This window comes from Natator depressus, chromosome 28, assembly GCF_965152275.1.
Source record: "Natator depressus isolate rNatDep1 chromosome 28, rNatDep2.hap1, whole genome shotgun sequence".
NCBI lineage: Eukaryota > Metazoa > Chordata > Testudines > Cheloniidae > Natator > Natator depressus.
In genome coordinates, this window is record NC_134261.1 from 5,564,738 (window position 1) to 5,636,281 (window position 71,544).

Sequence of the window (71,544 nt, forward strand, 5' to 3'; positions counted from 1 at the left end):
GCAGGAGCGCTTCTCCTGCCAACATAGCCACCGCCGCTTGTGGGGGGTGAACTAAGAAAGTCCGATAGTGGGAGAGATCTCTCCCACTGGCTGAGAGCATCTGTAATAGCATTGGTGCAGCTGCGCCAACATCAGCTTTATCGTGTATCCATCGCATCAGACACAAAACCATGGAATAAGGACTCAACATGTGTGTATCCAGAAGTCTGAAAATGGAGCCTGACACATTCATTACCTCATTGGTTACCATCATTTCTGCAGCCTGAAAGTCCTTGTTACCCACTCAGGCAGCCAGGTTGGATCCAAAGACGGAGTGCTTCATAGGACATTCCTTCCCCGTGGATCCCAAACGATGAATGGCGATTGTTGTCAATCGAACCCTGGCATCCTTTGGAACTGTAATCAGTGACACTGAACTAGGAAGTGGAGTTGTACAAACAATTTTCCTGGGGTCATTGGTCACCATAGCTTCCTTTACTGGGGTGGAAACCAAGAACTGAGTGTGTATTCTTTCAACCCCAGTTCTTTTCAAATCCTTGGCCTTGGTTAGGGTAAATTTACATTTCTCTGAAGTAGAATCCTTTACAAAACCACTCAAAATCTCAGCAGTGTTAGTAAGGAATGACTTCCAAAAACATGCCCAGTTTTTCTTTAATTTCTGATTGGAGATTTTAACTCACTACTGTTTCTTTGTTAGCATGTTAGTAAATTGGAGAGTTCTCTCCTGTTGACAGAACTGCATTTGAACTGTCTCCATGTCATCATGGAGGGATGGGGAAAAAGCAAAGCTGAAGTGAGAAATTATGACTTTAGCAAATGGCCATTTTTCTTAAATTCTCCAATAAATCTGACCTACATCCTATCAAACAGAACTAGTATCCAACTGGGTGACCAAACACTCTTCAGGAAAGATAAAAAGCCATGTCACAGAGAGATAGAATACATGACAATGAAAGTGTCAAGTGAAATTTCAGGGCAGGTTACATCTGATTATTCAGAATCAGGACAAGAGATTCTCCCATCACATTCAAATCAGCTTCACTCAGACTGTCTCAATAGTCAGCTATGTTATTTACAAAATTTTAGTATCCTAGCATCCCCATAATGGGGGACAAAACAGCCACCTTGCCAGAAGTGACTTTACCAATAGATGGAACCTAGGATTTAAACTCCAGATGATCACACTGTGTGTGGGATCCATTTGAATTCCCCTTCCATGTGTTTGACACTTTCATCTCCAGTCATAGTGACTCTGATATAGGATTAAAGAAGCCAAAGTATCATCTCCAAGCACAAGACAACTGAGAACGCTTCATCACATGACACTTTGAGACGTGGAGGAATAGAATGTGATGAAGATAAACTCTGCATGGCTCAGACAGGAGGTAACAGTTCTGCAGTGATGGGGAAGGAGGGAATCTCTGAGTCACCCCACCTCCTTCCAGCGTCAGAACTTTTTTCCCTGCTCCTGCTCCTCTTCATTTAAATAAAACTTGAAAAGTTCCCAATATAACTGCTTTTCAGCACAACCCAGAGCAACGTGAGAAGAACTGGCAATGATACAATCTGTATCATGGGTGACTAATAATAACTTTGCAATAAGAGGAATGCTATAAATGTGATGCTCCCTGGTTCCTGATAGGAAGGGCACACTCAAATTACTCATGAGACAATGGAATTGATAGAAAGGACAAATGGGTCCACCTCAGAACAGGGCAAATTGCAAAAGGCAAAAATGGGCCCCTCATCTGGACAAGCTAAGGGAAAATGAGGCTGCAAACAGTTCAAGCAGCTTTAAAAGTTACTATGTGGGAATCAGGAAAAGTATTAAAGAAAAAAAAAAGTACGGATAGCCCTAGAGGTTTTTATGGTATTGATCTCCCGTGCAGATTCTCTGATAGCTAACATGGGCTTAGTGCCAAGAGAAGGTATTCCCACACTCACGTCATTCATAGGGCCTCTCCCCTGTATGGATTCTCTGATGTTCAGAAAGGGCTGAGATATTAGTGAAGCTTTCCCCACACTCACTGCATTCACAGGGCCTCTCTCCCATGTGGATTCTCTGATGCCTAATAAGGTGCGAGCTGCGAATGAAGGTTTTCCCACACTCACAGCATTCATAGGGCCTCTCCCCCGTGTGGATTCTCTGATGTTTAGAAAGGGCTGAGGTGTTAGTGAAGCATTTTCCACACTCACGGCATTCAAAGGGCCTCTCTCCTGTGTGGATTCTCTGATGTTCAGAAAGGCCTGATCTGTGAGTGAAGTTTTTCCCACACTCACTGCATTCATAGGGCCTCTCCCCTGTGTGGAGTCTCTGATGTTCAGAAAGGGCTGATTTGCTAGTGAAACTTTTCCCACACTCATTGCATTTATATGGCCTCTCCCCTGTATGGATTCTCTGATGTTGAAGAAGACCTGATCTGCGAGTGAAGTTTTTCCCACACTCACTGCATTCATAGGGCCTCTCCCCTGTGTGGAGTCTCTGATGTTCAGAAAGGGCTGAGCTGTTAGTGAAGCTTTCCCCACACTCACTGCATTCATAAGGCCTCTCCCCTGTATGGATTCTCTGATGCCTAATAAGGTGTGAGCTGCGATTGAAGGTTTTCCCACACTCACAGCATTCATAGGGCTTCTCCCCTGTGTGGATTCTCTGATGGAGAAAAAGGCCTGATCTCTGAGTGAAGTTTTTCCCACACTCACAGCATTCATAGGGCCTCTCCCCTGTGTGGATTCTCTGATGTTCAGAAAGGGCTGAGCTGCTAGTGAAGCATTTCCCACACTCACAGCATTCATAGGGCCTCTCCCCTGTGTGGATTCTCTGATGGAGGAAAACGCCTGATCTGTGAGTGAAGCTTTTCCCACACTCACTGCACTCATAGGGCCTCTCCCCTGTGTGGATTCTCTGATGTTCAGAAAGGGCTGAGCTCTTAGTGAAGCATTTTCCACACTCACAGCATTCATAGGGCCTCTCCCCTGTGTGGATTCTCTGATGATTAAGAAGGGCTGATCTGTTAGTGAAGTTTTTCCCACACTCAGTGCATTCATAGGGTTTCTCACCTGTGTGGATTCTCTGATGCTTTATAAGGGCTGAGTTGTCACATAAGTTTTTCCCACAGTCAGCGCATGTATGTTTCTTCTTTCCCCTGAGGATTTCCTGCTGGGTTGTGGTTTGCTTGATGTCCTTCTGAGTTTCCTGACAGGAAATACATTTATCCACTTTCTCCCCTGGCTGGTTTCCCTCCTCTCTCTCTGGTCGGTGCTGAATCTCACAGGATTTTCCCTGCTCATTACTTCTGGACACATTCCTTTTCAATCTTTGCGATAATTCTCTGTGTTTATCCACTTGCCCAGCATCTTCCTGCTGAGAATTCTGCTCCTCTTTCTCACATACCATTGCTTCACCTCCTGTGATAGAGAGAGAAACCTCAAGCAGGGATGGAAAGAGGAAGACCAAATCAAAACAAGTGCTGGAAAGAGGTCAAATAAAAATCAGGTACTCAACTCCTCCATACTCTTCCCCAAAATGTAGTAGTAGGATTTTATGTTTGCATTTTATATAATTTGGATAGGATAGAGATAGGATAGATAATTTGGAAGGATAAAGAATAATAATGTAGCATGTATTAAATGTATTGGTGTATGATTTGATCATATCCTGCCAGCCACCCTTTTTGAATATCAGAAAGGAACGGCCTAATGGGACAATGGGTAGAGATACATCAGCCAGAATCTGTGTCTGGACTGATTTCAAGGCAGTAACAGATCTTTGAGGGTCACCAATTTGTTGTACGTTTAGCATTTTGAAATAAGAAAGAATCCCATGATGGTTTTCTTTTGCATTGCAATTTGATGTTCCTGTTCAAAATGTTGTGTGTAAATTAATTCTGTTTTGTCTGTGAATAAGGAATGTGTGTTTTAAGAGATAAGTGTGAAGGCCGTAGCTGAACCAGATGTACGAGGGAGGAACCGGAGACAGACGTAAGGGCTCCAGGAGGCAGCAACATGCCCCTATTGAAATGTCAGAGGAAGACAGTTTGACGACTTTAAAGGTGAGACAGGCACCTATCAATGGGGACAAGACAGCTGTGACCAAAACCAGCATGGGATAACTCCCTGAGGAACTTGATGAAAGAACAAGATAAAGGATGAGAAGGACAATTTAAGAAAACGAGCACTCATCATACAATAATTGATTACAGCATGCCAGTGCAATACTCATTGGTCCCAATGAAGGAAAATCACCATATAAACAAAAAGAAAAGGAGTACTTGTGGCACCTTAGAGACTAACCAATTTATTTGAGCATAAGCTTTCGTGAGCTACAGCTCACTTCATCGAATGCATACTGTGGAAAGTTTAGAAGATCTTATTATATACACACAAAGCATGAAAAAATACCTCCCCCCACCCCACTCTCCTGCTGGTAATAGCTTATCTAAAGTGACCACTCTCCTTACAATGTGTATGATTGGAAATGGCCCACCTTGATTATCATACACATTGTAAGGAGAGTGGTCACTTTAGATAAGCTATTACCAGCAGGAGAGTGGGGTGGGGGGATGTATTTTTTCATGCTTTGTGTGTATATAATAAGATCTTCTAAACTTTCCACAGTATGCATTCGATGAAGTGAGCTGTAGCTCACGAAAGCTTATGCTCAAATAAATTGGTTAGTCTCTAAGGTGCCACAAGTACTCCTTTTCTTTTTGCGAATACAGACTAACACGGCTGTTACTCTGAAAACTATATAAACAGGATGCCTTGCCATGAAACTTTGGGTTTGTCCTGCCAAGACTTCAAAGCATCATGTCGCAACCAACAGAACTCGGCTCCTCCTACCTGTGATCAACCTAGCTGGCCAACAGATTGATCTGGACTCTGGACTGGTAACTATAACATCGACTGGCAGGACAGTGTATGTGTGTGGTGTGATAGAATGCATATGCTAATTGCTGTATCTTCAATAAACGCGGCATATTGCCTTTTCCCCTGAAAAAAGATCCCGTGTGCTTGTTATAAAAGACAAATAGGAGAGAGGAGGGGATCAATTTGGCCTTCACATCCCATCCAAATTTGCAGGGGGAAGGGAGGAAGCTACTGCCTGGTGTCTGCTAGGATCTGCAGGAAGTCATGAGCTATATTTACCCTGAGGATACGACCCCTGCTAGGGACCATAATGAACTGAGAGACCTCCCAAGGGCTTTGTAGGGCATCCCAGATATTTTCTTCAGGCACTTACAGATTTTGAGTTGGTTTAATGTTTCTTCACCTGTGTAGGGTGCTCTCAGGATCTCTCTTTCCTCTGAACATTGGAGGTCTGGGACCCATGACTCTTCCCCTTGTTCCACCTGGGAGATCACATCAGGTTTGGATACTGGAAACCCTGCTTACATGAAAGAAAACCAAGGAGTACAGTTGGTTTCATAAGACTTTGTTTTTTATGGCAAACAAACATTCTATTAATTTAACTTCAATACTTAGTGTGACCTGGTGTGCCATGGGCAGTCCTCACTGAAAATGCCAAGGTCAGGGCAGGCTGAAAAAGGGAGAGCAGATGCTCCTAAAACTGGTGGTTAACACTGAAGTTAAATTCACCGACCAGTCACAAACAGTGCTTCCGATCACCCACACTGGTTATCGAGAAGCTGAAAAAAGAAATCACACAGCCCCCTTTATTGCATTCCAGTTCTCTGACTCCCAATCAGCACCTAAGTCCAGTACAGTGAGAGGTTATTTAAAAACTGTGCAGAAATAGACAAAATATTCTTCTGACCCCAAAGTTTCAGCCACATTACCAGGTTAGTATAGGTTTGGATCTTACATAAAATACCATGCTGCCTGCCAATCCTTTAGCATCTAAACTAAAGGTTTATTATAAAAGAAACAAAGAAGAAGGGAGTTGTTAAATGGGAAAGCAGTCAGATACATTCAGAAATCTATATATCAGGTTTTTAGCAGTACTGGTGAGTTGCTGGCTTCAAAGTCCATCTGGAACATATCCACAGCTAGGATGGGTCATTCAGTCCTTTGTTTAAAGCTTAGTTTGTAGAAAAGTTGCTCCAGAGGTAGGAAGAGGGATTGAAGACAAAATGGAGTTGATTCAGCTGCCCTTTATATTACTTTTGCCACGTCGCTTGTACTTCCTGTGTCCCAAACACAAGCTTCACAGCACATGGCATGGAAAAGCCTTGGAGTTCTCAGTACACAGGCATACCCCTGCATGTCTTGCTGACTCAACAGATGTATCCCATTAGCCCTTTACATGGGTTCATTGTACAGGTGATGACCCTGGATGGGCTATCGAATCGGCTAGGCACTGCTGACGCCAATATGTCTGCGTGTGTTACCCAGAAACACTGCACAAGTCTAGAAATACAGATATACCCTACATATCTATAACTCACAATACAAAGGTGATACAAACATAGAAAGAAAATTATCATACTTAGAAAATCATAACATTTTCACTGACAAATTACATGGCATATCTAGTACGATTCATTGCAATTTATCATATTGGTATTAATAATAAAATTAATAAATAATAATAAAGTGTCTTACAATTTCAGACAGTGTCACACTTAGTAAACCAGTGAATTCCCAGGACCATCTCCCCAGGTCCTTGAAGATGCCAAACACTCTGCTTATGAGGGATTGAAATACCCACATACCTGCTGGGAACACACACAGACAGACACTGTATCCGTCTGTACCCCTATGTTCACTCTTCTAGAAAATTATGACCAATTTTGTACATAGTCTGGCTTGTGAGGTATCATTTGAAAACGCATAATCTACTGACTATTATCCTCCTGTTAAAATGTGTAGCAATACTGTATCTAAAGTTATGAGGTTTTACCGTGTGATATTACTGAAAAAGTTACAATTCTGAAGAACACCCACAGAGGAGTTCTTCAGAGACAGCAAGGCAAACAGCTGGTCAAATAGCCATTCTCCGGCCGGGGAAGGTGTGAAGAAGACATTTACATTCCACCACAGGGACCACTTGAAGCTCATATCTACAACAGACAGCCTGTCACCATGACTCAGCTGAGAACTGAAGTTGTTTCTAGTCCAAAGGACTGAATTATAAAAAGAGGGGAGGAAAATGCTTGGGACTCTCTCTCTCTCCCCCATTTCCCTCCGTTCATGACAACTCCTGAAGAACTGAACTTGGGGGGCAGGGGCGGGTTAGGGGGAGTCCTAGCTGAAAGGAAAGTCAGCCTGGCTCAGCATATGGTGAGAGAAACATTTGCTTTGAATCCATTTTAGCTTGTTAAGTAGACATTTAGTGTTTCATCTTGCATTTCTTTTCATAGAATATCATAGAATATCAGGGTTGGAAGGGACCTCAGGAGGTCATCTAGTCCAACCCCGGGTAAACAATTCTGACTTTTATGCCACATTACCTGTAGTCACTTAAAATCTTTTTTTCAGTTGTTAACAATTTTGTTTTATTGTTTTTTCTAACCAGTGTGTTTGGATTAAAGTGCGCTGGAAACTCCATTTGGGATAACAAGGCTGGTGCATGTCATTTTTCACTGATGAAATGACAGACTTCATATGAGCTTGCGTTGTTCAATAGTGTGCTGGACAGTGCAAGATGCACATTTCTGGAGGAAAGTCTGGGACCAGAGAATTTTCTGGGGTTCTCCTGTGGTGCACTGTAATTTGTGAGTGGCTGACTAGCAGCACTCAATACTGTGTACCTGGGAGCGAGTTACATGCTGGAGACTGTGTGTTAACTGCCCAGGAGTGGCTGTTCTCACAGTAAAGCAGTGTAAAAGGCACCCCAGCTTGGGGAACTGAGGGGAAACAGCTGTTCAACAGTCCAAATTGTACTGTGGTTAATGTCACAGACACTCAATTTCAAAAAGTCTCCTAAAACACACAGAGAAGTTAAATCCATGTCCCAGAAATTGAAGACTCCAGACAGAAGGCAAGTCTCCCTGGCTCTGCTTCTTGCTGACAGAGAGGTCCAGAGACAATGAGAGAGTCCTGGGGAAGCTGGGAACAGTAAGCATGGGCTGGTGGGGTTCAGTAGAGAAAGGGAACAGGAAGGGCAGGGATATTACTGAATGCACGATCTCAGCAGTCCGGGATGTCAGGATAACACATATTACAGCCCATTGGAAAACATAATCCCAACTATACATATAAAATGATGGGGTCTAAAGAAGGTGGTCAAGGAAAGTGTGTGACCCTTACTGAATATGGGAGGCACCGTAATGACAGAGGATGTGGAAAAAGTTAATGTACTCAATGCTTTTTTTGCCTCTGTCTTCACGAACAAGGCCAGCTCCCGGATTACTGCAGTGGGCAGCACAGTATGGGGAGAAGGTGACCAGCCCGCTGTGGAGAAAGAAGTGGTTCAGAACTATTTAGAAAAGCTGGACGAACACAAGTCCATGCGGCCGGATGCACTGCATCCAAGCGTGCTAAAGGAGTTGGCGGATGTGATTGCAGAACCATTGGCCATTATCTTTGAAAACTCATGGCGATCGGGGGAGGTCCCGGACAACTGGAAAAAGGCAAATGTAGTGCCCATCTTTTAAAAAGGGAAGGAGGAGGATCTGGGGATCTACAGGCCAGTCAGCCTCACCTCAGTCCCTGAAAAAACCATAGAACCAATTTTGAAGCACTTCAACGACAAAAAAGTGATCAGGAACAGTCAGCATGGATTCACCAAGGGCAAGTCATGCCTGACTAATCTAATTGCGTTCTATGATGAGATAACTTGCTCTGTGGATGAGAGGAAAGCAGTGGATGTGTTATTCCTTGACTTTAGCAAAGCTTTTGATACGGTCTCCCACAGTATTCTTGCCAGCAAGTTAAAGAAGTACGGGCTGGATGAATGGACTATAAGGTGGATAGAAAGCTGGCTAGATCATCAGGTAGTGATCAATGGCTCCATGTCTGGTTGGCTGCCGGTATCAAGTGGAGTGCCCAAAAAGGTCAGTCCTGGGGTCTGTTTTGTTCAAAACCTTCATTAATGATCTGGAGGATGCCGTGGATTGCACCCTCAGCAAGTCTGAAGATGACACTAAACCGGGAGGAGAGGTAGATACGCTGGAGGGTAGGGATAGGATACAGAGGGACCTAGACAAATTAGAGGATTGGGCCAAAATAAACCTGAAGAGGTTCAACAAGGACAAGTGGATGTTTGTCCTTAGCTATGTCTAGTTTGGGGATGTAGCTCAGTGGTAGAGCACATGCTTTGCATGTATGAGGCCCTGGGTTGAATCCCCAGCATCTCCAAGTTTGCCTTTGGAGGGGGGATTTGATAGCTGCTTTCAACTACCTGAAAGGGGGTTCCAAAGAGGATGGATCTAGGCTATTCTCAGTGGTGGCAGATGGCAGAACAAGGAGCAATGGTCTCAAGTTCCAGTGGGGGAGGTTAAAGTTGAATATTAGGAAAAAATTCTTCACTAGGAGGGGGGTGAAGGACTGGAATGGGTTTCCTGGGGAGGTGGTGGAATCTCCTTCCTTAGAGGTTTTTAAGGTCAGGTTTTACAAAGCCCTGGCTGGGATGATTTAGGTGGGGACTGGTCCCGCTTTGAGCAGGGGGTTGAACTAGATGGACCTCCTGAGGTCCCTTCCAACCGTGATATTCTATGAACACTAGGAAATTATAAGCTATAATTCAGGAGCAACAGACTCTAATTAGTCTGGAAAAGCAGAATGTGAAAAATAAGAATCGGGGTCATGTGACTTTGGCAATGGGGGACTCAAAAATCCAAGATGCCTGCAGAGAAGAGAGATTATGGCTATTACACATGGTGATGGGAGAGCAAGACTCTCCAGGTCTCAAGAAGCTTCGCTACCAACCTAAGTCATTTTCACATGCTGGGGTACAATCCAGATCAATGAGGAGTTGTGTCATCTGTAATCCCGGGTGATAGTCAAGGTTCTGCTGCTGGAGCCCCCCTGTCTGGATACCCCCCACCAGCATTCAAGGACGCACTGAGTCTCTCTGTGATAAGTAACCCTGGACGAGCAGCTCTGACTCCAGCAGCCTGCTTCTTACACCCCAAGCACATTCTGGTTTGGGTGGAGTAGGCTCAGGGTTTGAGAGAAGGCCATGGGTAGAAAGCTTCTGTTGGTTATGCTGGACCTAACCCCCAGTTTTACTTGTGCAAAGAAGAGATATTTGACACTGTGCAATACTGCTCCTGTGCTCTATTGCCAAAGTGTTCTGCAGTAGGGGAGGGTCTCTGGCAGCGTGTGTGTCACTGGCATATTGGGGTGATGCTGAAACAGGACAGAGCAGAGATGGCATTGTGGGGCTGGCGTGAACTTTATCTCTTCATTTCCCCTTCCAAGAAGAGAGGCGACAGGAACCCTTACCCAGCGAGGTCACATTCTCATAATTCTCCTGCATGACGTCTCTGTAGAGGGCTCTCTGAGCGGGGTCCAGCAGAGCCCACTCTTCCCTGGTGAAATACACCGCCACCTCCTCGAAGGTCACCAGCCCCTGAAAGAGCAAGAGTCCAACACTCAGTACCTGCTGCCCTACTCACAGCCCCACTATTCGTGGGGGAGAGGAGCCAATCAAATGGAAGCTCTGGGAGGCTCACAGTCAACAGAGGCCCACCCCCACCCTGCTCAGAGCATCCAGGAAACACCAGGGTGAGGGGACGAAGAGAGAGCCCCTCCTCTCTCCTAGCAGATCCACCACACACCTACTAGCCACAGACTGATACAGGAGATGGAGCCCCTAGCAGGGTCCAGGGAGAGCTCCTTGGTAGGAAGCCCAACACCCTCCTCATTGTGAGGAGCTGGATATGAAGGGAGGGGAATCTCCCCAAACCTGACTGGTGGGTGCCCCCTTCATCTCTCACAGCAGCTGCTGGTTAGTAGGGTCAGGCTCTAGCACCATGAGTCTGGTCAGTTTTCCCAGCTCCATATAGGTGGGTTATTTTCTGTTTCACAAATTAGGGCATTTCCCCTCCGAACCTCATGGGTCTGTTCCTAGAATCTAGGCCACTTATTAAACAACTCCCAGCAGCTTTGCCACCCCCTGTCCTCCTCCCTTTCTCCACCCTGGGAATTTCCTGCCCCGCTCCAACCTCCAACCCAGACAGTGCAAACTTTCCCATCTCCGGTGTATTTGCTGCCCCCTCCCTCCTGCAGGAACCCACCAGGAACCCCCCAATAATTCCTACATGAACTGGCTCCTCTGCAGCCATTTCTCTCCCCTGTCCCATGGGAGGATGGAATGAACTGGAGCGAAACATGGACGTCATTCTGCAGCCTGGCCGGGTGAGAAGGGAAATTCTGGAGGTTTCAGAACAGGCTTTAGTTAATTTCACATCATGCTTCCCCCAGGCCCTTTCCCTGCAGACAGATATCCTAGATTCTGCCATGCTGGAAAAATGCTTGATCTCTTTATTACACTGCAGACCTGGCCCCTCCTGCCAGGCTAAGCCCAAGGACACATTTTTAACCTCTCTTCTCCCTCACCACATCCCGTAACAAAGTCTTTGAACAAAATGCTCAAAAAAAGGAGAGCCAAAGGAGTCACTTTCGATGATTCAGTCTGACACGGACCTCATGGCAGCCACACCCCAGCAAGAGCGACATGGAGTCAGGAACTGGGCTTTCCCCTGTCTGATGCTCATCTTGTCCTCAGGAAAGTGACTCTACCCAGGGTGCAGTAATTAATCTGTCTGGACAGATTAGATATCTGGAAATCTCTCTCAAAACTCTTCTCTCCCACAGCCCTTTTCAGTCTCTCTTTCTATCTCCTTTTCCCTGTCCCCTTTCCCTGCCCACCTGGTACGAAAGTCCCATTCCTGAGTTGTTTGCTCCCCATGGCTGGATTTGTCCCTGCAATTGCTAATGGGAGGAGAAATGGGGGGACGGGACGCTGTTTGTGTGGAGTCATTTTAATGCCAGACCCCAGCATTTTCCCTTGGTTTCTTTTAGTTATCTGGAGTCTCTGGCTCAGAATTTAGTATTAACAGGGCCTATAGGGCAAGTACCAGCTGGAGAAAGTCATCACCTGGGCCAGGCAGAGAAGCAGCTTTAATTAAGGTCACTTCCCAGCACAGAACCCCCACTGGGTCTCCCAGATCACAATGAAGGCTGCAATGTGTGACCCAGGAAGCTGAACCCCAATATCCTGAGCAGAGAGGGACAGTGTGTTTGAGCAGCATTCCCGCCTTTAGTTCTCTGGGGAGAGCAGTTAATGAGAGCACCTCCTCACAGGGAGAATTGCTAATCTCATTTGCCCCACTGTCCATCTGGAGTCACTCCTTGCCTTTCCATGCAGTGACTCTGGTTTAACAATGGTCTTAATGAAACCAGATTTCAGAAAGAATGAGTCCAGAATGCTGTGGATGAGACCATTGTGTGGCAATGCTAACCCCCTTTCTACCTCCCTTACCCCCCAGATCTAGGGCAAGGACTGGGGGTACGAATTTTCCCAACGGAACCGGAAGTTCCTGCAGTTTTCAAGAGAGGAGAAAAGCAAAATCTGTGTTTGATAAGTGGATAGAAAGTTATCACAGTGACTGGGCATGGCTGAGGAATGACAGGCAGTGCTTGGAGCCACGATTCTGACACAAACTGATCAAGGAGACTGAGCATGGTTAGTAGCAGCCCCCACAGCCAGGGTCCCCCAGATACCCCCCCAGTATCCAAAGCCCAGACCCCCCCAGCCAGGGTCCCACCAGGTATTCCCTGGAACCCAGCCCCCATAGTCCCTGGCCAGGGACCCCAGATGCTTCTCAGAACCCCACCAGCCAGGGAACCCCCACCAGACCTTCACTGCCAGCCTGAGAATCCCAAAGGATTCCCTCCACCAAGAGTCCCCAGCAGCCAGGGACTCCCCCTCACTGGGAACTCAGTCCCTCACTGCCTGCCTGGGATTCTCCCACTGCCTGCCTAGGATCCCCACCTGCCCTTCAGCAGAATCTGCCATGCCGTTTGCCAGAGACCCCCTGATGCTTTCCAGTGGGACCCCGCACCCTGTCTGCCTGGCATCCCCCGACCTAGTGCCAGAACTCCCCGCCCCAGCTCTGTGCATCGGGCATGGCAATGATCCCAGGAGCCAGGGGGGGAAGCCCAGACAGAGCCCCTGGCACAGCACCAGGCACCCTCTAACCCCCTGCCCAGCCTCCGCAAGATGCCCCTACCCCCACTGTTCTGCAGCCAACAGGCCCCAGCGACACCCACCTCCAGGACCCATAGCCTCAGGGTTGGGCACATCAGAACCACCCCCTGAAACCTCAAACCTCCAGAACCCACCAACCTGACTAGGGTACCCCCTGTCCAGTCACCCAGAGGCCTCCCCCTACCACAATGGAAGGCGGGGGTTCAGCTGTTGTGACCTGCACTGGATGTGCCATGTTTGTCTTTCTTCCACAGGACAGAAGCGGCTTTGTCTGTACAAAGTGCAAGCTGGTCTCCATATTGGAAGAGAAGATTGAAGGTCTGGAACAACAGATAACAACCCTGCGTTGCATACGAGAAACTGAGGATTTTCTGGACAAAACTCAGGATAGGCTTCTAGGGGCACAAAGCTCTAAAGATATAGAGCAGGTTGCACAGAGGAGCCAAGAGGCCAGTGAAGAAGCTTGGCAACATGTGACCTCCAGAAGAGGTAAGCGGAATGTCCGGGTTCCAGTAACACAGACACAGGTAACCAACCGCTTTCATGTTCTCTCCACAGGTACCATTGCGGAGAGTGGACCAGATGATATGTCTGGGGGGAGAAAGCAGAAGAAGACTACGCTGGTTGGAAGGCATGAGATGCGATGTCCTGAGGTTGGGGGTTCCACGACCACCACACCCAAGAGGAGAAGGCGGGTGGTGGTGGTCGGGGACTCTCTCCTCCGGGGGACTGAGTCATCTATCTGCCGCCCTGACCGGGAAAACCGAGAAGTCTGCTGCTTGCCAGGGGCTAAGATTCGCGATGTGACGGAGAGACTGCCCAGACTCATCAAGCCCTCGGATCGCTACCCCTTCCTGCTTCTCCACGTGGGCACCAATGATACTGCCAAGAATGACCTTGAGCGGATCACTGCGGACTACGTGGCTCTGGGAAGAAGGATAAAGGAGTTGGAGGCGCAAGTGGTGTTCTCGTCCATCCTCCCCGTGGAAGGAAAAGGCCTGGGTAGGGACCGTCGAATCGTGGAAGTCAACGAATGGCTACGCAGGTGGTGTCAGAGAGAAGGCTTTGGATTCTTTGACCATGGGATGGTGTTCCATGAAGGAGGAGTGCTGGGCAGAGACGGGCTCCATCTTACGAAGAAAGGGAAGAGCATCTTTGCCAGCAGGCTGGCTAACCTAGTGAGGAGGGCTTTAAACTAGGTTCACCGGGGGAAGGAGACCAAAGCCCTGAGGTAAGTGGGAAAGCGGGATACCGGGAGGAAGCACAGGCAGGAATGTCTGTGAGGGGAGGGCTCCTGCCTCATACTGGGAATGAGGGGCGATCAACAGGTTATCTCAAGTGCTTATATACAAATGCACAAAGCCTTGGAAACAAGCAGGGAGAACTGGAGGTCCTGGTGATGTCAAGGAACTATGACGTGATTGGAATAACAGAGACTTGGTGGGATAACTCACATGACTGGAGTACAGTCATGGATGGTTATAAACTGTTCAGGAAGGACAGGCAGGGCAGAAAAGGTGGGGGAGTAGCACTGTATGTAAGGGAGCAGTATGACTGCTCAGAGCTCCGGTACGAAACTGTGGAAAAACCTGAGTGTCTCTGGATTAAGTTTAGAAGTGTGTGCAACAAGAGTGATGTAGTGGTGGGAGTCTGCTATAGACCACCGGACCAGGGGGATGAGGTGGATGAGGCTTTCTTCCGGCAACTCACGGAAGCTACTAGATCGCATGCCCTGATTCTCATGGGTGACTTTAATTTTCCTGATATCTGCTGGGAGAGCAATACAGCGGTGCATAGACAATCCAGGAAGTTTTTGGAAAGCGTAGGGGACAATTTCCTGGCGCAAGTGCTAGGGGAGCCAACTAGGGGGGGGCGCTTTTCTTGACCTGCTGCTCACAAACCGGGTAGAATTAGTGGGGGAAGCAAAAGTGGATGGGAATCTGGGAGGCAGTGACCATGAGTTGGTTGAGTTCAGGATCCTGACGCAGGGAAGAAAGGTAAGCAGCAGGATACGGACCCTGGACTTCAGGAAAGCAGACTTCGACTCCCTCAGGGAACAGATGGCCAGGATCCCCTGGGGGACTATCATGAAGGGGAAGGGAGTCCAGGAGAGCTGGCTGTATTTCAAGGAATCCCTGTTGAGGTTACAGGGACAAACCATCCCGATGAGTCGAAAGAATAGTAAACATGGCAAGCGACCAGCTTGGCTTAATGGTGAAATCCTAGCGGATCTTAAACATAAAAAAGAAGCTTACAAGAAGTGGAAGGTTGGACATATGACCAGGGAAGAGTATAAAAATATTGCTCGGGCATGTAGGAAAGATATAAGGAGGGCCAAATCGCACCTGGAGCTGCAGCTAGCAAGAGATGTCAAGAGTAACAAGAAGGGTTTCTTCAGGTATGTTGGCAACAAGAAGAAAGCCAAGGAAAGTGTGGGCCCCTTACTGAATGAGGGAGGCAACCTAGTGACAGAGGATGTGGAAAAAGCTAATGTACTCAATGCTTTTTTTGCCTCTGTTTTCACTAACAAGGTCAGCTGCCAGACTGCTGCGCTGGGCATCACAGAATGGGGAAGAGATGGCCAGCCCTCTGTGGAGATAGAGGTGGTTAGGGACTATTTAGAAAAGCTGGACGTGCACAAGTCCATGGGGCTGGACGAGTTACATCCGAGAGTGCTGAAGGAATTGGCGGCTGTGATTGCAGAGCCCTTGGCCATTATCTTTGAAAACTCGTGGCGAACGGGGGAAGTCCCGGATGACTGGAAAAAGGCTAATGTAGTGCCAATCTTTAAAAAAGGGAAGAAGGAGGATCCTGGGAACTACAGGCCAGTCAGCCTCACCTCAGTCCCTGGAAAAATCATGGAGCAGGTCCTCAAAGAATCAATCCTGAAGCAATTCCATGAGAGGAAAGTGATCAGGAACAGTCAGCATGGATTCACCAAGGGAAGGTCATGCCTGACTAATCTAATCGCCTTTTATGATGAGATTACTGGTTCTGTGGATGAAGGGAAAGCAGTGGATGTATTGTTTCTTGACTTTAGCAAAGCTTTTGACACGGTCTCCCACAGTATTCTTGTCAGCAAGTTAAGGAAGTATGGGCTAGATGAATGCACTATAAGGTGGGTAGAAAGCTGGCTAGATTGTCGGGCTCAACGGGTAGTGATAAATGGCTCCATGTCTAGTTGGCAGCCGGTGTCAAGTGGAGTGCCCCAGGGGTCGGTCCTGGGGCCGGTTTTGTTCAATATCTTCATAAATGATCTGGAGGATGGTGTGGATTGCACTCTCAGCAAATTTGCAGATGATACTAAACTGGGAGGAGTGGTAGATACGCTGGAGGGGAGGGATAGGATACAGAAGGACCTAGACAAATTGGAGGATTGGGCCAAAAGAAATCTGATGAGGTTCAATAAGGATAAGTGCAGGGTCCTGCACTTAGGATGGAAGAATCCAATGCACCGCTACAGACTAGGGACCGAATGGCTAGGCAGCAGTTCTGCGGAAAAGGACCTAGGGGTGACAGTGGACGAGAAGCTGGATATGAGTCAACAGTGTGCCCTTGTTGCCAAGAAGGCCAATGGCATTTTGGGATGTATAAGTAGGGGCATAGCCAGCAGATCGAGGGACGTGATCGTTCCCCTCTATTCGACACTGGTGAGGCCTCATCTGGAGTACTGTGTCCAGTTTTGGGCCCCACACTACAAGAAGGATGTGGATAAATTGGAGAGAGTCCAGCGAAGGGCAACAAAAATGATTAGGGGTCTAGAGCACATGACTTATGAAGAGAGGCTGAGGGAGCTGGGATTGTTTAGTCTGCAGAAGAGAAGAATGAGGGGGGATTTGATAGCTGCTTTCAACTACCTGAAAGGGGGTTCCAAAGAGGATGGCTCTAGACTGTTCTCAATGGTAGCAGATGACAGAACGAGGAGTAATGGTCTCAAGTTGCAATGGGGGAGGTTTAGATTGGATATTAGGAAAAACTTTTTCACTAAGAGGGTGGTGAAACACTGGAATGCGTTACCTAGGGAGGTGGTAGAATCTCCTTCCTTAGAGGTTTTTAAGGTCAGGCTTGACAAAGCCCTGGCTGGGATGATTTAACTGGGAATTGGTCCTGCTTCGAGCAGGGGGTTGGACTAGATGACCTTCTGGGGTCCCTTCCAACCCTGATATTCTATGATTCTATGATTCTAATGACCCTTCAGCTCCAGCTGCAATCTCCCCACACAGACATGCCACACACCCCTTCCCCGCCCGCCCCCCCCCCCCCGAACAGTGTTACCTCAGTGTCTGACAAATGGATAGAAAGTTATCACCACCCTCTGCTGGCCAGTCACACAAGCAGAGGGAGCCCTTGGGGATGCTTCTTTAACAGGAGAGTGGAAGGCATGGAGGGCCAAAATAGGTAACAGAGTGGCAGCCGTGTTAGTCTGTATCCACAAAAAGAAAAGGAGTACTTGTGGCACCTTAGTCTCTAAATACTCCTTTTCTTTTTGCAAAATAAGTAAGAAATTTCCATTCCCTGTCACTAGCAAATAATGGCCACCATGCATCCACCCCAGAGGTGGCTACATCTTAGCATGGCAGGAAGCAACCTCTTACAGAGACCATTTGTCATGCTGTGTGGGATACTTCTAGACCCACGCTGCACCCAGAGTGACCTCCTCATCCTGTGCCAGCTGGAGAAAAGAAAAGGGTCCAGCCAACTCTCCTGGTACCAGCTGGGAACCACTGATCCCCCAGACAGGGCTTTGATGTGTATTAAATATGTGGCTGGTCTCTTTCTTCGGCAAACCTTTTAACAGAGATAAAGGAGGGAAAAAATGTTTCTCAAAGGAGCGGAGAAAGGTGATCACTGGGCAATTTTAACCCCCTGCAACATCCAGGATGGAGAATGACTAAGGGCCACAGGTTCCCTCCAAGGAAGGAGAAGTTGCTGGGATTTAGAATTATGGGGAACAGCCTCAAACCCGACAGGATTTCTAATTGACATTTGATAACGACATAGAAAGAGGTAAAACCTGAGTTTTGAGATCAATGTTCAGAAATGAAAGAGAAAGGGTGCAAATCGGAGGGATTTTGGATCCATTTTGCAAATTATAGAGAGGAAAGTGGAAAATCAGAGGGATTTTATATCAGTTGTTGATATGAGGTAAAATCTGTGTGTATTTCACATGAATATTTGATAAATGAATACAGGGGAAACTGGCAACATTTGCAAACATTTTATACCCATGTTCAAGAATCTGAGAAAAAGGGGGGGCAGTACTACTCAAAAGGATCTGGGGGTTATAGTGGATCACAAATTGAATCTGAGCCAGCCTTGTGATTCAGTTGTGACAAAGGCTAATTCTGTACTGGAATAGGTTACCAAGGGAGGTTGTGGATTCATCATCATTGGAGGTTGTTAAGGACAGGTTGGACAAACACCTCAGTGTTGGGGGCTGGACTAGATGACCTCTCATGGGTCATTCCAGCCCTACAGTTCTATGATTCTATTCTGAGGAAATGTTTGGTCACTTTATTACAGCACTGACCTGGCCCACCCCACTAGCACTAAACCAAGACATTTTGAAACCCTCCCAGTAACAAAGTCTGGAAACCAAATACGAGACAAGAGCAGAACAAAAGGAATGACTTTGGAAGATTTCCCTTGACATTGTCCCCAGGGCAGCACACTCCCACAGCCGGGGGCACAGGGAGAGTCAGGAATCGGCTTTTCCTCTCCCTGCACCTCACCTTGTTCACTGGAAAGGGAATCTGCCCAGGGATGATGCAGTTAAGTGTGTGGGGGCAGGTTAGAGATCTGGGAATCTCTCTCCCCAATTATTTCTCCCACTGCCCTATCAATCTCTCTCTCCCTTTTCTCCTCGTGTTTCCCATCTCCTGGCCCTCCCCCTCTGGCAGACAGACAGCCATTCCTGGGTGTTCACTCTCCTATGGCTGGATTGGCTCCTGCAATTGCTAAGGGGAGGAGAGATGTGGGGTGAGGAGGGGCTATTTGTGCAGAGTCTCTTTCATACCCATCCCCAGCATGTTCCCGGAGGTCTCTATCAATCACTTGGAGTATCTGGCTCAAATGTGGTGTGGGCAGAGCCTAGGGCGGCCCATGGAGCTAATTACAGCTGGAGAAAGTCCTCACCTTGCCTGGGCACAGAGGAAGCTTCACTCCAACTCACTCCCAAGCTCAGACCCCATTGGGGGAGCAACAGCTGCTCAGACTGGGCTCCCAGATCACAATGCAGGCAGCAGCGTCTGACCCAGGAAGCTCAACCCTAACATCCTGAGAAGAGAGAGACACAGTCAGACAGAGACTGAGGGCTTCCCCCCGCCCCTTTAGCAACAACTGAAACCCCCTCCGCACAGGGACATATCCTGATTTTATTTGCCCCCATTAATCTGGAGTCACTGCATCTTCTTCCTTGAAGTGTCTCTTGATTAACACTGGTCTGAGTGCAACCAGAAACATGGCTCAGGAGGGATGAGGCCAGAGTCCTTTCCTCCTCCCTCACCCCCTTCTTCTGAGAGGGATTCACAGCAAAAGTTTTCCCTCCCAAACTTGAAGTTCCTCCAGTTTTGAAAACGGGGAGAGAAGCAAAGCCAATCGTGATTTCATATCAGTAATTGACAAATGGATAGAAAGTTATCAGCAGCCCCTGCCAGCCATTCACACAGGTGTGGGGAGCCCTGGGCGATGTTTCTTTCACAGGAGAATGCATGGCATGGAGGAGCCACATTTTAAAAGACATTTCCATGCCTGGTGACTGGCAGATAATGGCCAATAGGGACCCACTCCAGAGACGACTACCTCTCAGCACTGGATGAAACCATCCCTCATGGGCGTTTGGGATACTGCTGGTGAACATGGTGAGGGGCTAACAGAGTAGCATGGAGATTCTCAGCCACTCTGGGTACAGCCTGGGCAGCAAGGAGCCAGGCACAGACTCAGCCCTCATCCTGTGCCCCCCAAGGAAAAGAAAAGGGTCCAGCCAACTGTCCTGTGAGCAGCTGGGAGATACCATTCCCCGAAAGAGGGGGAGGCCTCTGGCTTTGATGTGTATTAAATATGGGACAAGTCACTTTCATCAGCAAACATTTTAATGAAGATAAAGGGGGAAAGAAATGAGTCTCAAATGAGAGGCGAAAGTTGACCCTTTAACTCCCTGCAACCGGCAGGATGGAGAATGACTAAGGCAACAAATTCCTCCAAAACAGGAGAACTTGCTGCAGCTAAACATGGGAACGTCTCCTAACACAAGATGTTTTTTTTAAACAGACATTTGATAATTACATGGAAAAAGACTGACATTCATGTTAAGTCATTAAAGAGAAAAGGGTGGAAATGTGGAGAATTTTGATCGATTTTCACAAACTAGAAAGGAAAGTGGAAAAATGTGAGGGATTTTAATATCAATAGTAGGTAAGGAGGTAAAATGAGAGTGAATTTCATATTGTTATTTGACAAATGGAGAGAAAATGGGAAACATCGGCAAAACTTTTCTAAGTATCTTCAAAAATTGGAGAAAAGGTCAAAATCTGAGGATATTTTATGTTAATATTTTATTATTAGTGAGACATGGAAAAAATCTCAGGGAATATTAAATTAGAAATAGACAGCTAGAGAGAAAGGAGGACAATTTTTTAGGCCACTCTCCTGAAGACGACATCTGTGTGTAGCTCAGAGATTTGTCTCTCTCACCAAGTGAAGCGGGTCCAATAAAAGATATTACCTCACCCACCTTGTCTTTCTAAATGCAAAGCAATGCACATTGGAGTGAAAAACTGCAGCTACTTATACACCGTGGGGTAAATTAACTATCAAATGTAGCCCATAGATCCGGCTTTAGCATTTATTTTATACAGCAGTAATGCAAAGAACCAACAGGCCTGTATCCTGTCCGATATTGGCTTGAGCAGTTAGCAAAAGGCTTGAAGCCTATGAACTCTGGCACAGACAAATGGCCTAACAGTCACCCCTAAGGTTTGGAGAACTGGAAACAGAGTGTCTAAGGGGAAATTTCATCTATAAAGACATCAGCCAACCAGAGGAACATGAGCTAACACAGACTTTTCGACAGAACAGCCGCAGATGTCTGACCACAGGAGTGCCATGGCAACAAATTGACACATTTGATCCCAAGATCATAAGATAATTAATACACAAACCTATAGGAGCAGGACACCCCAACATTAGTAGGGAGAGGAAATACAAATAAGGAAGAGGGGAGAAACCCCTATGAACATGCATTACACCTAGCAGCATCAGCAGAACATATTATCGGCTACACAACTCAAGAAAGGGATCTGCATGTTGCTGTAGACAGATCAATGAGAAGCTCCACTCAATGCACAGCTGCCAGCAAAAAAGCTAACACGTTCAGATTCATAAGGAATGGGATGGAGAATAACACGGAACATCTGTATATAAATCGAGGGGGCAGCCTCCAATATCCTGGGACCACCACGGCTACTACAGCACTGCACACAGGATATTTTAGATCTATCTTGGAGAATTGGGGAAGAAATAGGTCTAAAAAGAAATATTTGATGATGAGAGAAAAGCACCCGGATCTGAAGAGATTTTCTGTTAAGTGAGAGTAGTTGGACAGTTTGCTGGCATTGTATATGGAAGTTCATTAAACAGACAGTAATAATTCCCCCCCACACCATTCACATGGGCAGCAGGGAGCCCTTTGGGGAGGTACTTTAAGAGGGTAGGTGAGGGGAGTATGGAGCAGGGAAACTCCCTGGCAGCGGGGAGGAGGCAGCAGCAGGGCCAGGCAGGTGACTGGCGGCTGGGGGGAGCTGTGTTGGGCAGTTGGGGGCAGCAGTAGCCAGGACTGTGTAACCTTGGGCTGGACAGTCTCCAGTGGGTTTTTTCCCCTCCTTCTGTCCCCCCTTCCTTGCCCTGTTGCTGACAGACAATGGCCACCCCACCCCACCCCAGAGCCAGCTGGGTCTCAGGGCTCTGCAAGCTGCACTCATTGAGCCCCTTCTCATTTGGGGAATGATTCAGGACAACTTCCCACAGAAAGAAAGACAATTTGCTGCGGGTCAAACGGGTGGGAAAATATCCCAAATCTGAGATTGCTAAACGAACACTGGCGAACGAGAGAGAAAATGGGGCAAAATCTGAAAAGCGGGCGGGAGGGAGGGTCAGGAATTGCTCCCTCCCGCCGACCCGGCCCAGCCCCGTGCCGCGCGGCCCGGCAGGGGACGGCCTCTCTCGGGCTCCCGCCCGGGCCGCGGCAGCGGGGGCCCCGCGAGGCGGAGCCGGGCTGTCTGGGGCGCGGGGAGCGAAGCCGAGCCGGCGGCGCGGGGCGCGGGGCCGGGGCGGCGGGGGCTGGGCTCCCGGCACCGGGGCTCTCCGCCGGGGGCGCGCACCCGCGGGCACAGGGCGGGGTCCTCCCGGGCCCATCGGCTCCTGCAGCCCCCGGCCTGCGGCTCCAACGGGCTCCGGGGAAGCACCAGCGCGGCCCCCGGCCCGGGCTCGCTCGCTGGGCGGGGACTCCCGGCCGCCGGGCCGGCCGCTGCCTCGGGAGCCCCCGGCGCGGGCCAGGGGGGGCGGGGGCCGGGGGAGGGCCGGTCCGAGGGGCGCTGCCCGGACCCCGGGGAGCAGCCGGGCCGGACGCCCCGGGGCTGAGGCTCCGGCCGCCCGGGGAGCAGCCCCGGCCCGCGGCGCAGCGGCCGGGCCCAGGGGCGGGACCGCGCGGGACCAGGCCCCGCCCCCGGGACCCCAGAGGTCGCCTGAGAAGCGGGAAGGCGCCGGGGGGCTCCGGGCGCGGCGGGTCTGAGAGGCGCCGGGTGGGGGAGGGGCGTGGGCCGTGGGCCGGGGGTGTCTGCGGGGGGAGGGGAGGGGAGGAGAGACTCGGGGAGAGTCAGGCTGACCCTTACCTGCGCTGCAGAGGGCGGAAGCGCCTCCCGGGGCAGGTTGGGAGATGTAGTTCTTGACTCTCCCGGGAACGGAAGTGACGTAAAAGGGGATAACGAGGCGGTCTGGGAAGGCGCGCGAGGTACTGCGGTTCTGCCTGGCTCGCGCACGGCCGTTGGAGCCTCTCCCGGAGGCGGAGGAGGGTTTCGCGCAGCTCGAGCCCTTGTCTTTGCCCCGCCCACAAAGAGGAGTGCAGGGAGAAAGATGTGACCCCGCCCCCCCATGTTTCCCGGCTCCGAGCATGCGCAGATCGCGGGGTGGGGGGGTCCCGCATGCGCAGAGGCAGAGCTCGCAGAGGCTGCATTTTCCAGAGCCCCTGGTTCGGGAGCCGGGCGGGGCGGGATCAGCTGCCGCGCCCCGGGGTGCGGGGCCGGGCCGGAGGGTCTGTGCCGGGGAGACCGTCATTCACCCCCCCGTGCCCGGGCGGGGCCCCGCTCCCGCCGGAGCCGCCCTGGGGCCGCCCCGGGCTCCGCCCGCCCCGCTGCGGAGCTGCAGCCTCCAGGTACCGGAGCGAGCCCCGGGGCCGGGCGGTGACTCTGCCCCAGTGTCCGGGGGGGGACCCGCCCCCCGGGGTCCCTGCGTGGGGCCGGGCGGGGGGAGCCGGCGGGGGGGGACCTGGGGACAGGGGCGGGGGGAAATGTCGGCGCAGCCCGGGCATGGCCGGGGGGGGGAGAAGAGCCGGGGCCCCCCGAGGGGCGGGGAGGGAAAGGGGGGGCTGAGATCCCCTCGGATTTACCGCTGCCCCCCCCGGGGCCCCCCCGCTCCCGCCCTGCCCCCTTTCTCTCCCGGCAGCGACGAGCAGCAGCCCGGGCGACCCCCCCCGTCCCCCCTCCCTGAGACGGGCTCTGCCCCCCCCCGGACCCCGTTTCCTCCCCACCTCGCCCGTGGCCAGTTCAAATCTCAGCGTTGGGGGGGGGTGTCCCCCCCCCCCACTTTACCTGCAGTGACTTGTCCCGGTTTAGGGGGAACCTCCTGAGGTCCCTTCCAACCCTGACATTCTGCGGGAAGTGCCCCCCCCATGGAGACGGCCCAGTCCCAGGTTTCCCCGCCCCCACCCTGCCCAACCCAGCAGTGTCCCCGCCCCCCACCTGATAGTCACATTCCCAGACCCCACTGCCAGCCCCTCCCCACAGCCAGTGACCTTCTGGCTCCAGCCCCGCTCCTTTCCCCTGTGAAAGCCACATCACCCAGGGCTCCCTGCCGGCCATGTGAGTGTGAGGCAAGAAGAGTCCATCCCACTCTGTTGTTGGTTGAATATCGCTGTATAATCCCCTCAAATTTCCCCTCCTTTCTCTTGAACTGTTGAATAGTGGCATAAAATCTCCCCAGATGTTGGTGCTTCTCTCTTATAGTGGTAAATATTTCGGTTGTGCCCCATTTTCTCCTCCGTTCTGAAATACTGATATCAAATTCTCGAAAATCTTCCCACTTTTCTCTCCAGGTGTCTGACTGAGATCAGGGCTCCTATCCTACTGAGCGTGGCCCTATTCTGCCAGGTGGTGCAGAGATCCCAACTGAGATCTGGGCCCTGTTCTGCCAGGCACTGAAGAGCCCCCAAGTGAGATCAGACCCTACTGTTTCAGATAAAACTGAGATGCGGCCCTCTTGTGCCAGGCAGTGCATGACTGCGGCCTCCATTGTGCTGGGTACTTTAGAGACCCCAACTGAGATCCGTGTCCCTGTTGGGCCTGGCATTGCACTTAACCTGACGAAGATCACCCCCCATGCTGTACCAGGCACTGCACGGACCCTGACAGAGATCCTGGCCCCACATTTTGGCTGGTGCTGCAGGGACCCCAAAGAAAATCATGGATCCTGTAATGCCTGTAACCCCTGTTTGAGGTCACGCCCCTTGTTGTGCAGGGTTCTGCACAGACAGTGACCAAGATCAGGGTCCCCATTGTGACTGTTGCTGAACAGACACCAAGGGTATGTCTACATTGCCATTAAAAGCCCACAGCTGGCCCATGCCAGCTGACTCAGGGTCACAGGGCTCAGGCGAAGGGGCTGTTTAACTGCTGTGTAGATGTCTGGGCTAGGGCTGGAGCCAGGCTGTAGGACCCTGCGAGGTGGGAGGGTGCCAGACCTTGGGCTAGCTCCCAAGCTGGAACATCTACACCACAATTAAACAGCCCCCATAGCCTGAGCTGTGTAAGCCCAAGCCAGCAGGCACGAGCCAGCTGCTGGTGTCTAACTGCAGTGTAGATATGCCCCAGTGACAGTCCTTGCCATGAAAACCTCAAAAGCTAAATAGGCAAATAGTGGGAGGCTACTCTCCATTTTACAGATGGGGAAGCTGAAACTCAGAGAGCTGAAGTAATTTGCTCAAATTTGCATGGAGAATTTGGGGCAAAACTGGGATCTGAACCCAGATTGTTTGAATCCTTGTCTCTCCCCTTAACCCCAAGCCCAGCTTGTGTGTGTGCAGTGTTGTTGTGGCCTGTGTTCACATTGCATTGGCTTCAAAGAGAGGCTGTGGCATTTCCTTCATTGGAGGTTTTTAAGACCAGGTTAGAGATACTTAGACCTGCCTCATCACAGGAGGCTTGAGTAGATGACTTCTCAAGATCCCTTCCATGCCTACATTGAAATAATTCTCTTTTGTGCTGAGTCAAGGTTCCTTCCCAACTCTGAACTCTAGGGTACAGATGTGGGGACCTGCATGAAAACCTCCTAAGCTTACTTTTACCAGCTTAGGTTAAAACTTCCCAAAGGTACAAACTATTTTCCTTTTTCCCTTGGACTTTATTGCTGCCACCACCAAGCGTCTAACAGATATATAACCGGGAAAGAGCCCGCTTGGAAACGTCCTTCCGCCCAAAAATCCTCCCCAAACCCTACACCCCCTTTCCTGGGGAAGGCTTGATAAAAATCCTCACCAATTTGCATAGGTGAACACAGACCCAAACCCTTGGATCTTAAGAACAATGAAAAAGCAATCAGGTTCTTAAAAGAAGAATTTTAATAGAAGTAAAAGAATCACCTCTATAAAATCAGGATGGTAAATACCTTATAGGGTAATTAGATTCAAAACATAGAGAATCCCTCTAGGCAAAACCTTAAGTTACAAAAAGACACACAGGAAGGAATATCCATTCCATTCAGCACAGCTTATTTTCTCAGCCATTTAAACAAACAGAATCTAACGCATCTCTAGCTAGATTACTTACTAAGTTCTAAGACTCCATTCCTTTCTGTTCCCGGCAAAAGCATTAAACAGACAGAGGGCGCCTTTGTTTCTCCCTCCCTCCAGCGTTTGAAAGTATCTTGTCTCCTCATTGGTCATTTTGGTCAGGTGCCAGGGTTAGCTTCTTAACCCTTTACAGGTGAAAGGGTTTTTCCTCTAGCCAGGAGGGATTTTAAAGGTATTTAGCCTTCCCTTTATATTTATGACATGCTGTGTCGTGTTCTGCTCTGAGCTGTTGGAACTGTGATGCACCATGTCATGTTGCATAGTTTTATGGTGCATTGTTTTGCCTCAGCTTGTTTGGTGCCTGTGTTGTGTTGGTTTGAGTTGAGCTCTTTTTCATTGTCTACTTTAGGGTGTGTTAGTTTGCATTGTGTTGCTTTCTTTTCCTTTGTATTGTCATTTTATGCTGTGGAGTGTAGTTCTTTTTATTTTGTTTTTGTTTCCTGAGTTGCCTGACGTTATGCTGTGGTGGGGATTTTTCTGTATGTTGTGTTTTTATACGTATATATTGCATAGCATCATAGAAATGTCGGTCTGGAAAGGACCTCAAGATGTTATGAAGTCCAGCTCTCTTTGCTGAGGTAGGACCAAATATGTGCAGATTATCTCCGACAGAGGTTTGTCCTACCTGTTCTTCAAAACTTCCAGGGAAAGAGAAGCCAGCCTTGTAAGACTATTCCAGAGTTGAACTACCTTAGCTCTGGTGATACCCACACAGATTTTAGTGGTGAGCAGCTCTGGGGTCTCCTCTCTCTCCAGTGAGTGGGCAGCTGCGTAAATAGACTAAAGTTGGGAGGAGAAAAATTGACATGTCCAAGATCACCCAGGCTGTCTGTAACAGAGCTAGAAATAGATCCCAGTTCTAATGCCATCATACCGCTGTTTCAGGTTCTGAAGGTCTCTGCTACGCTGGTGTTTTAGGCACTGGTGCAAACCCTTAGTATAGGCAGAATTTACACTAGTGCGCTCTGATTGGCACTGGTGCACCATGTCCCAGTTTGAAGGCTTTTGAGGGCAGGTGGGGGACAGTGACCTTACTGAGGCCTGGGGCTGGCTGAACAGTGCAGCTGGTAATGGAGGGGCAGCCGCAGGGTGGATTTGATTTAAATCGAGTCTTCCTGACTAGTGATTTAATCGTGGTTCTCTACATAAAAGTTCTTGTTGGTTGTTATAATCTTAATACATATTCTTCGTAACTCAGAGATAGATGTAGGTTTCATTTTTAGAAGGTACACACTATACATTTTTAAACCGTGATTTATTTTGAAAACTTTTCAGATTAGTTTTACAGCTATATCAGAAAATGAATGATTGTTTGGTTATTTCATTTACCAAAGGTAATTGAAGCAGATATTTATGAACTCATTGGGAGGTGAACTATCTCCAACAGGTTAATTATTAATATTTGGAGGATTTTCTTGCCATGCTGTATTAGGTGGAGATCCTCACCAGACAGGCATTTAAATTGTTTTAGTTAACTAAAATAACATTAAGTATTCTGGATGTTTTTTCTTCAACAGCAAACATATAATATTTTAACAGAAGAAGCATATGTCCCCTGCTTCTCACATTTATCTGCAGACTTCTTCTCCTTGTCCAGATCTATTCCGTCCCCAACAATCTTCTGTTCACTGAACTTTTTGAAACTTCGCACTTTTAGAGAGAGGTAATGGATTGACTCTGTATACACAAATTTGCAGGGGGACAAGAGAGTTGAGGTCTGGTATTTCTCACTTCTCCCTATATATTTATTTAAAAACATTTTTGCTGTTAAGAAGCATGTTACTTCTGGAGACACACATCCACGGTTTGAGAACTGCAAAACTAAGCATCTCTGATGGTATCATCTAGACTGAGCACTGAGTCCCATTGGGTAGGTAGATTAACCTAAATAATATACAGAAGCCTGTGGAACCCCATAAGATTGGGTCCCTAATCCATGAACTATTGGAACTCATTTACAAAAATTTTCTTAAACATTACGTGAATATATTGTCTCATACTGTAGAATTAGAATTTATAATCCCTATTCCACGATGAGAGATCTTTGAGCTACAACGTATCTTAATTAAAACTATCTTTAGATAAGTTTATTCCTCAAAAACATTTTACAAAAAAAATCTGATTTAAATCAAAACAATTTTTATCCACCCTGGGCAGCAGTGAGTGCCGGAGGTATGAGCCAGGAGCACAGCCCCACAGGACTGGACACTGACTTCTCCTGACCCAAGACACACCCCCCCCAGCTGTGTGCAGGGACTGCAGCTGAGCTACCCTGCCAGGACAGCCTGTGCATCCATGGGCAAACCACCTCTTCCTGCAGCCTAATAGAGTTATCTGGGGACCTTTCCAAGCTGAGGGTGACGGGGCTCAGCAGATACTGGCTCTGTCACTGACCTTGGGGAACTCGCAGCCCCTCTCTGTTTTCCTCCTACCCATTGTCTACTTGGATTGTGATCTCTTTGGGGCAAGGACTGTCCCTCTCTGTCTGTGCAGTGCCCAGCACAATGGGGGTGCTGATCTCCATCTGTGTCTGTGCAACGCAAAGCACAGTTTATAGACTCACAGACTTTAAGGCCAGAAGAGACCATCATGATCATCCAGTCTGACCTCCTGCACATCGCAGGCCACAGAACCTCACTCACCCACTCCTAGAATAGACTCCTAACCTCTGGCTGAGTTAATGAAGTCCTCAAATCGCTATTTAAAGACTTCAAGTTACCAAAGAAATCCACCATTTACACTAGTTGAAACCTGCAAATGACCCATGCCGTGCCCCATGCTGCAGAGGAAGGCCAAAAAACAAAAAAACCCCAAAACCCCAAGGTCTCTGCCAATCTGTCTCTGGGCAAAATTCCTTCCCATCCCAAATATGGCAATCCATTAGACACTGAGCATGTGGGCAAGACCCAGCAGCCAGACAGCTAGGAAAGAATTCTCTGTAGTAACTCAGAGCCCTGCCCATCTAGTGTCCCATCACCGGCCTTTGGAGATATTTGCTGCTAGCAGTTGCAGATCAACTACATGCCATTGTAGGCAGTCCCATCGTACCAATCCCTCCAGAAATGTATCGAGCTCAGTCTTGAAGCCAGTTAGGTTTTTTGCCCCCACTGCTTCCCTTGGGAGGCTGTTCCAAAACTTCACTCTGATGGTTAGAAACTTTCACCTGTTTTCAAGCCAGAATTTATTGATGGCCAATATCCATTTGTTCTAGTGCCAAAATTGGTGCTTAACCTAAGTAACTCCTCTCCTTCCCTGGTATTTATCCTTCTGATGTATTTATAGAGAGCAATCATATCTCCCCATAGCCTGCTTTTGGTTAGGCTAAAAAAGCCAAGCTCTTTGAGTCTCCTCTCATAAGGCAGATTTTCCATTCCTTGGATTATCCTAGTAGCCCTTCTCTGCACATGTTCCACTTTGAATTCATCCTTCTTAAACATGGGAGACCAGAATGGCCCACAGTATTTCAGATGAGGTCTCAACAGTGCCTTGTATAACAATAGGTTTCAGAGTAGCAGCTGTGTTAGTCTGTATCCGCAAAAAGAAAAAGGAGTACTTGTGGCACCTTAGAGACAAACACATTTATTTGAGCATAAGCTTTCGTGAGCTACAGCTCACTTCATCGGATTCGATGAAGTGAGCTGTAGCTCACGAAAGCTTATGCTCAAATAAATGTTTGTCTCTAAGGTGCCACAAGTCCTCCTTTTTCTTTTTGTATAACAATACTAACCCTTCCCTGTGTCTGCTGGAAATACCTCGCCTGATGCATCCTAGGACTGCATTAACCTATATCATGGCTGCAGCACATTGGCAGCTCATAATTATTCTATGCTATGCTATGCATATAATTATAATATATAAATATAAATAAATATTATATAAATATAATATAATTATATTATGCTATGCATCCGATGAAGTGAGCTGTAGCTCACGAAAGCTCATGCTCATATAAACTGGTTAGTCTCTAAGGTGCCACAAGTACTCCTTTTCTTTTTTCTTTTTACATAATTATTCTGTTATCAACCAATACACCCAGGTCTTTCTCTTCCTCTGTCACTTCCAACTGATAAGTCCCCAGCTTATTGCAAAAAATTCTTGTCATTAGTCCCTAAGTATATAACTTTGCTCTGTTAATTTTTATCCCATTTCAATTACTGCAGATTTCAAGGTCATGCAGATCTTCTTGTATGATATGCCTGTCCTCCTCCATATTGGCAATCCCTCCCAGCTTTGTGTCACGCTCTCACTTTTTGTGCCAAGGTCACTAATAAGAATGTTGAATAAGATTGGTCCCAAGACTAATCTCTGAGGAATTCCACTAGTAACCTCCCTCCAGCCTGACAACTCACCGTTCAGTATGACCCCCCTTGTAGTCTCCCCTGTAACCAATTCCTTACCGACCTTTCACTTCTCGTATCCCCATCTTCTCCAATGTAATGAATAGTTTCTCATGAGGAACTGTATCAAATGCCTTACTGTCATCCAGATGCTACTGCATTTCCTTTGTCCAAAAAATTAGTTACCTTCTCACAGAACGAGATCGGGTTTCTCTGGCATGATCTCACTTTTGTAACACCATGTTTTATTTATTATAGTGCTGAAGGCTGGAAGGAACTGTTAGCAATAGGCTGAGAAATGCCATGTGGAGTTGGGGGAGGGGATGGCAGACAGTGTGGAGGTGGTGTAGGGGATGGAATGTTGGAGGGGTATCTGGGATTTTGTTTGTAGGAGTCCATGTGTCTGCTCCCTGTGTCCATGGTAAATTCCATATCAAAGCAGCATATCAGTAGAGCAGACGCACACACCATAGCTCCATCTGGAACATGCAGCATTCACTGCCAGATGGGATGGGCGATCTTTCAGCGGCCTAGCTTGATATGCCTGGCTGAGGTGGATTCAGTTGGATGGGAGTCTGGGGCTCTGATAGTTTGTGGTGATCCTTTTTGCGTAGTCAATTCTTTCCTTTTATTGTTTTACCCCAACTGTGCCCGATGCCACTATCTTGTTAACTTGCTTTTGTTATTTCAGTTCCAATTTTTAAATAGGATCTAATAATTGCAAAGCTGAATGAAAGATAAACCAAACAGAACCATATGAATTTTGGCACATCACTAGGTATAGTTTGACCAGCTAAGGTATGCTGTAATTACCTGGCTACCTATAGCATTTTCTGGTGGGGTGGATGAAACAATGTCAAAGAGCCAAAAGGGCTTTTTAGGGCGAAAGGGCTCATCAGGTGTTCGCTCTCTAGGGAGCATGTCACCAGCTAGGGGCTGTAGTCTTTCAGGAGTGGTGCGCTGGATTGCATTTACTGATCTCAAAATAAAAGGTTAAGACTTCTGGTTCACAATATCGAATGAAATCTTGCAAACAATTATACAAATAGACCCTAATGCTGTTTAAACAACATGGTATTAATACTGATTCAAAACTGAAATTAAAATTGAGATAAATGCATTAGAGATGAACTGACACCTAATTTCCATTTCTTAATGCCTGAAATTTTGACACTTGCTCACACCATCTTTTTTTTTAAAGTGATGCACAGCACACAGTCAAGTTAATTAATGAAAGCACACCAATTATTGATTGCTTTGTGATGCATAAACATCTGATTAAGCACCTAATTAAAATGGTACCATGTAAGTGGAAGTGCATCAATGCAGCTAAGCGCCAGTGTGTTTAATTGTGAATGAAACGTTTCTAAATTAAATAAATTGAAGGATTGTAAACGGGGAAATACACAGAAGTGCCTTTACCCAGTCCTGTTGACTTCTTGTCCCAGCCCCCAATGAGTTCTGGCCTCCTGGTCAACTCGGCTCCCAGTCCCACATCAGCTGTGCCCTCTCCCAGCCTAACCCGTTTCTATTGCAGTTCTTTATCCCCCTTGTCCAGGCGGGGTTGGTGCTGCAGCCCCTGAGGCACCTGTGTTAATCACTGTCTCACATACTGGGGCTCTTTAGGTTTCACGGAACGATTTATCAGCGTTGCTGAGAGGGAGTTTGCTTCCCACACTCTGCAGGGCCATGTTCAACCCTGCTGGCCTCCATGTTACGTCATCCTCCACCCTCCCCCATGTGTCTCTGCTCATGTGTCAGAGTGTCACCTTGTGATCAGAATGCCAGTGGCCTCAGCAGAGCTTCCAGACAGGAGCTACATCATGATGGGGTTATGGTACTGAGAGTCAGATACATCACAGGGAGGGTGTAATTATCTTCAAAGCAAGCATTACAGTCTAGGAAGTGAAAGAATTAAAGTTCTTTGTTACTTAAAATTATGCTTGAAAGGATTGGATTTTTATTAATAAATTGCAGTAAATGTTGATTTCACTGTACACACACAGACGAACAAATATTTATATAGGTAAAATAGAGAAATACTTCTGGAGAAAGTTGAGTTTGATTTAAGATTATTTACACTGTATATTTTGCACGTTACATTGACAATTTGTGTTTGAACAGTTATAGATTGGCTTTTGAATCTCAGCATTTACAGTAATTACAGAATTGTGGCCTGACAACCCTCATAACTTCCCACCGCTCTGAACATTGAAATTGTGAACATTGAAATTGTAAACATTGAAAAAAGGGCTTAAATATAAATATCGATATCAATTGAAATAATAAAATAAAAGAAATAGAGGAAATTAATTTTGCCAAACTCACTTAACAGCAATCGCAATATGGTAGGGGATGGAAATTCACAGCTAAGGCACCCAACCTTAATTCTGCCCTGTAGTGACACCAGGCAATCGCGATAGGGTAAGGAATAAGGCATTTTAGTGTATAAAGTTCCAGATTAGATTATACTGCTTTGTAAAGACATGAGATCTTTCTCTCAGGGTATCAACTTCACTGTGTTGTTTCTTTTATTGGTAATTCCCGTAAATCAGTAGATAAATAAGATTCTATCACTTATGAAGTGGCGGTTTCAGTTTCAGAGTATTATTTTGGACTAGGGGCCAGGTCCTTGGAGAGGCAGAACCTTGGTTTCATTTTAACTTGTCCATGCTCAGCAGCTTCTGGAATTTGGTTCAAGGTATTTACATGTTTCCCTGGCCTGTTCATAAAAGTGCTGCTAGAGAAAGTGGGGAGGGGCAGAAACTCACTGCGGAATCAGTAGCTGAGTCCCTTACATATTTATAGCTCATCAGAGGAAGGATGGGGACTTGTGGGTGTCTGGGGATTTAATAATAAACAAATATCATTGTTCTTAGTGAATTTACATCTTCTAATTCCCATAACCCACTAATTATCCCTGACTGCCCCCCGGAGTCTGGGGAGGGGAGTACTAGTAATCTCCTTTGGCCAGTATGGAACCTAAGGCACAAGGATCTTTTAGTAGCTGGCTCAAAGTCACCCAGGGTGAAATTCACTTCACTGGATAAATCCCTAGTTGCTGGGCTCTACAGGGGGTGGGGAGGTGAATTCAGTCCCCCATTCCTGGGCATGGACTGCCCCATGTCCCCACAATCCTCACCCCACTATCCCAACCTTCCCCTGCAGTGATGGACCCACTTGATGCTGCCAGAGCCACCTGCCATGGGACCTAGAGGGGGCAGAGGCTCAGCTCCAGAATTGCTACCACAGCCCCCATGCTGTGCTGGCTTTCCAGTCTGCAGATGGCTCTAGTTGTCTGGGGACCCAGCCCATGCATCCACCATACACAAACTTCCTCACAACACACATCCCAGGATGGGGAAGAACCATCTGGGGCTGGCTGCAGTCTCCCCTTGCTTCTGTGAGAGGAGTGGGGTGGTCCCTCATATAGGACACAAGCATACCCGGGGCAGAAGGGAAATGTAGTTTCTTCCAGGGGCTTGAAAATGTTTGGTTTAGACTCTGGAGCTCTGTCTTCCTGTTTGTTTCCTTCTGCTACTTTCAGATCTCATGGAGAGGCAAGGTGGGTGAGGGAAGTTCATTTAGAACCAATTAAAAATACCTTTTTGATATCCAGGGAACCAACATGGCTACAACAACTCTCTTCCCTTTGTATCTCCCCCCCCTCCCCCCCCGCATCTCCGCCTCAGCTGAGACTGTCCCATATGATGGGAAAATAAGGGTTCAGTCCTGTAACTGGATTGGGTTTTTCCAGCACTAACGGGAGTGAAAGCCTGTGTGCATTAATGGCGGCAGCAGAAGCAGAGCAGCTCTGGGACTCAGAGACACAGGAAGAAGAGATGGGAGTCAGCAGGTTATGTTTGTGCAGGGTGTGAGTTACTCATATGGGAATCTGCACCACTGCGTACGCACAGAATTCATGTCCAGTGCAGAATTTTTTTTTTTTTTGGCATGAAGAAAATACGTTCTGCCTGAGAAGTGCTGCGGTTCTGCCTTTCACCCACCAGAGGCCCCTATGGCACCAGAACAGCCAGCCGGGTTCATCTTGGTGGGAAATTGTTGCCCTGAGCTATACCCCAAATGGGAAGAGAGTTAGTGGGTGCAACTTGGGAGAGTCCTGAGACACGGCTGCCTCTGGGGGTAGGGACAGGGTGGTCATTCTCTACTCACAAGAGGGTGTGGAAGGGGCCCAGGAGGAGCAAGTGTCCCTTAAGGAGACTGCCAGCTCTAGGTTACCCAGTCCCAGCCGCTTCTGCCGCCCACCATACCCCAAACCTCTTCTCCTCTCCAACTATCCGCGACCAGTCTTCCTTCGCTTCCACCCCTTATTCTGTGGCAGAGAAACTCCAAGCTCTAGCTCCTTCTCTTTAACCCCCCACCCCAATTTCAGTTGTTTGGTGGTGCCCTGATGGTTTTCCGTTGATCATTTGGGAGGGAGCAAGGCTGGTCACTTGAGCCTTGCATTACCTTCCAGCTGACTAGTGAGGAGTGACAGCTCCCTTTTTGGGTGGATGGGCCAATCCCAGGGCCTATTACCTCTCCATGATTTATTTTCCATTCCAAGTCCATATAGTAGATTTTCAATATAAATGCTTTGTTCCTTACATGCACCCCATTCGTTGATCTCTGTCATTACGAGTCATGACCAGTTTTGAGCTTCTGTAGACACCCCACATGATCATCCTCCAAGAGATGTTTGGTGTGATGGGTTTGTCAGGTCTCAGGTGAGAGCTGCTGGCAAAGACCAAGTGACCCTTTGCCAAGGGATCTCTGTGTCACTGTCTAACCCCCATAGGCCTGGGAGGGGGCAACTTTCTGCCAATGGCCTTCAGGATGTGTGCTGAGTTCACTGCAGTGCCCACTCGTCCCCTCTCCATTTCCCTTCTCGGTGTGCTCTCTGGGACGCTGCCACGCTTCCTGCTCCCCAAGCCACCCTGTATCTACTCCATGTGCTGGGCTTCTGGCAGCCTTCAGTGAGAGGCCATCCAGCCCATCAAACTGGTGTGAAACTGCTGGGCCTCAGAAGAGATATATATCTTCCTACTGTATTTTCTATTCCATACATCTGATGAAGTGGGTTTTAGCCCACGAAAGCTTATGCCCAAATAAATTTGTTAGTCTCTAAGGTCCCACAAGGACTCCTCATTCTTTTTGCTGATACAGACTAACACGGCTACTACTCTGAAACCAGAGATCTTTCAGGAAGTCCCTCATTTCGTCTGAGTTGAGAGGAGTGTACTTATAAGTATTATGAGCCACTCTATTGTCTGCTGGCCCTGACCACCGAATGGTTACTTGGAGAGGAGCCAGGGGAGCGCTGGCACTTAAGTCTGGGTTAAAGAGGAGGAGGAGACCAATTATCCCAGATTTTCATCGTGAGTGCTGGGTTCAAATCCTGGATTTGTTTTTCAAGGTGTTTCCAATTGATTTCATTTTGGTCTTTGTCAGTATCGCTGCCTGAACCAGAGTCAGTAAGATTACCCTTCTGTTGTATGCTAGCAGCCACACAATGTGCGGAGGAGCTGCTTTCTTTTGTTTTTGCTTTTAGAGTATTGTTTTCTGCATGACGCTCACTTAATTTGTGGTTTAAATCTGTCTTTTGGTTCACCTCTGATGTAAGAGTCTTTTGGAGTGTTTCCAATTCCCGTAACTTCTTTTCATATTCACGGTACAGTATCACAATTCCTTTCTCTAACTTTCCTTTTGTCTGACCAGACCACCACAACATGGTATCCTTCACACTCATACCCTCATTCCCTCCATCCTTTGCCATAGTCTTTTGAACCTTCCCATGTTTTCCTCCTATAAAATCAACGATTCTCCCTTCCGTAGAGGGTATCGATCCACCCTGGGGCAAGTCATATGATGTTGTTACCCAGCTTCCTGAAACCCACTCAATAGGCACTTCAGGGGAACTGACCGAGCACATCCTTGTACTCAACACTACTGAAGCACGCTCTGGTGCTGAATACTTGGTATTGCAGCCTTCGCCTACAGCAAACCGAAAACCCTGGCCACAAACACAATCCCCTTCAGTCCTCTTGTCTGTGCATCCTATATATGGTTCGTATTAAAAAAAGGGTGCAAAGGGTGTCTTGGGGAGTGCCAAACCAAGGTGTGCACTAGAGGTGGTATCCCTGGTTGTGAGAAACTCTCCAAGGATTCCTGATCACACCCTGCTTGCTGCACCAAACTGGGAAGCAAGGAGATTCTTTTTCCCAAGAATCAGGCAGGCACATTTATTCACGGTCCCGGGAAGACTGATAAACAGCTTCAAAAGTGTAGTGCCACAGTGACCAATTATGTATCTTTCCTCATCGCTCCATTTGCATATATCTTATACGTACAGAGACAAACATTGTTTCAGAGAGAGAGAACATTTAACATGATACTGACATGAGCAGAGCATATGCATAGACACTATTTTAATTACATCAATTATCTATGACTACCCGTAAAGTGAAGGGGTGGGGCGTGTGAGTGTTCACAGATATCCTAGGGCTGTTTGCAGGGTTTGTTCTGTTCTAAGAGCCGAGTTACTGGGCAGACATTTGACCATGCAGACTATCAGGTATTTACAGCTGTTAGTGTCATTGGGCCTCTGATGTTTCTGTTTCTGACTCAGATGCTAACTAAATTTCTAACTCTTGCCTAACACAGATTACTTAGCAAATAATCAAAAACTCAAACTAAGTCTAACATACTGGATGGACAGAATTTGAATTAGCTGTTTCTCACACTGACTGATCATACAAGCAGTCCACCAAGTTTCCATACACAAGTTAAAAATCCCTTTACCCTGACACCAGTACTTCCCCCAGTTCAGTCTTTGTTCCTCAGGTGTTTCCAGGAGTTCTCTTGTGTGGGGAATGAGGCCAAGACCAGGGGGTGATGTGGACGAGGCTTTCTTCCGGCAACTCGCAGAAGCTACTAGATCGCACGCCCTGGTTCTCATGGGCGACTTCAATCATCCTGATATCTGCTGGGAGAGCAATACAGAGGTGCACAGACAATCCAGGAAGCTTTTGGAAAGTGTAGGGGACAATTTCCTGGTGCAAGTGCTGGAGGAATCAACTAGGGGCAGAGCTCTTCTTGACCTGCTGCTCACAAACCGGGAAGAATTAGTAGGGAAGCAAAAGTGGATGGGAACCTGGGAGGCGGTGACCATGAGATGGTCGAGTTCAGGATCCTGACACAAGGAAGAAAGGAAAGCAGCAGAATACGGACCCTGGACTTCAAAAAAGCAGACTTTGACTCCCTCAGGGAACTGATGGGCAGGATCCCCTGGGAGAACAACATGAGGGGGAAAGGAGTCCAGGAGAGCTGGCTGTATTTTAAAGAATCCTTATTGAGGTTACAGGGACAAACCATCCGGATATGTAGAAAGAATAGTAAATATGGCAGGCGACCAGCTTGGCTTAACAGTGAAATCCTTGCTGATTTTAAACACAAAAAAGAAGCTTACAAGAAGTGGAAGATTGGACAAATGACCAGGGATGAGTATATAAATATTGCTCGGGCATGTTGGAATGAAATCAGGAAGGCTAAATCACACCTGGAGTTGCAGCTAGCGAGGGATGTTAACAAGAAGGGATGTAACAAGAAGGGTTTCTTCAGGTATGTTGGCAATAAGAAGAAAGTCAAGGAAAGTGTGGGCCCCTTACTGAATGAGGGAGGCAACCTAGTGACAGAGGATGTGGAAAAAGCTAATGTACTCAATGCTTTTTTTGCCTCTGTCTTCACGAACAAGGTCAGCTCCCAGACTACTGCACTGGGCAGCCCAGCATGGGGAGGAGATGGCCAGCCCTCTGGGAAGGAAGAAGTAGTTCGGGACTATTTAGAAAAGCTGGACGTGCACAAGTCCATGGGGCCGGATGCGTTGCATCCGAGAGTGCTAAAGGAATTGGCGGATGTCATTGCAGAGCCATTGGCCATTATCTTTGAAAACTCATGGCGATCAGGGGAAGTCCCGGAAGACTGGAAAAAGGCTAATGTAGTGCCAGTCTTTAAAAAAGGGAAGGAGGAGGATCCTGGGAACTACAGGCCGGTCAGCCTCACCTCAATCCCTGGAAAAATCATGGCGCATATCCTCAAGGAATCAATTCTAAAGCACTTACACGAGAGGAAAGCGATCAGGAACAGTCAGCATGGATTCACCAAGGGCAAGTCATGCCTGACTAATCTAATTGCCTTCTATGATGAGATAACTGGTTCTGTGGATGAAGGGAAAGCAGTAGATGTGTTATTCCTCAACTTTAGCAAAGCTTTTGACATGGTCTCCCACAGTATTCTTTTCAGCAAGTTAAAGATGTATGGGCTGGCTGGATGCACTACAAGGTGGGTAGAAAGTTGGCTAGATTGTTGGGCTCAACGGGTAGTGATCAATGGCTCCATGTCTAGTTGGCAGCCGGTATCTAGCAGAGTGCCCCAAGGGTTGGTCCTGGGGCCGGTTTTGTTCAATATCTTCATTAATGATCTGGAGGATGGTGTGGATTGCACCCTCAGCAAGTTTGCAGATGACACTAAACTGGGAGGAGTGGTCGATATGCTGGAGGGTAGGGATAGGATACAGAGGGCCCTAGACAAATTGGAGGATTGGGCCAAAAGAAATCTGATGAGGTTCAACAAGGACAAGTGCAGAGTCCTGCACTTAGGACGGAAGAATCCAATGCACCACTACAGTCTAGGGACCGAATGGCTCAGCAGCAGTTCTGCAGAGAAGGACCTAGGGGTGACAGTGGAGGAGAAGCTGGATATGAGTCAACAGTGTGCCCTTGTTGCCAAGAAGGCCAATGGCATTTTGGGGTGTATAAGTAGGGGCATTGCCAGCAGATCGAGGGACGTGATCGTTCCCCTCTATTCGACATTGGTGAGGCCTCATCTGGAGTACTGTGTCCAGTTTTGGGCCCCACACTACAAGAAGGATGTGGATAAATTGGAGAGAGTCCAGCAAAGGGCAACAAAAATGATTAGGGTCTGGAACAGATGGCTTATGAGGAGAGGCTGAGGGAACTGGGATTGTTTAGTCTATGGAAGAGAAGAATGAGGGGGGATTTGATAGCTGCTTTTAACTACTTGAAAGGTGGATCCAAAGAGGATGGATCTAGACTATTCTCAGTGATAGCAGATGACAGGACAAGGAGTAATGGTCTCAAGTTGCAGTGGGGGAGATTTAGGTTGGATATTAGGAAAAACTTTTTCACTCGGACGGTGGTGAAACACTGGAATGCGTTAGCTAGGGAGGTGGTGGAATCCCCTTCCTTAGAAGTTTTTAAGGTCAGGCTTGACAAAGCCGTGGCTGGGATGATTTAGTTGGGATTGGTCCTGCTCTAGGCAGTGGGTTGGACTAGATGGCCTCCAGAGGTCCCTTCCAACTCTGTTATTCTATGATTCTATGTCACACACCACCTTATGTAGCTTTTCCATATGGTGGGAACCATTTGTTCCAAACTCAGTTCCCAGTCCAGTTTGTGGAAAAATACAGGTATCAAAATAGAGTTCAGTGTCATTTGGTCTGGTCACATGCCCTGCTGAGTCATAGTAACCATGACTCATAGGCTGGCTGAAACATTCACAGGAAGGCTAAGCTCTTCCACGGTCCATTGTCTTTGTTGATGAGCCATCAGCACTGTCTGGCTTTTTCATTGTTGTACCTGAAAGGCTAGTTGTGGATGTTACCCAGAGTACGCATATTTGAAATACGAATACATAGTCAATATCCATAACTTCAGATACAAACATGATCCATGCACACAAATAGGATAATCATATTTAGCAAATCATAACTTTTCCCATGACACCACACATGACGTATCTTGCACAAAATGCATCATAATTATGTCCTAAAGCCCACCCAAAATTCCTTCTTTCAGAATCCTGTGGCGTATTGCACCTGTTTGTGGTTACTCGTTAGTTTGTCAAAATGGGGGTGCAAAATATCTGAGCCGGGCTTCTCTCCTTAGGCTTATTCAGGTAAATCCCAGACTTCAGCATAACTACTCCCACAAAGCCTCAACCTAATATAAAGCCCTTAACTGTAGCAAGGTTAATAACCCATTTATTTATGTTCACCTCCTTGCTCCTCTATGCATGTTCCAAGCTAATAAGCAATACTCTGATAATGAGATTTTACCTCTAGCGAGTATAAAATTGCCCACAAGACATGAGACTAGGTCATAGATCATAAAATCAGGTCGGGGTCAACAGGAGTGAGAGTCTTGTCCCCCCTCTCCCCATCTGCCCCAGCCACAAGCTGTCTTCCCTCCAGGCTCCTTGGATCTTTTGAGGTTGCATGGCCCAGTTCTTGTTTCTTACATTCTCCTTTTCTGAAAGAATTAGAGGCTGTTGTTCCTGAATGTTAGTGTTTAATTCCCCAGCCTTCTCCACACACTGGTGGAGTTTAATTCTCCCTCTTATTACACCTGAGTCACTAGATTTCCTAATTCCCCAAAATGTGCTTTTGCGATGTCACAGTTCTGGGGTAGCTAAGCCTTTGACCTGCCTCCATGGTCTGCTCAAGGAATGCCCTCTCAGGTATCAGACCTCTAGCCAGCCCCTCCCTATGGGTAGGGACCCACATGCCTCTCCTTTTGACCAGGGTTTGAGGATTGCAGCTTGTTCTCCACTGTGTTCACTGGACTAACGTCCAGTTCCTGTGCTTTGCTTTCTCTCCAAGGGCTGTGAGCAGTGTGTGTGTGATAGAGGTGGGAATTCTGGTGATACTTCTATTATGTGAATACACACTTCAGTTTCCCTCTGTGATTGGTATTGCTTTGATTAGAAAGAGCAGGAGACATGAGGTGTTTTGTCATGTAGCTGTCATAGGGTGATGTGAATGGGTCATTAAGGACTGTCTGGGATCAGCCTACATCAATGGAATACCTGACAGAGACAAGGGAATAATTGTCACCTGGCCATGGGAGGATCTCCGCTTGGCTGAATGAAGCATACATGGACTCGTTGTGTTTTTGGGAGCAGGAAGAACTGGGCTTGCAGACGCAGGGAGTTGTACTGGAGTGAAGACAAATGGACAGGCAGAGTGACAGGAAAACAAAATGTTTTCTACAGCAGCAAGGCTCAAGGGCCTTGTGGGGAGGGATAGCTCAGTGTGTTTGAGCATTGGCCTGTTAAACCCAGGGTTGTGAGTTCAATCCTTGAGGGGGCCATTTAGGGATCTGGGGCAAAAATTGGGGATTGTCCTGCTTTGAGCAGGGGTTTGGACTAGATGACCTCCTGAAGTCCCTTCCACCCCTGATATTCTATGATTTTAAGCGCATTGGCCAGTCTGGACTACATTGTCTTTGCTTTTCTGTGCTAATCTAACAACTTTCCAGTGCTTTGTTTCAGGTGACTAATGAACCCTGCTATGTTTTAAAATTCTGCCCAGTGTGCAAGCAAAAACTTGCTGAGGTGCATTGAAGCATGAATGAGGAACGGTCTCTGAAGAGGAGTGTAGTTCAGCTGAACCTGCTGGCAGAGCTCACAGGTTGAAATAGGAGTGTTGAAGCCAGAGGCTCAGTCTCAGGTGGTGAAGCTACATGGCCTATCCTTGTGGAAGAGTGGGACCCCTTGGGGGTCTAGCGCACTCAAGGGGCACCTCCCAAGGACTGTTTTAAAATCCAGGGCATAGCACAGATCTTATGGATCCATTACAGTGGGCCAGAGGTTAAGCCTTGTGGGGAAAACATATAAAACAAGAAGAGCATCTAAATGCGTATTTACCATCGCCCCCTCATCAGTTCTCTTGGGAATCCCTGATCGGTTCCGAAGTGTATTAACCAAGAGGTAACCCTTTAAGAAAGGTTTTATCAGGTCATGTCAGTTTGTAGCCCAAAAAGCCCCCTCAATCAGCTCAAACTCAGCTATTTCTCCCCAAAAAGTCTGTCTTTTTCAGTCTCCCGAAAGAGGTAAAATCAGTCACTGCCCCCTTCTGCATTGGGCAAAGCTTCAAATGATGGGAGATCTGCATAACCAGCCTTGAGATCTGGCATTCATCACCCCTTAGTCACACCAGATTGCACAGGAAACCCATCCCTGAGTCCTCCCTGGTATCATCTGGCCCATCTCATCATCATAGCCTGTGAAGTGTTCTTGCTTTCAAGGGCTGGCTCATATATACACATAACAGTCATAACTACAGCCAGTGTTTGCTGGCAATGAAAACAGAGTAATTGACAAACATGAGCAACGTATAATCCTTTACAGCATGTAAGTGCATTGGGGGGAGGGGACAGGAGCCAGCTGTGTGGGGAAGGGGGGGCCCAGACACTGGGCATAGAGAGCCTAGAGTCAGCTGTGTGCTGGGGAGGCAGGGCATGAACCAGATGTGTGCAGGGGAGATGAGCAGGGGAGAGGTGCTGTGGACACAGCTGAGAGCAGGTGCGAGCGCCGTCTGCTCTGCAGCATGATGAGGGAGCCCAGCGTCCCACTACCAAGTGCCTTGCCTGCCCAGGGGAAGCTCCACTGTGGTTTTGCTGAGTCCAGACTTGTATGAGGAGGGAAGAAATTAGCAAGTCTCAACAGCAGCCAGCCTCTTCCCTGTGTCCCGGGGAGGAGTCGGGTGTCTCCAGGCAGAAATCGGGGGGGGGGGGGCATGACCCTGTGTGCCCAGCCCACACATCACTTCTGCTCTGCACCCTGGGGATGTGTCAGGTGTCTCTGGGCAGAAATCTGGATGTTGAGATCCTGCATGCCCCACCCACCCTCTGTTCAGCAATTCCGGATGTGAAGGGTGATTCCAGAAATGAAGAGTAACTTCGGGAAAAAATGCAGTCATAGCGGCAATTTCCAGAAAACTTTGGCCCTAGTCGTAACATTAAATATGGTAGTCTCAAGATGGATGCCTGTGTTCATCAGATCTGTCACTCTGCCTTCACATAGTTCACTAGGCTGGTGGGTTCTACCCCTTCCCCCATTCTGTGTCCGCCTTGTCTGTTTAGATTGTAAATTCTTCATGGCATGGGCCATCTACTATTCTGGGTTTGTACTGTGCCTGGCACAACAGGGACCCACTGTTAATTGACCCTTAGGCACTAAGATAATGAATATGATTTATAATAATAATTCTCCTGCCACTTTGAGCCAAAGAAGCTGGCCTTGGGATGTTACTACTTAAAAATGAGCTGGGGTTAAAGCCATGGAATATTTTTTGTGGCAGGTATCCCACAAATTCCACGGACCTTCCTTATTTTCTTTGCTTTGAGCAGGGTTTCCAATTTCCAAACCTGATGTGATTTCATGGCTGGAACAAGGGGAAAACCCGTGGGTCCCAGATCTCCATGGCAGTGAGAAAAAAGTGATCCTGAGAGCTGCATGCAAAGGTGAGGAATTGGTGAAACCAACTCAAAAACTGTCTGTGAATACAGGAAACATTTAGGAAGACCTACAAAGACCTTGTGAGCTCTCCAAGTTGAGGATTGTTTCCTGCAGATGTGGTATCATTAGGCAGATGTCACTCATGGCTTCCCACATACCCTGACTGACAACTGGCAGCAGGTCCCTCCCCAGTCTTGCTTTCCCTGAGATTTATGGTGAGTTGCAGACCCAGAACTAATCCCTTCCTCTCTCCTCTGGGGAAAGGTTTGGGGATAATCAGCTCCTGATAGGTTTGATCTCTCCCGCACATATTTTGGTTTGTTAATTCCTTTTTCCATTCCTGTCTCTAAGATTTCCTTTCTCTCAGGCACAGGGAGTGACCTATGTCTGGATTCTCTCTGTCTCCCATTAGGTGTTGGGATGGTGAGTGAGAATGAGGAGAAACCCCAGCAGGAAGATGCTGAGCAAGTAGAATCCCATGAAATGTTATCAGGAAGATCCAAAGGAAATGATTCCGGGAGTTGTGCACTCCCAGAAAAAGAAGAAACTTGTGAGAGTCAGCACAGGCCAGAGGAAAACCTCAGTAGCCACTCGGACCTTATTATACACGAGAGAATCAACATGAAAAAGACACGCTACACATGCCATGAGTGTGGGAAAAATTTTAATCGGAGCTCAGAACATATCAGACATAGGAGAATCCACACAGGAGAGACGCCTTACACATGCTCTGAGTGTGGGAAAAGCTTTAGTCAGAGCTCAAACCTTATCAGACATCGCAGAATGCACACAGGGGAGAAACCCTACACATGCTCTGAGTGCGGCAAAAGCTTCAGTCGGCGCTCAAACCTTATCACACATCAGAGAATCCACACGGGTGAGAAACCTTATAGATGCTCTGAGTGTGGGAAACGCTTCATTGATGGTTCAGCCCTCATCTCACATCAGCGAATCCACACAGGAGAGAGGCCGTACACATGCTCTGTGTGTGGGAAAGGCTTCAAACACAGCTCACACCTTATCACACATCAGAGAATCCACACAGGTGAGAAACCTTACGGATGCTCTGAGTGTGGGAAGCACTTCATTGATGGTTCAGCCCTCATCTCACATCAGCGAATCCACAGCGGAGAGATGCCCTACGCTTGCTCTGAGTGTGGGAAAAGCTTCAATCAGAGCTCACACCTTATCACACATCAGAGAATCCACACGGGTGAGAAACCTTATGGATGCTCTGAGTGTGGGAAGCACTTCATCGATAGTTCAGCCCTCATCTCACATCAGCGAATCCACAGCGGAGAGATGCCCTACATATGCTCTGAGTGTGGGAAAAGCTTCTATCAGAGCTATGCTCTGATCACACATCAGAGAATCCACACTGGAGAGATGCCCTACACATGCTCTGAGTGCAGGAAAAGCTTCATTCATAGTTCAGCCCTCATTTCACATCAGAGAATCCACACAGGAGAAAGACCCTACACCTGCTCTGAGTGCGGGAAAAGCTTCAATCAGAGCTCTGCCCTGATCACACATCAGAGAATCCACACAGGAGAGAGACCCTACACATGTTCTGAGTGTGGGAAAAGCTTCAGTCGGAGCTCTGCCCTGATCACACATCAGAGAATCCACACAGGAGAGATGCCCTACACATGTTCTGAGTGTGGGAAAAGCTTTAGTTGGCACTCAAACCTTATCACACATCGTAGAATACACAGTGGAGAGAGACCCTACACATGCTCTGCGTGTGGGAAAAGCTTCAATCAGAGCTCAAGCCTTATTAGACATAATAAAATCCACATGAGAGAGAACTGTAATAAATGCCTTGACTAGGGCTGGCCAAAGATTTTTTTTTTTAAAATCACATTTGCTAATTCCCACATAGTGATCTTTGCACTATCTTCACCGTGGTCTCTCAGCTCCCCCAGATGAGTTGCCTGCTTCTGCCTTTTGCTGCTCACCCTTCTTTGGGTCAGTCCTGGAATCTTTTCTATCAACTCCTTTCGTTTTGAGTTGTAGGAGTGTGTCCTCCTCCAGCCAGCAATTTTCATCAGATCCAGAGAGATGGTTTGATCCCAACAAGCTTCACTGAGGCAAAACCTACCTGTGCCTTACATCCACTAGGATTGTACATGGCGTTGGCTCCTGTTAGTGATCTTGGCGTAAAAAGACAGTTACAGTTGTAGAGCCGATGCAGCCCAGGTGCAGTGGTTGGCATTAGCTTTCCTCTTGACCTGACCTAAACTCCATCACTTTTCCTAGTCTAAACAAACCCTGAGCATCCCGGTTACACTGTCCCCCCATTTCAAAGCAATTGTTAGTCATCAAGTTTCCACTTCGGGAACAAATTGTTTCATTCCTAGTTGCTCTAGTGTTGCTGCAGGTTGTGCTGGAGAGCAGATATTTTTACCACCATTTTCCTCACTTAAAATATATTGAACTATACCAAAGAGCAGGGATAGGGGAAAAGGTCATTCCACCCTCTGTAACAACAGAAGAAGATAGGGTAAGTCAGAGGGATTCCCTTATTCCCCATCACTATCCCAACCCCCATGTTGTTCAATTGGTTAGGTCAATATTTTTTCTAAAGGGCTGGGAAGAGGATGCCCTAATAAATGACTTGTAACTCAGCAAAATACCCATGCATTTGGCTCCCAAAGCAGTTGTGACCCAGGCCCTGCAGGAGGTCACTCCTGCAGATATCTCCTTCCAAATCAGATGCATGATGCCTATTATTTGGGAAATGCAATCCCTAGCTAGGTAGAAATGGAAAAAATGAAACTGACATTTCAGTTCCGCTCACCCATGGGAGATGCTGCAAATGTGTAGAAAATGAACTCCGTGTTGAATGGGATAGAGCTGCAGAAAGATACCTATTTTTAATAGATTCCTGACTTTTGGTGTCTTACAGGGATTTTAAGACGCACCTGAATTTAGTCCCTAATTTAAATCTGTGCCACCAGATTAAAGAAATAAAAGGCCATATTTGGGGGATTTATACCTCATTATCGCAACTGATATCTTGCGTGGTTGGTGAAGAATTCTACCCCAGAGAAGTGTAAAATTACTCCAAATAAGGTCAAAGATTTGACAAGAACTCAGGTAGAAATTACAGGTTTTAGTCGTTGATTTTCACCCAAAGAGATGGACGCTGTGGTGACCTGTGGCCCAGGTAAACTATTTTTAGAACGCTGCTCTCTAGTTAAGTGGCATTGATCACACTCCTAAAGGATGCTATCATTAAATTGTGAACAGCGGTCTTTTACCATTTGGCTCCAAAGTTTCATGAACCACAGAGAGAAAACAGCTGATTGCTTCAGAACGATTCTATGCCTATGGGTCCCAGTCTGGCTGCCTTGTTGGACAAGAAGCACTTCCATGCTGGGCAAATGATGGTAGCCAATGGGGGAATGTATCAGATTCCAAGTTCAGACTGCAGGATACATGAATGCTGAGTCCTGATGCTGTGGTTTTGTCTCTTAGTTTTGTTCTTAAGTCTAATGCATTTGTATCATTTCTCCGCCTCCTGCTACTTTGAAAGATTAGAAAGTGTGAAAATAGAGCACAGGTGGTTTTTCTCATGATGCAGCCTTCCTATGTAGTTTTAGACCCTTTCCACCCACACTTACGGGAGAAGACGCAGGGAGAAATGAACTCACAGAAGTCTCCTAGGTTATTGTAGAATGTGACTTCACACAAAGCTCACTGGGTGGAAATGGGAATAAAGACAAAACTTCCCTATTGGTTTATATTTTTAATCTTTGAATAAGTTGTTACCAGCGACAATGAAATTAAAAATGAAATTAATTAGTGAAACGTAAGAGGCTGATTCTGTGATAACTTTCAGTGTTACAATATAATTCAGCTTTTCTTCTAGTTCTCTCCCTGCCCCCTCCTACTATATCAGAAATGGTGGCTAATCCTGAAATTAAAACCTCACTCCAAAGGAATTAGAGTGGGGGAATATGTGAGAGAAAAAGCATGTACGAGAACAGAGACCCAGTATAGGCTGTAATTATTTGTATTTCAAATGGAATTTATTTTGATAAATTTTAAAATCTTCTGTTAAGAGGAAAATTACTTGAGACAAGATGTGAACCTTTTATCCAGTTAGAGGGGAACAGCCACAGAGTTCCCCAGGTCTCTAAATCTAAAATGGTGATGGATGTGTGATGGGAGCTTTTCTGGGTTGTTGGGGTTTTTTTGTTTGTTTTTTGTTTGATTTGTTTTTTTTCATTTAATTTTTGTTTTCTTTTTGCAACCAGTTATTTTTATGGGGCCTGAGGCCCCTTTCCTTCCAGCTGTTTAATCCTCAGGCCTGGCTCTGGAAACCTCCTCAGAACTGGCCTTGTGTTTCTTCATGTTTGATGTCTTTGGGGTTCACACACCCACACAACATGCAGTTCACAGCAACATATACTATGAGAAGCCTGCTGGGTTAAGTGGGCCTTTTCCAAACTGACATTAGCCCAAAGTCTGCCTCAATTCAGCTGCATTGGAACATGTCTGTATCAAAGGAGTGGTTCACACCTGATTTGCCCAGAGACCTGGTGGGAGGTGTGGTAAAATAGGATAAGTAGGCGTCAACAACAATAAAGGTAAAGGCGAAAGACCTTCACCTTGCAGGTCAACAAGCCTGTTCTATTCATTCCCTCTGAAGCATCTGGCACTGGTCACTCTTAGGCAGCACACTGGGCTAGATGGACCATTGGTCTGACCCAGTATGACCAGTCTTGCGTTCTTATGTAAGTCATCTACGGCCTTGTCTATGCTGGCAAGTTTCTGCACAGTAAATCAGCTTTCGGTGGTGTAACTTCTCAGGTGTACGCACGGCCAAGCCACTTAGTGCGCAGAAACTGTGCAGTTGCAACACTAAAAGAAAACAAACAACACCCTGATGAGCAGCGTAGAGCTTTCTGCGCTGGGGTACAGCACCACGGTGCCAGTGGAGACACCATGGTCGCTTACAGCACTGCGATTGGCCTCCGGGAGGTGTCCCACAATCCCTGTTCTCGCCTCTCTGATCATTGGTTTGAACTCTACTGCCCTGCCTTCAGGTGACCAACCATAAACCCCATCCCTTAAATTCCTTGGGAATTTTGAAAGTCCCCTTCCTGTTTGCTTGGTGACGCATGCAGTGGTCTCAGCGCATCTTTCCAGGTGACCGTGCCTGCTCCATGCATCAGCGATCCCCCGCTTGGAGCAATGCCGAGCTGCTGAACCTCATCAGCATTTGGGAGAGGAGGCTTTCCAGTTCCCGAATTATGATACCTACAGCGAGATTTCACAATGCATGAGAGAAAGGGGCCATGACAGGGACACCCTGCAGTGTAGGGTCAAAGTGAAGGAGCTGTGGAACGCCTATCGCAAGGCGCAGGATGCAAACCGCCGCTCTGGTGGTGTGCCCAAGAGCTCCTGGTTCTACACTGAGCTGGAAGCGATACTTGGTGGTGACCCACCTCCACTGTGAATGCCACTGTGAATACTTTGGTGGCTCATGTGCCAGTCAAGAGTGGACCAAACCAGGAGGAGGAAATCTTGGATGAGGATGTGGAGGCGGAGGGGGACCCAGACGCAGAGGACAACTCGGAGGTGAGAGATGCATGCAGCCAGAAGTTCTTCTCTACCCCAGAGGAGGCTAGCCAGTCACAGCTGTCGGAGCTTGGTGAAGTGGAAACAGGAGAGGAGGCCCTTGGTAAGTGGCTTTGATTTGGGGAATCACGGAAGCAAGTTGTTGGGGGCAGGAGGGTTGCAGAAGGAAGGTTTGTGTCTGTATGATGTGCATACCACCACATACCTAGCCTGAGCAGTGGAATAGGGTGTTCATTGACTCCCTTACTTCACAGGAATCTGCCCCAGAGATCTCCATGAAACTCTCATGGAGATACTGGGCAATCTGCTGCTGCAGGTTCTTTGGCAGAGCTGCTTTGTTTCTTGCCCCATTAACGGTAACTTTCCCGTGCCACTCTGCCATCACGGGGGGGGGGGGGGACGTTGATCATTGCTGCACACAGGCGAGCTGCATAAGGGCCAGGGCAGATGCCAGTCTTGGAGAAGACCCGCCCTTGATTTCCTGCTCACCCTCAGCAGCGAGATATCTTCCACAATGAAAGCAGCCTGTGGAAAATGTGGGCACACGAATGATTATAAGCCCTCCCACACACACACACACAGAGTGCTTTCTCTCCCCAAGAGCCATGTGCCCAGTGTACAGGTCCTGGAACAGTGATTTCTCCTACCCTTGCTGTTACCATTTTGGGGGAGTTGTGGCTCATGTGATTGCCTGGGGTCAGCCAGTTAGTGATAGGTATGTGCATAGGGACTGTTTTTTAAATCACTGCATCCGCGGTCTGTGTGTTGCAAACAATACTGCTTCTGTAAAATGTTGCATTTTGGTTTCGCAGATATGACCTTGGGAGCCCAGCTTCCCTCTTTGTTATCACTGGCTGAACTGCTATGCAGAATTAGAAAGCAGCCGTGAAGAACTAAAGAGAACTTTCTGCATGATGTCATGATGCACTCCATGGCCGAAAAGCAAGAATTGAAGGAAAGGCCGGATGGCGAGAAGAGGGACCGAAAGGAGAACGTAGTGCCCCAGCAAGAAGCCATGGAGTGGCTCTGAAACGTTTTGGAGCGCCGAGCGGACACGGTCCAGGCGCTACTACTACTGCAAACTGAGCAGCTCCGCGCCCGCCCTCCCCTGCGCCCCTATCACAAAACTCTTTCCCAAGCACCCCCCAGATACCGCCAACATGCTCCTATCAACCTCCTGGCTCCAGTCTGTACCCGCTGCATTCCACTCCTGCCCCATCACAGTCCAGCCCTTGGACGCCCAGTACCCACTGCACTCCACACCTGTCCCTCGGCCGTTTATTCCTGCTGAAGTACAGTACCCGCTGCACTGTACTCCAAAGGATAAGATTGCATATGATACCTAGTGTGATACAGCATGGCCAGAGGGCAGCAGGAGAGTGGTGGTTTTTTTAAGCAAAAAAAAGGTGTTTTTATTTGCATAACACACTTACAAAAAAAAACAATAGTATATGCAATGTGTAACGCAGCAACCAATCACAATTGTTTTCTCATTAGCTTCAGGGGAGGGAAGTGTTCAAGCTCGCCTGGCCCAGGGCGGGGGGCTTCCTCGACTCACGTGGTCTTCCACCCTTCCGAGTTACCTGGTGGCCCAGAGCGAGGGGGCTTCATAGACTCTCAAGGTCTGCCACCCCCTTGAGTTACCTGGCGCCATGCCCAGTGTCACCAACAATTCCCTCCTTTGAAAGCACCCAACAAGAGGGGCAGGCTCGGGAGGGGGCATATGCCCCCACATGTGAAAGGACCCCTCTAAGGTGGTGGTGTCCGCAGCAGCAATGGTTGGGGCTGGGGTCCCTTACTCTCTCCCCCAATCAAAGAGTCAAACAAAGGGAACCGGACGGGGACACCGAGCAGAGAACCTCGGACAGCGCCCACCGCTCCTCAAAAGCATCAAGGGAGTTGGTGGACACCGCCCAGAGGAATTCCGCCCAGATACATGAATGGACCGGGGATCGAAAAATGGCCCCACAGTCACAGGAAACTCTATCGGCCAACCTCCTCTCTCTGGTTTTATAGATGGCTGTTTTAGCCAGGGCCAGGAGGAGGTTAACTAGGAGATCCCTCAACTTTGTGAGGCCATGAATGGGGAGTGCATAAATAAAAAGGTGAGGGGAAAAATGCAACCAAAAACATAATAGAAGATTTGTGATGAGCTGGAACAGGGGCTGCAGCCTGGCGCACTCCAAATATATGTGCGCCAGGGTTTCCCTCACACCGCAAAAGGGACAAGTATCTGGGATGGGGGTGAACTGTGCCAAGTATGTGCCCGTGCCCACAGCTCTGTGAAGGAGCTGCCAACTAATCCCCCGACGGGCCTCAGAACCAAGGTGGAATATAGGCTGGCCCACCGGGGCTGCTCACCCTCCTAAGGTGGCAGCCGGCTCACAGTAAAGGGGTGAGAGGGTCGATTGGGTTTATGGGGCAGGGGTCCAATTAAAAGGTCCGGTGGGCCTGGAGTAGAGGGTGGGCGGGGCGTGCCCTCTAGCAGGACCTGGTCGAGGTAAGCTCGAGCAGCGGGTGGCAAAGCGGCCTTCACCTCCTGAAGTACGCACCGGAGGGTAGGAGGTCTGGAGAGCCCCATGCGCTGAGCGAGCGTCAGGGGATCCAGCCAGTCTCCCTGGTCGTAGTCCAGGAGGTCTCCAACTCTCGTGACTTCTGCCAGGATCAAGCTCTTGTGTACCGAGCGGGACTCTGCCACCTGCACATGGAGCTGGGGGTTGTGTAGCAGGGGCTCCGCGAGGAGATCTGCCCCCTTGGTGGCCGCCACGGACCTGGTCATTAAAAACAGTTTCCAAGTCCAGAGGAGGTCCAGGTAGAAGACCGGCAGCCCAGAGAGGTCTCATGGAAGACCTCCCGGACAGAGATAAAAGAGCTGCCGGTCATATCGGAGCCCTCAGATGCAGTGCAGGATGGCGTGTACCAGTATGCTCCACGTCGAACTACCTGCACCATAGAGGAGTCTCTGTAGGGCCTGGAGGAGGAAGACGCGGACCTGAGTGTACAGACACTTCAGGCCCTGTCCTCCTTCCTTCAGGGGTAGATAAAGAACCCCTACAGGGGCCCAGTGCATTCCTGACAAAAGAACCCCAGAATTGGTGTCCGGAAGTTGTTTAGGAAACCTGGGGCTGGGACCAGGGTGTTGAGCCGGTACCAGAGCATGGACAGGACTAGTTGATTAAGCACCAATGCTCTCCCTCAGAGGGAGAGACATTGGAGTAGTCCCGTCCATTTCTGGAGCCGCTCTATCACCCCGCCCTCTAAATTTTCCCAGTTCTCCGGTGGAGAGGGATGCATGGCAGAAAGATAAATGCCGAGGTAGAGCAGCGGACCCGCGCTCCACTGGATGGTCTGAAGCGCGGGTGGGAGGGAGCTCGCCTGCCGCCAGTCTCCTACCACCAAGCCAGAGCTCTTGACCCAGTTGACTCGGGCGGAGGAGGCTGCCGAATAGATGGCCTGGCAAGCCTCCACCCGTGCCAAGTCACCCAGGATCACGAGGAGCACGTCATCAGCGTACGCCAACAGGACCAGCCGGAGCTCCGGCTCCCGCAGCACCAACCCTGTCAACCTCCTGCGGAGGAGACAGAGGAAGGACTCGATCACCAGAGCGTACAGCTGGCCCAAGAGGGGGCCCCCCTGCCGTACTCCTCACCCGAAGCTGACCGGTTTGGTCAGGGTCCAGTTGAGCTTAACCAGACACTCTGCGGAAGCGTACAGCACCCGGAGAAAACCCACAAACTGGGGTCCGAAGCCAAATGCCTGCAGAGTGCTCAGGAGGTACCCATGGTCCACCCTATCGAACGCCTTCTCCTGATCTAGGGACAGGAGAGCGAACAACAGACCGTCTCTACGCCCGAGTTCCAAAAGGTCCCAAGCCAGAAATAGGTTATCAAAGAAACTGCGGTCCGGGACAGTGTAGGTCTGGTGCTGCCACGTCTTTCCCGGCTGGCACCGGTGGATGGGACATACTCGTGGGCAAAGTGGAAGGCTCGGCATCGGTGCCCCCCTTCCTGGTCTTCCAGGGGGCCTCTGCTTCAGGTGGATGAGGCGGAGCTTGAGCCTTCTGCTTCCCTCGCTTCCCCTGGACTAGGGCCCAGCCCTCCATGGCATCATCTGGGGACTGGTTAGCAGGGGTCATGTCAGGGGGTAGAGGCGATGGCTCAGGGACTTTGGGGGGGACGGGACGGTGGGGCAGCATAAGGGAGGGAGGATTCTCCCTGGGGCAGGCTCTCTCCCATGCCTGGTGGTATCTCTGCCACACCCTCCTCCATAGACCCCGCCAGATTGGCAGCAGCGAGGGTGGGGCTCTCCCGCTCGTCTGGGCATTGTAGGGGAGGTGTCCCTTGGGCCTGAGTGGGAGTAGTGGTGGTCCGAGGAAGAGGGGGTGCGGGTTCGGGTACCGGGTGGCCAGGGGTGTCGGCAATGACGGGGCCGATGTCCTGCCAGGTCTCGGGGATCCCAGGTGCCCCTCCTTGCCAGGCTAAGGGGCAGTCCCTCCGGACATGCCCCAACACCCAGCAGAGGTAGCACTGGGCTTCCCCCGTGGAGAAGTACACCCGGTAACGGGCCCCCTGGTGGGGAACTAGGAAGGACCCCTCGTGCGCTTCTCCGTCATGCGCCGCCAACAGCAGTAGAAGCTGCACTTGCCGGCAGAAAGAAAAGATGTGACGGAGGGTGGGGTCCTTGCAGCCCAATGGGAGAGGGCTGATAACAGAAACAGGTTTCCCCCTGATGGAAAGGGCAGATAACAGGGCAGCATTGGGGAGAAAAGGAGGGACAGAGGTCAGGACCAGGCGGACGCCCAGGTCCTCTAGCGGCTCTAGGGGGACAAACACCCGCCCCATCACCAGGCCCCTCTCCATCACTTCTTGGGCGGCAGCCTCCGATGCTAAGAAGAAGACGACCTTCCCGTACATTTTGGAGGCCGCCACAATGGCCGAGGGCCCCACCACTCTCACCAATGCCCACACGTAGGTCTCCACGTGGGGTGAGGTGGGCACCAGGAGGCATTGGACACCGTGCTTCCTTGTCATGGTAGGAAAGGGGCCTCGGCTGCTATTGATGGTGGTGGAGGTGGTGGGCGGGAGAGGTGACAAGGCGGTAGGTGGGGAGGCTGAGGGAGGGACACCCGCAAAGCTGGTGGAGGAGGCAGCGGGGAAGGACGCCGTGGTCGGTGGCGGGGCCGCAGCAGTGGGGGTGGCCTCTGCCATGGAGGGCCCGGTGGTTTTAGCGGGACCCTTCCCCTTCTTCTTGCCCTGGCCTTTCCCGCCGACTGGGGGGGCTCCCCTAGAGTCTGGGGAGGCGATGGGCATGGCAGCGGCGGAGGTCACCCCAGTGCCCTCCATTGCCGATGCCCCAGCAGGGGCGGCGGCAGGTGGTTAACAGGAGTTGGTGTCAGGTAAAAAGGGACAAGCTGTGGGGTGGACAATTCGGGGGGGGGGGGGCAAATGTACGCTTGTCCAGAGAGTCCTGTTTGGTTGGCTGGTGGTTCTGGCCCACACAGTGGAATCAGGACGAGCAGTTGAGTTCAGAGGCAGATGTTAAACAGCCAGCAAAGACGGTGGAGAGAGCAGTGGTGAAGATCATAGTGTGGGGTTTGGGAGGACACAGATGGATCGGGGGGCAGTTCCGTGCCACACCCCCTGTGTCCATACAAACACAGTCAAAACACAGTCAAGGCCTCCCCCCACACGAGAGCACAGTGCAAAAGTTACTCAGTCTTAAGGCCCCCTCCACAGCGATTTGTAGATTCCCCGGGCGCTGTTCTTCTGGTAGATGGCTTTTTCCCTTTCTTTTCCGGGCTTTCTTTGCAGCTGTAGCATTCCAGGAATGCTGGAACAGATGATAAGAGTCTCTCTTGGCCGGATACGGGTCCACAAACAAACAGCAAGCGGCTGGGTCCCTCCACTCCCTCCCTCCGGGGAGTGGTCCAGCAGGCCCCCCCTCTTTCAGGGGGCCTCAGCTGGAGCGGTAGCAGCGTCCGAGAGCGAGCGGGCGGGGGGGGGGGGGGCTGACAGCCAGCCGGCAGCCGACCAGCACTCAAGCAACAGCAGAAAAACAACAAAAAAAAGTGGGGGGGGGGGAAGGGGGGAGAGCGTCTGGCCCGGTCGGGGGGGAAATCTGAAAGCAGGGGCAAAAAGTAAGGAAAGCCCAGGCCAGAGGCAGCAGGAGAGTGCCAGAAGGGAGCCTTATTCCCTGTAGAGGGAAGAAAGTTTGCTATAAATTAAAGCACCTGAAGCCAGTCACATGATAAAAACTCCCTGCTTCAATCAGACAAGAGGAGGAGTTGAAGCAGAGCTGATTGGTGCTGGAGCAGAGAGCAGTTTGGAGGGAAGCAGAGGAGAGTTTGGAGAAGTGCTGCAGTGGGCTAAGAAGACCAAGACCCTTGGTAAAGGGACACCTGATTTGTGCAGAGGGAGGGCAGGAAGACCCACAAGCTGAAGGGCAGGAGAGGGAAGTAGCCCAGGGGAAGGAGCCGCTAGTTTTAATGGTTTACCGCTATCCCCAGGGCCCCTGGGCTGGGACCTGGAGTAGAGGGCTGGCCCAGGTCCCTCCCTCTCCTCTAGGACACTAGTGGGACAGTTAATACCCCAGTTCAGGGGCAAGAAATGGTGCCCTGAACACCCCTCCCCCTGCCCCCCAAGAAGAGAAAGCGCGAGACCCATCATAGTAGTGCCAGCAATTTGCCACACTAGACATACACAAATCTTTAATTGTCCCAGGACTTCACCTCCTCATGGGACCCTCCCATCCCCCACAGTGCTGACGTTTTTCTTTTTTGTTTGTTTATCTCTCTCCTCTGCTTGTTGCTTTTTAATAAAAGTATAGTTTTGGTTTGAAAGCAAACAGAGCCCTGCAAAGCAACAGACAGTTTTCTTAAACCTTCATAGTGCATCATCTGCACCAATCACAATCACCTACTAACATTACAAGCACTGCACTCCTGTGCATAGCAACAAATATTAGTGGCTTTCAGCTTCAAATTGCTGCCTGAAGGCATCCCTGATCCTTATGGACCTGCACTGCGCCCCTCTAATAGCCTTGGTCTTCGGCTGTTCAAATTCAGCTTCCAGGTGCTGAGCCTCAGTGGTCCAGCCCTGAGTGAAGCTTTCACCCTTCCCTTCAGAAATATTATGAAGCATACAGGATGTGGCTATAAGCATATTGTCATTGGCCAGGTCCAGCCTTCCATACAGGCAGCGCCAGCGGGCCTTTAAAAGGCCAAAAGCACACTCAACAGTCATTCTGCTCTTGCTCAGCCTGTTTTTGAACCACTCCTTGCTGCTGTCAAGGTGTCCTGTATATCGCTTCATAAGCCACGGCATTAAGGGGTAGGCAGGGTCTCCCAAGATCACAATGGGCATTTTAACTTCCCCTACGGTGATCGTTTGGTCCAGGAAGAAAGACCCTGATTGCAGCTTCCTGAACAGGCCAGTGTTCCAAAAGATGCATGCGTCATGCACCTTTCTGGACCAGCCTGCGTTAATGTCTGTGAAATGCCCATGGTGATCCACAAGTGCCTGGAGAACCAGAGAAATACCCCTTGTGATTAATGTACGCGGTGGCTAGGTGGTCTGGTGCCAGAAGTGAAATGTGTGTGCCATCTATCACCCCTCCACAGTTAGGGAAGCCCATTCATGCAAAGTCATCCACAATGTCATGCATTTTGCCCAGAGTCACGGCCTTTTGGAACAGGATGCAATGAATGGCCCTGCACACTTTTGTCAACATGCATCCAACGGTCATCTTTCCCACTCTGAACTGGTTAGCAACCGACCGGTAGCAGTCTGGAGTAGCCAGCTTCCACAGTGCAATTGCTACATGCTTCTCCAACTATGGCAGCTCTCATTCTCGTGCCCCAGCCCTGCAGCTCAAGGATGAGCTTATCACACAGTCCCAGGAATGTGGCTTTCCTCATCTGAAAGCTCTGCAGCTATTGCTCCTCATCCCAGATGTGCATGACAATGTGCTCCCACCACTCAGCAGTTGTTTCCCAAGACCAGAAGCAGCATTCCACTGTGGTCAGCACCCCCATGAGCGCCACAAGCAATCTTGTGTTGTAGTTACAACACGTGATGAGATCAATGTCGAACTCCTCTTGCTTTTGGAGTTTAAGGAATAACTCCACTGCCACTCATGACATGTGTGATGTTATGGACATAAACTGACCGTATAGATCATTGCAACCACTGTTATATATTTGCACCAAATCTTGTACAAAGGAGGTCCAGTAAGCTGTCTATGGAAAGGTTATGATTATGCTATCTGTATGTGTGTCATTTTTGTAGTTGAAGTTGTGGAAGTGGGAAAAGAGATAAAGGGAATTTGAATGCAGAATTCTTAGTTTTCTTAAGAATAGAGCAAGAGTCAGGCTAACTGTAACTCTAATAAAGCAAGACTTTAAGGCAGGGCCTGGGCAAGTGGGAAAACTGTAAGAGATGCTGTTTTGACCTTGTATTAGATAAGAATGGAACACAGACTGTAGCAGGAACTGCTGAGTAAAAGTAAGATATCAGGAAGGAATATGTATAAACAAGATGCAGCTGTGGATCATTATTGTATACAACAAAATGTATAAATGCTTGCCCTAATTGTTTATCTGGCGGAGACCTGCCTAGGAAGGGGAAATGCCTGTCCATGCACTCTCTTCCTCTTGCAATTGCTTGAGGATAAACTGTCTCTGTCTTGTTTCAAACAACCTAAGAGTGAAGACTGCGTTTTTCTTCCACAATTTTGAGCTGTGACTCATAGAATATCAGGGTTGGAAGGGACCTCAGGAAGTCATCAGCGGTAGTCACTACGGACCATTCCCCTTTGAACCCCAAGGCACCAAACGAGAGGTAAGATACCTTTTGAAGTCTCTACTGGGGTGTCGGAGGAGGACTGCCCATGGGGCCGTCTGTCTCTTTGGGGCTTACACCATCTGAACGTATTGATTTTGCAACAAGATCAGATGCAGAGGGGTGATGAGGAATTTGTTGCCACCCTCAAGTAAGGTTAGTTAATGTGGTTCTGAGGGATAGTTTTGCTGCTCTCAATAAGGTTAATGCATCGGTGCTGAGGGGTTTTTGCCACCTCAAATAATGGAAAGGTTGTATTAAGTCCAGAGGTAAAGAAAAAGATTTTTGTTAAATGAGATGCATCTAGATATGGGGAATGAATGAGTGTGTAAGAATGAATGGGGCTGTGGGGGGGTATGAGCCACTGACCAGGTCTAAGATGTAAGCTGACTCCAGCTGCCCCAGGGCTACCCCATGCAGGAGTGCTGAAAGCAAGGGCACGTCAGCCAAACCTTATGACTCAGAGGAGAATTTTCCATTACTCATGAGCTGCTGACCAGGTCCGGACTTAAGTTGCTGGTTGATGAAACCCATGACCCAGTGGACCCTTTCCCTGGGATGTGAGAGAGTGAGAATTCTCTCTAGCTTATGAGCCGCTGACCTAGTGGACAGGCTGCCCTCCCCGGACTGTGTGGAAATCTTCCCTTATGAGCAGTTGAATGGACAGGGCACTCCCCTGTGTGACTGGAAAATGGGTGGGGGACAGTAAGAATTCCCCCAAACCACCAAAGGGCACCCCTGCGTAATACATTTTGCTGGCTAACCTAGTGGCTGGCTAACCTAGTGAGGAGGGCTTTAAACTAGGTTCACCGGGGGAAGGAGACCAAAGCCCTGAGGTAAGTGGGAAAGCGGGATACCGGGAGGAAGCACAGGCAGGAATGTCTGTGAGGGGAGGGCTCCTGCCTCATACTGGGAATGAGGGGCGATCAACAGGTTATCTCAAGTGCTTATATACAAATGCACAAAGCCTTGGAAACAAGCAGGGAGAACTGGAGGTCCTGGTGATGTCAAGGAACTATGACGTGATTGGAATAACAGAGACTTGGTGGGATAACTCACATGACTGGAGTACAGTCATGGATGGTTATAAACTGTTCAGGAAGGACAGGCAGGGCAGAAAAGGTGGGGGAGTAGCACTGTATGTAAGGGAGCAGTATGACTGCTCAGAGCTCCGGTACGAAACTGTGGAAAAACCTGAGTGTCTCTGGATTAAGTTTAGAAGTGTGTGCAACAAGAGTGATGTAGTGGTGGGAGTCTGCTATAGACCACCAGACCAGGGGGATGAGGTGGATGAGGCTTTCTTCCGGCAACTCACGGAAGCTACTAGATCGCATGCCCTGATTCTCATGGGTGACTTTAATTTTCCTGATATCTGCTGGGAGAGCAATACAGCGGTGCATAGACAATCCAGGAAGTTTTTGGAAAGCGTAGGGGACAATTTCCTGGCGCAAGTGCTAGGGGAGCCAACTAGGGGGGGCGCTTTTCTTGACCTGCTGCTCACAAACCGGGTAGAATTAGTGGGGGAAGCAAAAGTGGATGGGAATCTGGGAGGCAGTGACCATGAGTTGGTTGAGTTCAGGATCCTGACGCAGGGAAGAAAGGTAAGCAGCAGGATACGGACCCTGGACTTCAGGAAAGCAGACTTCGACTCCCTCAGGGAACAGATGGCCAGGATCCCCTGGGGGACTAACATGAAGGGGAAGGGAGTCAGGAGAGCTGGCTGTATTTCAAGGAATCCCTGTTGAGGTTACAGGGACAAACCATCCCGATGAGTCAAAAGAATAGTAAACATGGCAAGCGACCAGCTTGGTTTAATGGTGAAATCCTAGCGGATCTTAAACATAAAAAAGAAGCTTACAAGAAGTGGAAGTTTGGACATATGACCAGGGAAGAGTATAAAAATATTGCTCGGGCATGTAGGAAAGATATCAGGAGGGCCAAATCGCACCTGGAGCTGCAGCTAGCAAGAGATGTCAAGAGTAACAAGAAGGGTTTCTTCAGGTATGTTGGCAACAAGAAGAAAGCCAAGGAAAGTGTGGGCCCCTTACTGAATGAGGGAGGCAACCTAGTGACAGAGGATGTGGAAAAAGCTAATGTACTCAATGCTTTTTTTGCCTCTGTTTTCACTAACAAGGTCAGCTGCCAGACTGCTGCGCTGGGCATCACAGAATGGGGAAGAGATGGCCAGCCCTCTGTGGAGATAGAGGTGGTTAGGGACTATTTAGAAAAGCTGGATGTGCACAAGTCCATGGGGCCGGACGAGTTACATCCGAGAGTGCTGAAGGAATTGGCGGCTGTGATTGCAGAGCCCTTGGCCATTATCTTTGAAAACTCGTGGCGAACGGGGGAAGTCCCGGATGACTGGAAAAAGGCTAATGTAGTGCCAATCTTTAAAAAAGGGAAGAAGGAGGATCCTGGGAACTACAGGGCAGTCAGCCTCACCTCAGTCCCTGGAAAAATCATGGAGCAGGTCCTCAAAGAATCAATCCTGAAGCACTTACATGAGAGGAAAGTGATCAGGAACAGTCAGCATGGATTCACCAAGGGAAGGTCATGCCTGACTAATCTAATCGCCTTTTATGATGAGATTACTGGTTCTGTGGATGAAGGGAAAGCAGTGGATGTATTGTTTCTTGACTTTAGCAAAGCTTTTGACACGGTCTCCCACAGTATTCTTGTCAGCAAGTTAAGGAAGTATGGGCTAGATGAATGCACTATAAGGTGGGTAGAAAGCTGGCTAGATTGTCGGGCTCAACGGGTAGTGATCAATGGCTCCATGTCTAGTTGGCAGCCGGTGTCAAGTGGAGTGCCCCAGGGGTTGGTCCTGGGGCCGGTTTTGTTCAATATCTTCATAAATGATCTGGAGGATGGTGTGGATTGCACTCTCAGCAAATTTGCGGATGATACTAAACTGGGAGGAGTGGTAGATACGCTGGAGGGGAGGGATAGGATACAGAAGGACCTAGACAAATTGGAGGATTGGGCCAAAAGAAATCTGATGAGGTTCAATAAGGATAAGTGCAGGGTCCTGCACTTAGGATGGAAGAATCCAATGCACCGCTACAGACTAGGGACCGAATGGCTAGGCAGCAGTTCTGCGGAAAAGGACCTAGGGGTGACAGTGGACGAGAAGCTGGATATGAGTCAACAGTGTGCCCTTGTTGCCAAGAAGGCCAATGGCATTTTGGGATGTATAAGTAGGGGCATAGCGAGCAGATCGAGGGATGTGATCGTTCCCCTCTATTCGACACCGGTGAGGCCTCATCTGGAGTACTGTGTCCAGTTTTGGGCCCCACACTACAGGAGGGATGTGGATAAATTGGAGAGAGTCCAGCGAAGGGCAACAAAAATGATTAGGGGTCTAGAGCACATGACTTATGAAGAGAGGCTGAGGGAGCTGGGATTGTTTAGTCTGCAGAAGAGAAGAATGAGGGGGGATTTGATAGCTGCTTTCAACTACCTGAAAGGGGGTCCAAAGAGGATGGCTCTAGACTGTTCTCAATGGTAGCAGATGACAGAACGAGGAGTAATGGCCTCAAGTTGCAATGGGGGAGGTTTAGATTGGATATTAGGAAAAACTTTTTCACTAAGAGGGTGGTGAAACACTGGAATGCGTTACCTAGGGAGGTGGTAGAATCTCCTTCCTTAGAGGTTTTTAAGGTCAGGCTTGACAAAGCCCTGGCTGGGATGATTTAACTGGGAATTGGTCCTGCTTCGAGCAGGGGGTTGGACTAGATGACCTTCTGGGGTCCCTTCCAACCCTGATATTCTATGATTCTATGATTCTATGTATGTACATTATGGTCCTAAGACCTCCAGGTATTTAGAAAATTGGAATTTTTACAAGCATGATAATCCATCTAAACAATTCTCACTAGAAGGTACCTTCGATCTAGATAAAATCATATACCTCAGAGGAACCCTTACATCACCAAAAGCCACTGACATACAGTGGGAGCAATTTGTTTATTGGTGGGAGGAAGCCACAGAGAGACTCCATGAGTCTCAAGTGTGGAGTCTGAAGAATTCCCAGGAAAAGTTAAAAACTGAAGTACAGGATTTGAAAACTAAATGCAAAGCATCCGGATGCCTCCCTACACAAGCAACTCCCTCTGCTCCTTTATATCCCCAATTAGATAAGGCTGAAAGTGAGGAGGGAAAGGAATGGGTTAATTGAAAAGTCAGCTTGGCCTAGAGTTAAAGAGAAAGCTGCTCTGCATTCAAGGTCAAGAATCGACACAGACCATGCCAAGCATGGATGCACACAAGCATGCGCGTGCACGCGCACACACACACACACACACACCCCCTCTGCTTTCAGCCTGTAACGCTGCTGGTTCTGGTGGGACCCAACTGAGAGTGCCAATTCAGGACAAATTGCTTCGAGCAGGGTGGTTACAGCCCAAGGCTGGGGTTTTTGCACCTCTAAGGCAAACCAAACCAGACAGACAGAGCGGACTTTGGTTTTACCCCACTGGCTAACCACAAGTCACACAAGCAAGTCCCGTGGAAGCTCCAGTTTCCCAGTATCACCACCAGTGCCACTCGTTAAGGGGATAAATGGTTATGGAAACCAATACCCATGTGTCAAGGTTCCTCCCCCACTCTGAACTCTAGGGTACAGATGTGGGGACCTGCATGAAAAACCTCCTAAGCTTATCTTTACCAGCTTAGGTCAAAACTTCCCCAAGGTACAAAATATTCCACCCTTTTGTCCTTGGATTGGCCGCTACCACCACCAAACAAATACTGGTTACTGGGGAAGAGCTGTTTGGACACGTCTTTCCCCCCAAAATACTTCCCAAAACCTTGCACCCCACTTCCTGGACAAGGTTTGGTAAAAAGCCTCACCAATTTGCCTAGGTGACTACAGACCCAGACCCTTGGATCTTAAGAACAATGAACAATCCTCCCAACACTTGCACCCTCCCTTTCCTGGGAAATGTTGGATAAAAAGCCTCACCAATTTGCATAGGTGACCACAGACCCAAACCCCTGGATCTGAGAACAATGAAAAAGCATTCAGTTTTCTTACAAGAAGACTTTTAATAAAAATAGAAGTAATTAGAAATAAGAAATCCCCCCTGTAAAATCAGGATGGTAAATACCTTACAGGGTAATTAGATTCAAAACATAGAGAACCCCTCTAGGCAAAAACCTTAAGTTACAAAAAAGATACACAGACAGAAATAGTTATTCTATTCAGCACAATTCTTTTCTCAGCCATTTAAAGAAATCATAATCTAACACATACCTAGCTAGATTACTTACTAAAAGTTCTAAGGCTTCATTCCTGGTCTATCTCCGGCAAAGACAAAATGTAGACAGACCACACAAACCCTTTGTTTCTCTCCCTCCTCCCAGCTTTTGAAAGTATCTTGTCTCCTCATTGGTCATTTTGGTCAGGTGCCAGCGAGGTTACCTTTAGCTTCTTAACCCTTTACAGGTGAGAGGAGATTTCCTCTGGCCAGGAGGGATTTTAAAGGGGTTTACCCTTCCCTTTCTATTTATGACACGCCCCCCAAATCTCAGCTAGGGTGAAACACTGGCTGGGATTTCTTCCTGGAGCTCTAGGAAAACAGAGTTAATAAGACACATGCATCTCTAAATATGCTACCAAGTACATAAAGACTAACAATATTTTCCACATCTCAAGGACGATTTTAACCAGTTGAGTCTGGGAAACTTTCACGTGAGAGTGCATCAGCCACTTTGTTAGAAGCTCCTGAGATGTGTTGGATGTCGAAATCAAAATCTTGGAGAGCTAAACTCCACCGAAGAAGTTTTTTGTTATTTTCTTTGACGGTGTGAAGCCACTTCAGTGCAGCATGGTCGGTTTGCAGGTGGAAACGCCGTCCCCAAACATATGGGCGTAGCTTTTCCAGAGCGTAGACAATGGCGTAACATTCTTTTTCAGTGATTGACCAGTTGCTTTCCCTCTCAGACAGTTTTTTGCTGAGAAACACTACAGGGTGGAATTCTTGATCAGGTCCTTTCTGCATTAAAACTGCTCCCACACCACGCTCGGACGCATCTGTGGTTACTAGGAACGGTTTGTCAAAGTCTGGGGCCCTTAGTACAGGGTCAGACATGAGTGTCGCTTTAAGCTTGTTAAAGGCCTTCTGACACTTCTCGGTCCACTGCACAGCATTTGGCTGTTTCTTTTTGGTTAGGTCTGTCAGTGGGGCGGCGATTTGGCTGTAGTGCGGTACAAATCGTCTGTAATAACCGGCCAAGCCTAAAAAGGATTGAACCTGTTTCTTTGACTTTGGGACAGGCCACTTTTGGATAGCATCCACTTTGGCCTGTAGGGGGCTGATAGTTCCTTGACCCACCTGGTGTCCAAGGTAAGTCACTTTGTTTAGGCCTATTTGACACTTCTTAGCCTTAACAGTTAGTCCTGCCTCCCTTATGCGCTCAAGGACTTTTTGTAGATGTTCCAGGTGGTCTGCCCAGGAATCCGAAAATATGGCCACATCATCAAGGTAGGCGACTGCATATTCTCCTAATCCCGCTAGGAGACCATCTACAAGTCTTTGGAAGGTGGCGGGTGCATTTCGCAGCCCGAAAGGGAGTACATTAAATTCATACAGCCCGAGATGTGTGGTGAAGGCTGACCTTTCCTTGGCAGATTCATCTAGCGGTACCTGCCAGTACCCCTTGGTTAAGTCCAAGGTAGAGATGAACTGGGCCCGTCCCAGTTTCTCTAATAGTTCATCTGTGCGTGGCATTGGATAGTTGTCTGGGCGAGTTACAGCATTTAGCTTACGGTAGTCCACGCAAAAACGTATTTCCCCATCTGGTTTGGGAACTAGAACCACTGGAGATGCCCATGCACTTTCAGAGGGGCGGATTACACCCATCTGTAACATATCCTGGATCTCCCGTTCTATAGCAGTTTTAGCTTGAGGAGACACTCGGTAAGGTTGGACTCTAATTGGGCGAGCATTACCTGTGTCAATGGAGTGGTATGCCCGTTCAGTCAGTCCTGGGGTGGCTGAGAACGTTGGCGCGTAGCTAGTGCACAGCTCCTGGATCTGCTGTCGCTGCATACGCCCAAGGGTCATGGAGAGGTTCACCTCTTCCACACCACCAGCACATTTCCCTTCGTAGTAGACACCTTCAGGCCACTCAGCGTCGTCTCCTCCCTGGGCTGTAAACTGACAAACCTTTAATTCTCTGGATCGATTAGAAGAGCTGAGAGGCGGTGGGTTGCTCCGTGCCGCCGTCCAAGCTCTCTGGAGGCTTTCATCTGCTTCCTGTTCGGTCTGGAACTGTTCCCTCGATGCTGGAGACATCAGTTCCTCATTGGATTGTGGACCTAGGCTTGGTCCCTCTGGAAGCGATATAGGGGATGGAGCTGTTTCTGTTGACTGTGAACCGCTCTCCGCTGGTGCACTATGTTGGGATTCAGGCTCCGGCTGAGCCTCTTGTGTCGGGTTATCGGCTGCTGCCAGTTCAGGTTCGGTGGGGCCCTCTGATGTTGAGGTTGCAAGTACTGGATTCAGTGCTGACAATGGGTCTGGTGTTGGTTGTTCGGCTGGTTCCGGTTCTGGGACTGGTTCCATCTGGGTCTCTGGGACTGGATCCACTACTGCTGTTGCAGACATTGGCCTGGGGTCCGGGTCCATCACCTCTGACCGGGTCCTGATAGAAGTTTCCGGAACAGAGCTAGGCCTCACGGCTTGTTTAGCCTGGCTGCGGGTGACCGTTCCCACCCTCTTGGCCTGCTTCACATGATTGGCCAAGTCTTCCCCCAACAGCATGGGGATGGGATAATCATCATAGACTGCAAAAGTCCACATTCCTGACCAGCCCTTGTACTGGACAGGCAACTTGGCTGTAGGCAAATCGAAAGAGTTGGACTTGAAGGGTTGAATCGTCACTTGGATCTCTGGGTTGATTAACTTGGGGTCCACTAAGGAAGCATGGATAGCTGACACTTGTGCTCCGGTGTCCCTCCACGCGGTGACCTTCTTCCCGCCCACACTCACAGTTTCCCTCCGCTCCAAGGGTATCTGGGAGGTATCTGGGCCTGTGGACCTCTGGTGCGATTCCGGTGCAATGAACTGTAATCTGTTGGGGTTCTTGGGGCAGTTGGCCTTTACATGCCCCAGCTCGTTACATTTAAAACATCGTCCAGCTGACGGGTCACTGGGGCGAGGAGGGTTGCTGGAGAACGGGGTGGTGGGACGATAAGGGGTCTGGAGGGTTCTTTGGGAGGTAGGTGGGGCTTTGGGCGGCCCCCGGTAATAGGGTGTGGCCTGGGGTTGTCCCTTCTGGTCTCCGCTCCAACTGCGACCAGTTTTTTTCTTCTCTGCCACCTCCACCCATCTGGCTCCAATCTCTCCTGCCTCGATTACAGTTTTGGGCTTCCCATCTAGGATGTACCTTTCTATTTCTTCAGGAACACCCTCTAAGAATTGTTCCATTTGCATTAGGAAGGGCAAATTTACTGGAGATTCAACACTTGCTCCGGATATCCAGGCATCCCAATGTTTCACAATGTGGTAGGCATGTCGGGTAAATGACACGTCTGGTTTCCACCTTAGGGCTCTGAACCTCCGACGAGACTGCTCGGGTGTTATCCCCATTCTGACTCTCGCCTTGGATTTAAACAGTTCATACTTGTTCATGTGTTCTTTAGGCATTTCAGCTGCCACCTCAGCTAAGGGTCCACTGAGCTGCGGCCTCAGCTCTACCATGTATTGGTCAGTAGAGATGTTGTACCCAAGGCAGGCCCTTTCGAAGTTTTCTAAGAAGGCCTCAGTATCATCACCTGCCTTGTAGGTGGGGAACTTTCTGGGATGGGGAGTGGTACCTGGAGAAGGATTGCTAGGGTTTGTTGGTATATTCTGCTGAGCCTTTACCTTCTCCATCTCCAGTGCATGCTTCCTCTCTTTTTCCTTCTCCTCCTCCACATGCTTCCTCTCTTTTTCCTTCTCCTCCTCCACATGCTTCCTCTCTTTTTCCTTCTCCTCCTCCACATGCTTCCTCTCTTTTTCCTTCTCCTCCTCCACATGCTTCCTTGCCTCCATTTCCCTCCTGTGGGCAGCCTCCTGTACCTCCTTTTCCAGCTGCATGAGTTCTATCTGTCTTTCATGTTCCTTTTGTTTTTCCTCAGCCTGAAATCTGGCTAATTCCATCTTTTGTTGTGCTGTGGATTCTGTCATCCTAACCTCTCTGTTTTTAACTAACTTTACACCCGAGGCTTAGAAATAAACAAACAAAACTTGGCTGTAAAATTTTGCTGTGCTGGAATAGAATACCTATTCTCTGATAGTGATTGTCAGCCTACAGAAAAAGACAATTCCCTTGTCTCTGCTCTGGGCCCAAATCAAAGCAAAAACTTCCAACTACTTTGAAACCTGGTTACCCAGCCCAAAGAAAAAACAAGTTTCCTTTTTAAACTTGTGCTCCTTGTAAAAAATCAAAATCCAAAAAAAAAAAAAAAAACCCTGCCACTTTTGTCTCCAGGCAAATGGGTAGAACACCCCTCCTTCTATTTACTTTTAGGGAAACAAAAAACTCTGGGTTGGAAGACTGTGAATTTCCCTGCAGGAGTTAAGTACCCTGCCTCCAGGCAAAGAAAACCTGCAATTCACAAAGATAATCCTCTTTTGTCTCTGCTTGGCCACAAAGCAGAGAAAAACAAGCTGCTTTCAGTTTCAGCTGCTTCTGGACTTCCTTTTTTTTAAAATCTGTATTTCTAGTTCAAAAAAATCTCAACTGGATCTCAAAATGATTTCAGGTTAATCCCACCACTCTGCCACCATGTCAAGGTTCCTCCCCCACTCTGAACTCTAGGGTACAGATGTGGGGACCTGCATGAAAAACCTCCTAAGCTTATCTTTACCAGCTTAGGTCAAAACTTCCCCAAGGTACAAAATATTCCACCCTTTTGTCCTTGGATTGGCCGCTACCACCACCAAACAAATACTGGTTACTGGGGAAGAGCTGTTTGGACACGTCTTTCCCCCCAAAATACTTCCCAAAACCTTGCACCCCACTTCCTGGACAAGGTTTGGTAAAAAGCCTCACCAATTTGCCTAGGTGACTACAGACCCAGACCCTTGGATCTTAAGAACAATGAACAATCCTCCCAACACTTGCACCCTCCCTTTCCTGGGAAATGTTGGATAAAAAGCCTCACCAATTTGCATAGGTGACCACAGACCCAAACCCCTGGATCTGAGAACAATGAAAAAGCATTCAGTTTTCTTACAAGAAGACTTTTAATAAAAATAGAAGTAATTAGAAATAAGAAATCCCCCCTGTAAAATCAGGATGGTAAATACCTTACAGGGTAATTAGATTCAAAACATAGAGAACCCCTCTAGGCAAAAACCTTAAGTTACAAAAAAGATACACAGACAGAAATAGTTATTCTATTCAGCACAATTCTTTTCTCAGCCATTTAAAGAAATCATAATCTAACACATACCTAGCTAGATTACTTACTAAAAGTTCTAAGGCTTCATTCCTGGTCTATCTCCGGCAAAGACAAAATGTAGACAGACCACACAAACCCTTTGTTTCTCTCCCTCCTCCCAGCTTTTGAAAGTATCTTGTCTCCTCATTGGTCATTTTGGTCAGGTGCCAGCGAGGTTACCTTTAGCTTCTTAACCCTTTACAGGTGAGAGGAGATTTCCTCTGGCCAGGAGGGATTTTAAAGGGGTTTACCCTTCCCTTTCTATTTATGACACCATGTAAAAGAAAAAAGGTTCTCTTGATCCCAAAGGACCCAGACCCAGGTCAATACACAAATCAGATCTTACCCATAAATCACGCTGTTGCCAATCCTTTAGAATCTAAAATCTAAAGGTTTATTCATAAAAGAAAATAGATACAGATGAGAGCTAGAATTGGTTAAATGGAATCAATTACATATAGTCATGGCAAAGTTCTTGGTTCAGGCTTGCAGCAGTGATGAAATAAATGGCAGGTTCAAATCAAGTCTCTGGAGAACATCCCCAGCTGGGATAGGTCTTTCAGTCCTTGGTTCAAAGCTTCAGTGTAACCCTTCTGCCCATCACAGTTGGAAGCAACAAGGGCCGGGTTCAGTATCTAGGGGATCCATTCCAATAACACAATGCAAACCAGCTCGAGCCCCCACCCAGTGACCTGGGACAAATATACACCCCCCACCGCTGGGCACCTCCAAGAGGCAATACTTCCCCTCTTGCAAGCACAGAGTCTGAGTGTAGCAAAAGCCTTTTAATAACAGATAGAAACAAAATGTGGCATTATGTTGGGGAAACACCACCAACAGGATTCATAACACCAACCATGAGCAAAACACCCACCCCAAGCAAATTGGGGCACATCCTTTCCCTTTGGTTCTTGAGTCCAGCAACCCAAAGTCACCTAAAGTCCCAAAAGTCCAACAACCCAAAAGTCTCTGTCCCTGGTCAGTGCAGCACCAGAGTTCGAAAGTTTATCTGCAGAGTTTTACCTCCCAACCTGGGTGGAGATTGGGGGGGTGGGGTTTAAGGGGCACCTTACATGGTCCAAAGCCGATTGCCCCACCTCTCCATGGGGCTCCGTTCTGCTCTGCCTGCCATCCCACAAATCACTCCACTCTGCTAGCCACGCACCCCATGAGCCACTCCAGCCATCCCCACAAACTGCTCTGCTCCAAGAGCCTCTCTGCTCACCCACCCATGAGCCACTCCAGCCATCCTACAAACTGCTCTGCAATATATCTTCAGGCTCCCCCATTACTTAACACAACACTCACTGATTTCAGCTCTTAACAAGTTTAGCTCTTTTTTTTATTTCAGCTTGTAGTAGGGGGAGCCTCAGTGCTGGTGAACCATTAGCCCAAAGTGAATTCAGCTCAGCAGCCTGTAACTAGACTGCTAATGGGATCAAAATTAGCTCTAATATTCCACAGTGGAAAGAGGAGAAAATGCAATTAGCATGTAAGGCCCTTACCAGAAAGCCCATACCACCAAGTAGCAATATCTATCCCCAGCCTCTCTCAATTCACTGAGTTTTGGAACCCATGACCCTTGCCTAGCGAGTGCTACTTGGTTGATGACAAGTCCCTCCATCATAACAAAAGGCCAAGTACAGTTCCACTGTCCTTGATTCACATGATCAGGATAATAACAATTTATTCTTCCTGCCCCGAGAACAGAGACACTGGGGATCCCACAGCAGCCAAAGTGACCATTTGGGCAGCTATGGCCTCATTCTAGGCGGGGTGGGTGTGCCTATGCAAATGAGATCAGCCCCTGAAGTTCTTTTCCACAACTTGCCACAACTCACCACCAGATGTCAGGGTGGAGCTCATCCCGACTCTGCTTACATCAGTGCAGCGAAGTCCCTCCAGAGGTAAGAAGCAGGATTGACGTCAAGATGGAGGAGCTGCAGCAGCTTTTTACAGTCTCTTGCCATGTGGTCTCTGCTTTCTTTGTCCCAAAGACAAGCTGCCCATCCCATGGCCTGGAAACACCTCAGAGTTCTGTCCATGGCCAGGTCCCTGCACACCTTGCTGAGTCGCAAGGCGTGTCTGCCTTCTCTCAATGGGTCAATTGTATCGCTGATGGTCCTTAATGGGCCATCAAGCAGGCTAGGCAGAGTGGCCCACGTGAGCAAAGTGGGGATGATTGCTTTAGTTAAACGAGACTGGTTTGCACTGGATTTTTCCTCTGTGGCCCAGCACTACTGCCAACAATGTACGATCTCCCACCTCCCTTTCCCAGGGACCAATGCCTGCCTTAAAACACAAACGAACAACTTGAAAGACAATCTTTATTGCCATATACTTTCACTGTTTCTTTGCTTTTACCCCTAGATATGTACCTGTTGGACAATCAAAGGAGCTACTTCATTCCTATGCACCCCAACTCAGAATTCAACATATATCTTTTATACTAATACATTTATTAAAGTACTAATGAAATGTTAATTTGTCAACTTGAGACCATGGGCGGAGACATTATGTAACCTTTGACCATTGGCTACTGTGCTATCATGTCTTGCTGCTAGACCTATCCGGGGAAGTGGGACTGCCTACCCCGTCACTTTCCCCCACCCATGGAAAATCCATATATTCCATTGTAATCAATTGATTGACAGCGTCTCTGAGCCTAATAAGCAAGGTGACACTCCATCATAATACATGTACATAATAAACTCCTGTGCTTGACCTCTACATGGTGTGGATTTATGTCCTTCAGTGTTAGTTTTAGCTGATGTATTTTCAAACTGGGCAGAGGCCTT

At 48.4% G+C, this 71,544-nt stretch overlaps 2 protein-coding genes and 1 non-coding gene across 3 annotated transcripts; 2 read left to right on the plus strand and 1 right to left on the minus strand.

Annotated features, from left to right (window-relative positions):
• Positions 1 to 1,945: 1,945 nt before the first annotated feature.
• Positions 1,946 to 23,085, minus strand: LOC141978966 (uncharacterized). The gene is given in 6 exon segments (XM_074941385.1): positions 1,946 to 3,405; positions 5,240 to 5,383; positions 10,348 to 10,474; positions 11,166 to 11,277; positions 19,253 to 19,393; positions 23,005 to 23,085. Coding segments are annotated over 4 exon segments (1,812 nt in total). The 5' UTR covers positions 11,247 to 11,277; positions 19,253 to 19,393; positions 23,005 to 23,085.
• Positions 9,187 to 9,258, plus strand: TRNAA-UGC (transfer RNA alanine (anticodon UGC)). Its single transcript has one exon. It is a non-coding gene; the product is annotated as a tRNA-Ala (tRNA).
• Positions 23,086 to 23,470: 385 nt separating the features above from the next.
• On the plus strand, positions 23,471 to 48,055 carry LOC141978980 (uncharacterized). Its single transcript, XM_074941420.1, has 3 exons — positions 23,471 to 23,543; positions 43,780 to 43,893; positions 44,301 to 48,055. Exon 3 carries the CDS (start codon positions 44,309 to 44,311, stop codon positions 45,716 to 45,718), a length of 1,410 nt encoding a protein of 469 aa, XP_074797521.1. The 5' UTR covers positions 23,471 to 23,543; positions 43,780 to 43,893; positions 44,301 to 44,308; the 3' UTR covers positions 45,719 to 48,055.
• Positions 48,056 to 71,544: the final 23,489 nt, after the last annotated feature.

Coding starts and splice junctions, on each gene's coding strand:
- LOC141978980 (XM_074941420.1), top strand. CDS start 44,309: ATGGTGAGTGAGAATGAGGAGAAACCCCAGCAGGAAGATGCTGAGCAA.